The sequence below is a fragment of the Cynocephalus volans genome, chromosome 6 (genome assembly GCF_027409185.1).
Source record: "Cynocephalus volans isolate mCynVol1 chromosome 6, mCynVol1.pri, whole genome shotgun sequence".
Classification (NCBI taxonomy): Eukaryota; Metazoa; Chordata; class Mammalia; order Dermoptera; family Cynocephalidae; genus Cynocephalus; species Cynocephalus volans.
In genome coordinates, this window is record NC_084465.1 from 112932880 (window position 1) to 112998069 (window position 65190).

Sequence of the window (65190 nt, forward strand, 5' to 3'; positions counted from 1 at the left end):
CCAAGAACCAGCCAGGGAGGTGAGGTTGTGTTTTTCAAAATGGTTGAGAGTATGAGATTAGAGAAAGCAATCAGGGATCTGTTTCTGAGGAGTTTGTGTTTTATTATGAGCCTTGAGCAGTCACAGACTTTTAAGCAGGGGCAAACAATTTTTAAATTTGACTTAATATACTGGCCAGCTGCCAAAAGAATAGATAGATAGATAGATAGATAGATAGATAGATAGATAGATAGATAGATAGATAGATAGATAGATAGATAAATTTGACTTAAGAGCAGCTGAGGCCCCACTCCTGTGGATCAGGGGAGTAGATAGGAGGGTTATTGTAAGCTGGGCAAATAATCTAGAGCAGTTGCTGTCCAACAGGACTTTCTGCAAAGATGGAAATGTTCTATACCTATGCTGTTTAGTACGGTGGCCAGTAGCCATATGTTGCATTTAAGCATTTGAGATGTGATTAGTTTTGGGCTGGCCAGTTAGCTCAGTTGGCTAGAGCAAAGCTTTGTAACACCAAGGTTGAGGGTTCAGACCCCATACCAGCCAGGCACCAAAAAAAAAAAAAAAAATGTGGTTAGTGTGACTAAGGAACTGAATTTTAAAACCTATTTAATTTAAATTAATTTAAATAGCACATGTGGTTAGTGACCTCTGTAATGGAAATACAAGCCTGGAAGTCCAGCACACATAGCTTCAGTCCCTTGGAAGCTCTTGAGATTCCATGTGAGACTCTCAATACCCTTATGATGGTGTCCCCTGTGTTTTTTTCTTTTTGTTTTTGTTTTTTAAAGATGACCGGTAAGGGGATATTAACCCTTGACTTGGTGTTGTCAGCACCACACTCTCCCAAGTGAGCTAACCGTCCATCCCTATATAGGGATCCGAACCTGTGGCCTTGGTGTTATCAGCACCACACTGTCCCAAGTGAGCCATGGGCCGGCCCTCCCCTGTGTTTAAATAAGGTAATCTGAGTGGGTGTCTGTTATTACCTAAGCTCCCTTCTTCATACACACTCTTCTTATGACATTTGGAATTCAGGAAACACAAACAAGCTACAGGAGACATATCTGCTGTGGCGTGAGTACCAGAGGTCCCAATGCTCCACCCCTCACATCGACCACAGGGGTCCAGAGATCTTCCTGAGCTCAGGCCTCCAAGTCAGGTTCACAGACCTTGTTGCCTCCAGCCATGACTCAAACCCGAGTCCTCAGCCCCCCTCTCTCTTGGCCTCCTCTCTCACCCCCAGGAGGGGCATCTCGCTTAAAGTGAGGTACACTTGACGCAGGGCAGCTCATTTGAGACCAAAGCGCTGAGTCCTGGGGCAATTTCTGGTTCCAAAAGGCCACAGCTGCCCAGGGGCTATATTGAGGAAAAGGCTGGGAGGTGCAGGTGGTGACCTGGTGCCAGCCTAGTTCCTGAGACCACAGGATGGGGTAGCAGGTGAGGGTGTCTGCCAGTGTGAAACAGGAGGGGGAGCAGTTACTCTTCCTGCCACAAGCAGGTGTCTTAATCATACCAGTCAAGAGTGGAGTCAGTATGTCCCCAACTTTTATCCAGTCTCTCAAATATTCCTACTCAGAGGGTCACCGCATTGAGTAACGTGGAGTGTTCATTTTATCCCCTAACCCCAGTTATTTGGAAACACACCCCAGAAACTCACTCTTCCAAGCACAGAGGCAACAACACAGTAACTTAGCAAGATGGTGATGATTTTATGGTCAAAGGAATAGGGTTGCCAGATTTAGCAAATAAAAATACAGGATGTCCAATTAAACATGAATTTCAGATAAACACAATTTTTTTAGTATGAGTATGTCCCAAATATTTCATGGGACATAGTTATATTTTTTAAAAGTTTATCATTTATCCGAAATTCAAATTTAACTGAGCACCCCTACAAAGGGTTACACCTGTTTTAACAGCCGTTGTTTGTTTGCTTGTTTTTTTATTAATCTTTTGGGGTTTTTGGTGTGTGTAACTGGCTAGTACAGGGATCCGAATCTGTGACCATGGTATTATAAGGCTGTGCTGTAACCAGATGAGCGAACTGACCATCCCTACACCTGTTTTAACAGTTTTACAAATTAAACAGTTTCACAAATTAAAATGCTCACAGCTTTGCTCTGTGGTGACACCCATTCTGGTGCACAGTACAGCAGACACCCCCGATTATTTTCTGAGGAGACATGTGGCCCTGTACACAAGATCTTCCACAGAACACCCCTGAAAAGAAGCAGTGACTCCCAGTTTCTGGGCACAGCCTTTTCACAAGGAGATACAGCACTGCCCAGCGTAGCTGATAGCTAGCATGTGTGGCTCTGCCCCTAACCTGTGAAACCATCTCATATTACTTCTGTTCAGCACCTTTCAAAAGCTTGGCTAAAGGACACTACTTTTTTAAGGATTATCTGAAGAATGCCCTTTTTTCTAGGTCAGTGATAATCAACTTTTTGGTGAGAAGGCCAATTCAGAAAAAAGTAACCCATTACCAAAATTTTTTAAAAGAAATTCTCTCTTTTATCAGGAAATTTAATATCAACGACTTTGCTTAAGCATGTTTTTATTGTTTTTCCAAATGCTAAAGGGTTGCATTATCTTGGCTAAACTTTCAGAAACTACACAACATGCATGCCTGGTGTATCTGATGTAATGCTGTACCTCTTACCAACATTTTTGATTAAGGAAAGCATTTTTGGAGCTGGATCATTTGGTTTTTCCTTAACTGACCCTGGAATCCATTTAACTGCAAAATTTGTTTTGTTTCTTTTTATTCAGGCGGAACAGCCATACAGTAAAGTGCATAAAATGTACTAATTTTAAGGGTACAGCTCAATGAAATTTTGCCTTTGTGTATATACCCGTATGACCACCACCTAGATCAGAATATAGAACTTTCTTGCATTCCAGCAAGTTCCTCTGTGCTCCTTCCCAGTCAATACTTAACTGGAGGTAACCACTATTATGGCTTCTACCAACATTGATTAATTTTGCTTGTTCATAATTTGCATATAATTGGAATCATGCAGTATGATATTATATTCTTTGTACATCATTTCTGTGAGATTTATCCATGTTGCTGCACATACTGGTAATTCATTCTTTTTCATTGCTGTATAGTATTCCATTGTATGGACATACAACAATTTTCCTGTTACTGGACATTTATGTCCTGCATTTTGGCTCTTGTGAATAAGTTGCTATGAACACTATGCTGTGCTGGCCAGTTAGCTCACTAGGGTAGAGCATTCTGCTGATAACACCAAGGTTAAGGGTTCAGATCCCCATACCAGCCAGCTGAAAAAAATATAAATAAACATGAACACTATGCTATGCACATATCTTTTGGCTCACTCACTTCTCTTGGGTCTATACCTAGGAGTTTGATTATCGTGTCATAATATAGGTATATGTTTACCTTTAGTCTATTACTGCCAGATTGTTATGGCAATTTACAGTCCCTCTCCGCCTCCCAGCAATGTATCAGAATTTCACTAGCTCTGCATCCTCACCAACATTTGGTGTTGTCAGCCTTTTTAATTTTAGCCATTCTGGTCAGTGGTTTATTTTATTTTTATTTTTTTATCTTTTTGGTGGGTGGTTTAAATTTGCATTTCTCTCAGGTGATTTTGCACAATTTTTCATATGCTTATTGATAATGTGGGTATCTTCTTTTTTTAATTTTTTTTTTTTTTTTTTAAAGATGACCGGTAAGTGGATCTTAACCTCTGATTTGGTGTTGTCAGCACCACACTCTCCCAAGTGAGCTAACCGGCCATCCCTATATAGGGATCTGAACCCATGTCCTTGGTGCCATCAGCACCACACTCTCCCAAGTGAGCCACGGGCCGGCCCTTACTTTTTATTTTTATTTTTTTGGTAGCTGGCCAGTATGGGGATCCAAACCCTTGACCCTGGTATTATGACACCACGTTCTAACCAACTGAGTAACTGGCCAGCACCCAGTATCTTCTTTTTGTGAAGCCGGTGGTAGCTCCTCTCCAAAGATGACCTCAAGTGAACCATGCCTCCTACTATTCATGCCCTTTGTAGTCCCTTCCTTCATTGAATCTGGGCTGGGCTGTGACTCACTTTACCCAATAGAATGCTACAGAAGTGATGCTGTGTAGTTCCAGGCCTGAGCCATAAGAAGGCATGGAAGCTTCTGCTTTTGAACTGTCAGGAGTGTTGAGCCACCAGTGGGAAGTTTAGCCACCCTGCTGGAGAGACCATGCAGAGTGACCACACAGAGAGGAGAGGTGTTGAGACTACACGGAGCAGAGAGGCCCCACCATCCCAGCTGCATCTGACTGCAACCACATGAGAGACACTGAGGAAGACCAGCAGAAGAACCACCCCCTGAAACCTAGTCACCCCACAAAACCATAGAAGATAATAAAATGGATTTTGTATTAAGTCACTAGGTTTGGGGGTGGTTTATTACATAGCAATAGATAACTGAAACAATGTCTTTTGCCCTTTCTTTAAAATTGAATTGTCTGTCTTTTTCTTAGTACTTCTTAATTAAGGATTCTTTTTTTTTTTTTTTTTTTAGCAGCTGGCCTGTACAGGGATCCAAATCCTTGACCTTTGTGTTATAACACCATGCTCTAACCAACTGAGCTAACAGGCCATACCCCACTGAGGACTCTTTAAAACAAGAGTTTTTCCATTGCAAATAAGACATAATCACATCAATCCACTCACTTTCAAACACAGGATTTTCATCAGCTATTTTTCATTTTTTGGTGGCAGCCACAGCTAATGTTAACTTCTGTTCATAAACATCAATACTCATTCCCATGTATGTACATTAGCTGTTCCATAAACCATCCTTCTGTCCACACCCTGCCCCCAGCCACCACCCACCTACACTGAACCAATACTCATTCACAGTCAGCAGGCCAAGACATACCAGAGCAGAAGGAGGCCAACGGTGGCCCCAATGGAGCCTCAATTTCCCCATGTGAATATGACAGATTTCCTAAAATTTGATCTCAGGACACATTGGGAAGACAGGAGGTATAGTAGCCACCACTTCTCTGGCTATGGTAGGCAGAATAATGGCTCCCAAAGATGTCCACACCCTGATCCCCTGAATCTGTGAGTATTTTACCTTACATGGCAAAAGGGAATTTGCAGGTGTGATTAGGGTATGGACTTCGAGACAGGTGAATTATCCAACGTAAGCCCAGTATAATCCCATGAATCCTTAAAATCACAGCACCTTTCCCAGTTTTGGTCAGAGAGAAAGATGTAAAGACAAAAGAAGGGTCAGGGAGAAGCAACGTTGCTGGCTCTGAAGATGGAGGAAGAGGGCCCGGAGCCAGGAAATAAGAGCAGACTCCAGAAGCCAGCAAAAGCAAAAATGGAGCCTTCCCTGTGGCCTCCAGGAAGGAACACAGCCCTCTTGACGCCTTGATTTGAGCCCAGTGAGACCCATGTCAGACTTAGACTCCTCAAAACTGAAAGATAATAAACTTGTGTTGGTTTAAGCCACTAAGTGAATGGTAATTTGTTACATCAGCAATAGAAAATGAGTACACTTGCTGATCTGTAATTTCCCCTTCCCTAATCAGACCAGCAGAGAACTGTGTGTGTATCACCTTTCTTACCCAGAGGCACCCCCCACATATAATTATTTTATTGACTATAGTTTAAATATGGAGTCATTGGCTGACATTAAGCAGCACTATTAAAATCCTTATAAAACTGTTTGCTGCTTTTGCCATGATGATGTTTTTGAGGGAGATTTCATACACCAAATGTCATCTCCGTGAGGACTCACAGGAGAAATTTATTTTCTGTCCTTGTACCTGGAAGAGAGAGACTTTTGCTTGTGTTTTCCTCTTTGCATTTGCTGCTAGGAGGCTTAGAGAGCACTGACTCTCAAGCAAGAACATCTTGGGGTGGCAGGAATACCTGAATCACCCAGGAAGCTTTTATAAACTGCACTTGCACCTACCAGAAATTCCAACCCGTCTCTCTAGAGGATAACATTCCCCATCCTAACACAGTATCCATTGCTTTGGTGGGCCACCATACTATCTAGAGGAGCAAGTCCGATTCCTCAGGTTTGATGGTTTGGGGAAAGTGCTAAGGATCATTGTCTTAGTGTGGCAGTTCTCAAACATGATCTGGGAACTTTAGAAAGGGTCCCCAAGACCCTTCCAAGGGATACCCAAGGCCAAAACTACTTTTATAATAGTGTCCAGTGTACAATGTAGGTTTCCAGAGGCTACATAACATGTAATATCACACCAGGCTGGATGCAGAAGTAGATATGAGAATCTATCCATATTCTATTAATCAGGACATTAAAGAAATCTGCAAAAATGTAAAACAATGCCACTCTTCTCTCTAGTTTTTGTTTGGAAAATATAGTTACTTTTCATAAACATATAATGGATTTATTTTTTAATGAATTAATAAATACTCTAAATATTTCTCAGTTGTTATTTTGTTTTGTTTTTGCCCCTGGTGGCTGTATGGTAAGGGGATCCGAACCCTTGACCTCGGTGTTGTAGCACTGTGCTCTAACCAACTGAGCTAGCTGGCCAGCTCTTCCTTACCTCATTTTTCTGAGCATTTGTTGAATGATTGGTTCTTTATCCTTTGAGGGGCAAATGCCTACACAAGCAGTAGGTTAAAAGAGTTCCTGAGGAGACTTGACAACCCCAGGACTGTGTTAACAAGTCTGCAGATGTTATCCCTACGCTCACCTTCATCACTCACCATGCACTAGCTAAGGCAGGCAAGATCATCAGTTGAATCCAGTCAACTGTTGGGTCCCTGTATTTGCATGTTCTCCCTACTGTTCCTTCTCCCTCACTCCTGCCACCCTGGGATGGCACCTCGGCTTTGCAAGGCCTCTGTTTCCTAGGAAACTAGATGAATAGAGTAATATTATTAGCTTACACTGTTGGTAAGAAAATAGGTTTACATGTGCAGATATGCTTTGATTGACCCATTTCCATTCTCCACCCTGCTACATCCTGATTTGTTCCCCCAGAGAGTGATCTTTATGGATCATGTCACAGGCTGCCTTGCACTCTGTCTTCTGGAAGATATCAGACAGTAAGAGGAGCTGGTAGGTGACCAGAGGATGGGAGGAGTGAGAAGGGGTCTCGGCTGCATTTCTGCATTGAAGGCCGTGGCTCCTGTCAGCTGCCTCCATCCCATGGCTACAGCTCTGTCTGGGTGCTAGTAACTGCTTCCTCTCTTTGTCTCTTCAGGCCAACAGGTTGGCAAGGCTCTCCACTGTCACCAGCCCCAGTGTGCTTCACCATCCCTTGATTTCCCTTAACCCTGCTGCACCTCTGTGCAGTGAACAGTTCCTTCACTAAACTCCTCAGTTCCTCTTGGAGAAGCCATAGGTTTCTTCAGTAGGCTCTCACTGTTACACACTGAGAGGTTGAGTGACTTCCCTAAGGTCACACAAACAGTAAGTGAAGGCCACCTGAGGGTACTCACTCTAACACAGAGAAAGGCGGAGTCTTTCTTGGCCTTGCCAGCCTGCCCAGCCCCCTCTTAGAATCCCCGTGCCCTACCCAACATGCCAGAATCTGTGATCCTTTTGTTGGGATGGGATTGAATTCCCTGGGGCTCCTGTCCCGGACCTGGCCAGCAAATCTAGTAACTAGAGCTGTGTGAGAAGAAAAGGCCAAGCCATTGGGGCAGCCGCACCCCAAACAGAGGTAAGGTCTCAGGTGAGTCACGCCAGTGAGGGGCCACCTCCCCTGTCCAATGGTCACCCCAACCCTGCTTCACCAAGGACCCAGAACACTGGCCTCCCAGCCCCTGGTTGTCTTTTTCTTTGGACTTGGCCCACAGACTTCTCCACTCCTCCCTCCCCCACCCAACAGGTGTCCTGGAGCTAGGACATCTATCCCCCCGCCCCCTCCCTGGGCCTCAGAGATGTGAGATGAGCACAGGGCCCAGGGTGGGGCCTTCAGGCTCCCTATTTCCCTCTTCCAGCCCCAGATCCTCTCAGATTCCCAGAGATGGGCTCCAGCCAGGGAGGGTGGGGCTGCTTTTGGGACCATTGAGAGTCACTGACTGCCTTAGGCAGTGACAGAGCTGTGGTAGGGAACACACCTTCACTCACCTCTGTGGCTCCAGCTGACTCTAGTGTGCCATGTCCCAGCACCTGCTCCTCTCACTTGTGATCCTCGGTAACCTCAGGGAACAGGGGAGAGCTGCAAGAGGCCTGGGTCCTAGCTTCCGGGGAGCCAAAAAACAGGATTTCTGTGTTTTGTGTGGGGAGTGAGGTGTCACAGGAGGAAGGGGGGGATGTCCAAAGGAGGAGGTGAGTGAGGCATCAGGAGGGAGAGGAACAGGGTATCAGAGGAGGGAGGAAGAAGGCGTGGGTGCCACAGGGAGATAGAATAGCTGCAAAGCTGGGGGGAGAGAGTCAGGGAGGGCCCATAGTAAGTGCACTTCTCCAGCTTCTTCCTGTCTCCCTCTGTCTTTCCAGCCATCAGTCCCATCCCAGGAGCCTTACAGGACACAGGTAAGGCAACTGGACTGTGGGAAATTCATGTGCAGAGGCAGAAAAGATAGGAGTGATAGTATGGGCACCGCAGGAGCTCTGAAAGGACAGGGAGTTGGGAAGGTAGGGGTGGGAGGTGGAGAGAAGATGGGAGCTGGGCAGGGTCAGGGGCTGGCGGTCACCAGTGTCTTCCTCTCTATCCTCTGGCTCCCAGCTGTCAGTCCTACCCAAGAGGAACCTGAAGATCTGGGTAAGGAAGAGGACTGGGCGTCCTCAGATCTGAAAGGAGGTTAAGGCTGGCTAGGCCATGATGGAGGTGGAAATGAGCAGAAATGTAGACGTGCCTAGGTCCCCTATGTTCATTGTTCAGAGGGGCAACCCTAAGCGGGTGGAGGACGGGCTTTGTCCGGAGTTACCTGGGCTTCTGGAGAGAGGGACGGGAGGCGGGCTTGGACCTCCAGTGTTCCCCGCTGCAGACTGCGGGCGCCCTGAACCCTCTGCCCGCATCATGGGGGGTTCGGACGCGCAGCCCGGCACCTGGCCGTGGCAAGTGAGCCTGCATCGGGGCGGGGGGCACATCTGCGGGGGCTCCCTCATCGCCCCCTCCTGGGTCCTCTCAGCTGCTCACTGTTTCGTGACGTGAGTATCCGCCCTGGTCCAGCCCCTCCTTCAAAGGCCAACCCCGCCCCGCCACTTGCCCCCCCCCTGCTTGTCCCCCCAAGTCCACAAGGCTGATTTGGTGCCGAGCTGCCCCCGCTTCCCCTCCCTGTCCCCTACGCTAGGTGCTCTGCGAGCCACTATGATTCTGGGTGGAGTGAGGCCCCCAGCAGACTCGTCCCCACTCCACTAAATATCCGAGTCTGAATCCACGGCCCCGATCACGACCTCCAAATCGGATTCGCCCCTCTTTTAGGAGTCTCGGCCCCAAATCTGGATCTGACTCGGCTCCTCTGGGTTCCTGCCGACCCCACCTCCTCCTCGGGCTCTGAATCCCCATCCCCACGAGGGTCTGCCCCCTCCGTAGGGTCACTCTAATCCCCTCCCGCCCCGGCCCGGCGCAGGAACGGGACCCTGGAACCCGCGGCCGAGTGGTCGGCGCTGCTGGGCGCGCACTCGCAGGACGGGACCCCGGACGGTGCGCACGTGCGCGCGGTGGCCGCCATCCTGGTGCCGGACAACTACAGCCGCGTGGAGCGGGGCGCCGACCTGGCCCTGCTGCGCCTGGCCGCGCCCGCCAAGCTGGGCCCAGCCGTGCGGCCCGTCTGCCTGCCGCGCGCCTCGCACCGCTTCGCTCACGGCACAGCTTGCTGGGCCACTGGCTGGGGCGACATCCAGGAGGCGGGTGAGGGGGCGGGGCGCGGCCGCGGAGGTGGGACATCGCGGGGGGCCTGAAACCCGGGCCCCTGGGCTAGCCCGCGGGTCAACCCCGCTCGCATCTCCAGCTACAGTCCTCTCCGGGGATCTTAAACGGAGACACTGAATCACATGCACACACCCATTACCTCCTCACCTTTCCTTCCAGTGTTTTCCTTCCCGGATTTAAGATCCGATTAGCGTTCCCATCCCAGCTCTGCTATTTCAGACAAAGCACTTCGGCCAGTCATTGCCTGCTCTGTAGAATGAGGAAAATAGGGGTGCCCACTTCATGAGGTTGTTGGGCGAATTAAGTGAGAAAATACAGGTAAAGCTTATAGCACAGTGCCTAGCATAGCAGTAATGAATGCATTTTAGATATTTTTCCTTTAGGTAATCTATGTGAATGCACTAAGCTCAGCACTTGGCATACAGCAGGAGTTCAGCAAATGTCAGTTTCTGCCCTCCTTCCCTCCCGTCCCACTTCCTCCCATTCTATCCACCCCCTGCTCATCTCTCTAACTCCCCACCTCCTGTCTTCTCCCTGCTCATCCTCATTCTTCACTCTTTTTGCTCAAGATATTTCTTAAGCACCTTTTATGTGCCAGGCAGTGTGTTAGGCATTAGAGATACACTGGTGAACGTAAAAAGCAAAAACTCTGCCTTCTAAGAGCTTCCCTTCTAGTGGGTAGACAACAAATTCAATAAATAAGCACTGTGTTTGAAAGTGAGGGGGGGGAATAGACCACTTTTCCATTCCCGGTCACCCCCGTCATCCAATGCTACCTTTGCCTGCTAGCAAGGCCCCCACAAATATTCCACGTCTGCTGTGATCAGACCTGTGCCAGGGCTGGGTGCGTTGGGGAGGTGCCGTAGGAGGTGACTTTGTTTCTGTCAAAAGCAGTTTCCCCTGGGGATAGGACTGAAGCGTCAGGTTTAGACACTGGGGTCCAGGTACTGTTCCTGGTAAGAGCAGAGCTGAGCTTTAGAAACATTCCTCTGGCAACAGCAAACGTAGCATGAACTAGAGGCCAGGACAGTCGGGAGGCTGGGTCGATCACCACTGTTATGCTGCCTGGACTCAGGCAGTTGAAGTTTGAATACCGAGAAGTCACAGAGGAGAGGTTTTCATGGCTTGGGAACTGACTGGGAAAAGAGAGTTGAGAGCAGACTCGAGGATAACAGCCAGATTCCATGCTTGGCAATTAAGCCCAGGACCACATCTAGTCTATACGGGGGCATCTTTGTGAAAAGGGTGCCCCCTCTGGAGCAACACAACTTCACATAAGGGCTCAGATCTTCATGAGTTTAGCCCCTACATACATCCTTTGTTGCCTGGGGACCATTGTGCCATGCATGGTAGCTCTCACCAGGTGGTTGATGGGGCCATTCCTGAGATGAGGACACAGGAAGGAAAACAGAGAGGAGCAGGAGGAGATGTGCTGAATCCGGTGGGCTGAGGTGTCATGGGGCATCGATGCAGATGTCTAGGAGGCAGCTGGAGGGGAGAAAGCTGAACCCCGGGAACTGGGGGCTCTATACATGCCTCACAGGACCTGCTCTCTGATTCTGCCCCCAGACCCTCTGCCTCTTCCCTGGGTGCTACAGGAAGTGGAGCTAATACTGCTGGGAGAGGCTGCCTGCCAGTGTCTTTACAGCCGGCCTGGCCCCTTCAACCTCACTTTCCAACTATTGCCAGGGATGCTGTGTGCTGGCTACCCAGAGGGCCGCAGGGACACCTGCCAGGTGAGGGGAGGCCCCTGAACCTACCTGGCAGGGCCAGATCCCTGACCAATAGGAAAAAGTGTGAATAGATAAATCCCATCACTCTGAGCCTCATCTGCAAAAAGAGGGCAAGATTGCCAATGAATGGGATTGATGTGAGATTATAAATGGGTAGAAGCTGGGGCTCGACAAGTGGGCACTGTTATTTATGGCAGTATAGTGCAGGAAAATGTCAGGCTCTGGAGTGAGTTGGCATGATGAGAAGCCCAGCACCACTACTTATTAGCTGTGTGACCTTGGCCAGGTTACTTAACTTCCCTGTGCCTATACTTTCTCATCTGGAAGATGGGGATAATAGTGTTACCTACCTCACAGGGTTGTTATGATTAACAGTACCTGGTCCTTAATAAGAGCTAAGTAGGGCAGGCCGGTTAGCTCAGTTGGTTAGATTGCAGCCTTGTAACACCAAGGTAATGGGTTCGGATCCCTGTACCAGCCAGCCAGAAAAAAAAGGAAGCTACGTAAATACTAGCTACTATTACTATTATCCCACACCCTGCCCATAGCACAACACCTGTTAGTTAGTAGGTGCTCAATAAATAGTTACAGAAAAATGAATTAATCCTTCACAGAAGGGAATTTTCCAGATAACCTACTGAAGGCCAAAACACAGTATATTTTAATCATTTTGCTCAGAAAGCTTCTTCAAATGACTTTTTTTTTTTTTTTTTTTTTGGTGGCTGGTTGGTAGGGTAATCCATGACACACATTTTTGAGGGCACCCAAGCATGCATGGTGGTGGTGGAGATTCAAGATAGATGGTCTTTAGGGTACCTCCTGATTCTGAGGTTCCAGGCCCCGTTAACATAATCCACTGCCTTCTTGAACAGGATTGCAAACAATTCCAATTCCTCTAGACCAGTGCTGTCCCATGTAACTTCCTGCAGTGATGGAGATATTCTGTATCTGTGCTGTCCAGCATGGTAGCTGCTAGCCACGTGTGGCTATTGAACATTTGAAATGTAGCTAGTGTGACTGAGGAACTAAAATTTTAATTTTATTATTAAAATAAAATTAATTAATAATTACTTGATTGATTAAATTTAGTTAAGTTTAAGGCCTGGCCAGACAAGTCAGTTGGTTAGAGCATGGTGCTGATAACACCAAGGTGCAGGGTTCCATCCCTGTACTGGCCAGCCACCAAAAATATAAATAAAAATAAATTTGAATAGCTACATGTGGCTAATGGCTACCATATTGGGCAGTGCAGCTCTAGATAATTCTGAGCTTCCTTTGTGATCCTCCTCAGGTCACAGAGATGCCTGACCTGGGTTACAGACATGACTTAAAGACATTGCCCCAACATTAAATGGCTGCACAACCACTGTTTTAGTGTCTGTCCATTGTAGTCCCTCAAGTGCTTTCAGACTGTCCCTTCTTGCTTCTTTTATTATCTTTTTTTTTCTTGCTGCTTTTAGATTGCCTATATCTAACAGCCTCTTCCTCCTGAATGAATGCCAGCATCTCTGATTTACTTTTTTAACAGTTGTGTGAACTTAGAAATCAAAGACAGGGTTTATCTGAACTATTTACTGAGCAAGAATCATTTGCTCTGAATGGACCTGCAGGATTCTCTTGTACGGCCTTTAATGCATCAGCTCTGTGCTCTTGGCTTTGTCTGCCCATCAGCCTCTACTTTACAAGGCTTTCTTCTGCTTAGGGCTGTAGGGAACACAGAGGATAAGGCACAGCCAAGGAAGGTTTCTAGGAGAAGGTGGCTGTATGTTGGGCCAAAACGAAGTGCAGGACTTTTGCAAGGCCAGTATGAACTGATGGGGTCCTGGGCTGATTCCCTGACATGGAGTCATCTATCATTAGGGTGATTCTGGGGGGCCTCTGGTCTGCGAGGAAGCCGGCCGCTGGTTCCAGGCAGGAATCACCAGCTTTGGCTTCGGCTGTGGACGGAGGAACCGCCCCGGAGTCTTCACTGCTGTGGCTCCCTATGAGGCATGGATACGGGAACACGTGAAGGGTCCCGAGCCTGGGCCTGCCTTTCCCTCCCAGCCCCAGGAGTCCCACTCAGGGCTCCAAGAGCTCAGGGAGAACTGCACCATTGCCCTGCCAGGTGAGGGGACAGGACCCCTGGATGTGAGCTGGACGTGGGAGATTTGAGTTGAGGTGGAGACTGCTGGGGATGAGGGGGGTTCAGGAGACCCCCTGACCTAGGCCTCTCACTCCTCAGAGTGCGGGAAGGCCCTGCAGCCAGGGACCTGGCCCTGGGAGGCCCGGGTGATGGTGCCAGGGTCCAGACCCTGCCATGGGGCGCTGGTGTCTGAAAGCTGGGTCTTGGCACCTGCCAGCTGTTTTCTGGAGTGAGTGAGAATCCACGTCCCAAGCAGATCCTTGTCCCTCCCCCATCGGCCTGAGACCCCATCTACCTGATCCCAACCCTCCCCTCGGGCAGGGTGGGGATGGTGGACACCTCAGTCTGGAGTGCAGTGTCCCATTCGAAGTTGTATGATTCAGCATGAAAAGAGCGGTCCTAATTTGGCGGCGGCGGGTAGAGGGTGGTATAGAGTGCGCAGTTCGAACGCGGATAGGGCCGGGGATCCGGCCGCCTATGAAGGATCCTAGCCTGGAGATAATGCGTCTAAGCCAAGGATACGAGGTTTCCCGCCGGGTGTGCGGGATCCGGCCCGCGTCCCCAGCCTCCCCATCCCGCAGTCCGATCAGCTCCGACCGACCGCCCCGCGACCTGGATGCCTGGCGCGTGCTGCTGCCCTCGCGCCCGCGCGCGGAGCGGGTGGCGCGCCTGGTGCCACACGAGAACGCCTCGTGGGAAGACGCCTCGGACCTGGCGCTGCTGCAGCTCCGTGCGCCCGTGAACCTGAGCGCGGCCCCGCGGCCCGTATGCCTACCTCATCCAGAACACTACTTTCTGCCTGGGAGCCGCTGCCGCCTGGCTCGCTGGGGCCGCGGGGGTGAGCTGGGGCCCGGCGCGGCACGGGGCGGGGCGGAGCGGCGCGGTCGGTCGGCAGCGCCGGCTCCTGCCTTTCCCTCCCAGAGCCGGCGCCCGGCCTCAGCCCGCTGCTTGAGGCCGAGCTACTGGGCGGCTGGTGGTGTCACTGCCTGTACGGCCGCCAGGGGGTGCCGGTGCCGCTGCCGGGAGACCCGCCGCATGCTCTCTGCCCGGTCTACCTGGAGGAGGAGGAGGCAGGCCGCTGCTGGGTGAGTGGCGGGGGCGGGGCCTGCGGGAGCGGGACTGAGTGGGACTCGGGAGGGGCCTAGGGGGCTGGGGGCGGGGCCTGAGGAACCGGGAACTAGTCGGAGCACTCTTGGGGGCGGAGACGCAGTGGAGGCGTGGCCAGAACAACAGGCTGGGGGCGGAGCCTTCCCTGGAGGACTTTGGGGAGGGGGCTGAGGGAGCCCCTGAGCGGGTGTTGGGGCTTCTCTCTATCCGTAGATTAAAGGACTGGATTCTTACGCAAATTAGAATTGGACACACACACTCTCTTGCTGTAGAATGACTCGCGTTGGAGCCTTCTGTGCCAGGAGGAGGGGACCTGGTTCCTGGCTGGAGTCAGGGGCTTCTCCACTGGCTGTCTGCGTCCCCGAGCCTTTTCCCCTCTGCAGACCCATGGCCCGTGGATCAGCCATGTGACTCGGGGAGCCTACCTGGAGGACCAGCTAGCCTGGGACTGGGGCCCTGAGGGGGAGGAGACTGAGACACAGACATGTCCCCCCCACACAGAGCATGGTGGTGAGTGGGGGACCTTTGGGGCTTAGAGGCTCCTGGGGGTGCTTAGATGCATTTCAGGGGCAAGCTGAGAGGCCCCCACAGAGGTGGCCATCTCCTCTCCCCAGCCTGTGGCCTGCGGCCAGAGGCTGCTCAGATGGGAGTCCAGTGGCCCTGGCTGGCAGAGGTGCATGTGGCTGGTGGTCGAGTCTGCACTGGGATCCTCGTGGCCCCGGGTTGGGTCCTGGCAGCCACTCACTGTGTCCTCAGGTGGGTCACACTCATCTCCTAGGCAAGAACCTGGAGGGAAAAATTGGGACCTGAGCCAAAGGACTCTTACTGTAGTGGGATATTCTCTCTTTGGGGCTCTTACAGCACAGGGGAACTGCTGTGAGATGTTTTGAGACAGAAGGGAGATCTGGAAGAAGGAATAATGAAGGCGTTAGTGGAGTGACCCTAGAGATTCCTCCCACCCTTTCCCCTGGGCTGGGAAGGACTTTCCAGCAATGGGATGAGCAGGAGGTGACATTGGGCCTTCTTCCAACAGGCTGGGCTCTACAACAGTGCCTTACATTGAAGTGTATCTGGGCCGGGCGGGGACCAGCCCCCTCCCACAGGGCCACCAGTTATCCCGGTTGGTCATCAGTATCCGCCTGCCCCGGCACCTGGGACTTAGTCCCCCCCTGGCCCTCCTGGAGCTGAGCTCCCAGGTGGAGCCCTCCCCATCAGCCCTACCCATCTGCCTCCACCCAGGGGGTGTCACCCTGGGGGCCAGCTGCTGGGTGCTGGGCTGGAAGAACCCCCAGGACCGAGGTGAGAGGCCTGGGTCATGGGAGTGAGGAGTGACTGGTATTCAGACTCTGGGAGGGATGACCCTCTCTCCTCTCTCTAGTCCCTGTGGCTGCTGCTGTCACCATCTTGACACCACGGCTCTGCCACTGCCTCTATCAGGGCATCCTGCCCCCTGGGACCCTCTGTGTCCTGTATGCAGAGGGGCAGGAGGACAGGTGTGAGGTACAGGGGCCAGGACACCTGAGGATGGAGACTAGCACTGCTTGGTGGCTGGACCCAGGGGGAGAGTGCAGGGGACCAGGAGGAAGGGCAGTGGACCAAGCCATTTGGCCTTGGCTCTGACTCTGCAGGTGACCTCAGCACCTCCCCTCCTGTGCCAGACTGAGGGAGGCTCCTGGGTCCTCACAGGCATGGCTGTTCGAGGGAGCCGGGAGCTGTTTGCTGCCATTGGTCCTGAAGAAGTCTGGATCTCCCAAACAGTGGGGGAGGCCCACTTCCTGTCCCCTGGTGGCTCCCCCTACTGGCCCCCTGAAGGCAGCAACCTCTGCCACCCAGACATAGCAGGGGCCTCGGGCTCCCCTCGGCCTGCTCTGTTCCTGCTGCTGCTCACTCCCCTGATCCAGGGCTGAGAGGGCCTGGGTCCCTGGGCCACTTCCCCTTCTTCTCCCGCCCTCCACTTACCGCCCAGAGGGGCTGGAATGTGGCCCAACCGGCTCGCTCCCATGCCAGAGCCTCCAGAGGGCCCCACCCACCTAGACTGCAGCGGCTTCAGATAATTGGGCCTCAGTGCTGGCTATTTTGGGCCCAAGAATCCTTGGGGGTGGTGGGCGGAGCGGACAATAAAGGTGTAAACACAGACACGTGGCCTTGTGGCCTGGCAGTGGGCAGGTGAGGGGCTGAGGGCATCCTGGGCTAAGGAGAAGCCCACAGGACGGCCCCTCCCTCCCAGGGCCTCTGTGAGTCAGGCCCTGGGCTCCCAGGAAATGTGTCGCTGATAACGTGTCAGCTGTTCCCTCATTCCTGCCCCAGGGCAGGGGAGGCTGGGTGGCCAGCTGTTGTAAGTCACCTTCCCAGTAGAATCAGTGTCCCCAGCACCTGCCAGAGCCCTCAGCCCAAGCTCAGACCCTGATGCCCCTCCCCCAGAGTGGGAAGGACTGGGGGCAAGAGTCAGAACCACCCCCATATGCATACCCTGATGATTGACGCCCCAAAGCGTATGACCCTAGTGTCCACAGCACACACACGACACTTGTACCCTTCAGAAGGTCTACCAAGTTCACACCCTGCCCAGTGTCCCTAGAGTTTGGACCCCTGTATGTACGTCCACCATCTCACCCGTCAGCCACTTAACCACACACCTCCCTGCGTTAATTCAATCCGTGTTCCCTGCTAACTAGTAAATCGCAATGGGAGTCTGTCATACAAGCCCTCAATCTCCCAATCTGGTGGGAAACACGCATGGACACCATGGGCTGGAGATCAGGAAAGGGTCACAGAGGAATTGATGTTTGATTGGTGATGGGGTGGAAGCCAGCTTATGACGGGGGCAGAGGGTCCCCTCTGGGCTGGGGTCCCAATCTCTGGGTTGAGTAGGCAGAGCATGGAGGAGGGGGACCTAGAGGAAAGCTGGATGTTCTCACTGGGGGGTTGAGGAGAAGGGCACAGGTTCGTAAAGGGCCAGGCTTATGCTTAGCTGGTAAATACCAAATAGAACATTCTCTGGAATCTCCACGGGGACGTATGGCTCCCGGCTGCTCCCCATACCCAGTCAGTCCCCCTTATGCCACCCCCAGGCACATTTAACATGCCCCCTCCTCTACCTAAACCCACCCTCATGGCACCCTCCTCCCAGCTTAGACCCCTTCCCAAGTCAGCCCCTCCACTTGCCCACTCCAGGAATTCCTCACCTCCAGCCTGGGCCCTAAGGTCCTGGCCCAGAGTGCAGATGCTGCTGAGTCTTCTGGAAAGTAGGTGGGGAAGTGAGGATCTGTTTTTCCTGAAGCTTGATCCCAACACATATTCTGAATTGCCACAGAGTCCTACTCACAGAGGATGTGCCCGACCCCCACCCCAGTCACAGGGTCACAGGGGCCCTCGTTCCCTGAACCTCTGTCCCTCCTCTACTTTAGCATGCTTCCCTGGAACACTGTGCCCCCCTTTACCTTGTTAACACCTGTCCACAACCCCCTTAGGTCTCAGTTCTCCAGCACTTCCTCAAAGGCCCCTCCTGATGCCAGCTTTTGTCGTGCTGCTGTGCCCTGACACCTGAGCCCCCATTCCCGTCCACCCTGATTCCTAGTTTGAAATTATTCTATATTTATTTGTGATTATTTGTCAAGTCTGGCACCCCTACTTCACCATGAGCTCAAGGACAGAGCTGGTGTCTGTTTTGTCCCCTGTGCCTGGAACATAGTAGGCACTCAGTAAATATTTGTGGGATGATTGGCACCTGCTCACCGCCCACAGACAGATGAGGCTGTAGACTGTACAGAAAAGGCCTGGAATAGCCCTGGCCTGGGGCAGACCCCGGGGTCCTGGGCTTAGATACCCAGCCTACGGTGGGAGGGAGGAAGGGAGGAGCAGTTCTGGCCCCAAGATAACAAAAATAGCCCTGGGAGGCATAACTGGTCTGAGACACCTGAGAGACCTGGGTTGGACGACACTTGGGACGCATTCTAGGGAAGCTGGCCCCGGGGCTTCTAGCCCTGTCTCTGGCTGCTCTCGAGCTGGTCAACCCCCACCTTCCACCCCCCCACACAGCCCGGGGGTCTGAAAGGACTCGTGACTTTGGTGGCAGGAGAACTGGCTAAGCATAGCAGGGAGGGCGGGGCCAGGGGAGGGGCGGGCAGGTAGGTGCCTTCCCCGAAGGAGCCGCCGCTCCGGGGAGGTCTCTGCGTGCCCAGCCCGTGCCGGAGACGCGTCCACACTGCTAGCTGCATAGTCTCTGGGCGATTTCCCCTCTGGCCATTCCCTGCCGTAGAAGACAGCCTTGGACACCTGCACCCTCTCCAGCCGGATTCCAGGATCCCTGCCCTCTGAGCCAACATCTGGATCCTGCCCTCGAAACTAGCCCTCGGCTCCTTCCCTAGTGGGCTGGTGTCTCCCTCGGGGGGCCCTCGTCCTGGGCCATGGCCCAGAGGGCGGGCCTTGGGCCTGGGCAGCTGGAGGCTGTAGCCATTCTGCTCTTTCTTGGATTATTCCGGTCAGGGATGGGTGAGTATGTGTGTAGCGGGGGACTTGGGGAGGGTGCGGCTGGGAATCCTTTTCTGGGGCACATCCCTTACCCAGGGCTCACGAGTCCCTCAGCCTCCCTAGGTGTCAGCCTCCCTCTCCTGGGGCCTTGGCCCTCCTAGGGAAGAGGCCAGCCCTCTGGAGAAGTGGCAGGTGCTGATGGGGGGTCTGGGAAGTCAGGTCTTTCCTGCTCACCTCTCCCTCTTTCTCTTTCTCTCCAGGAGCTGATGGGACCGAAGGTGAGGCTTGCTGGGGGAAATGGGGGAGGGGAAGGAGGAGGGGACATGGATTCCAATTTCCCTGGTGTGTTTAACAAGTGAGTGACCCTCTGCTGGGTGGTCTCGCCACCCACCCTCTATTAAGTCTCCAGACAACTCGGGAGTGAGGGATCACAGCATCACTTTATGGATAAGGAAACTGCAGTGCAGAGTGGTGGCTTGCCCAAGGGCACACGGCCAGTAAATGTTGGAGCTGGGATTTAAACCCACTTCAGACTCCCAAGGTGGGGGCCTTCAAGGTGGTTTTGAGGGAAACATACCAAAGGTCTCCTTTTTCTGAAGGCAACAACCTGGCTCTGAGTCAGACGGGTTTGCCATTTACAGGCTGTGTGTGAAGTCCCCTCTCCTCTAAGCCTCAGTTTCCTCGCCTCTAAAATGAAGTCGATTATGTCTTATCTCCTGGGACTGCCAGTGAGGACTCAGGGAATATGGGAAGAGAAATCTCCTTCAGGGCCTGGCACTCACTAAATAGTAGCTATTGTGATTATAAGGGAAAGGAGGAGTCTGGCTGGCAGTTTTCTCTGCTCCTAGGAAGGTGGCTTTGTGAAGGGCAGTTGGGCTCCACTCCAAAAAGCGGCCTTGGTTGGGGTGGGGCTGGGGCTGTTCTGGAAACCAGACATTCCCATCAGGGTAGCCCAGTTCTTCTGTTCATTTGTACAACGCGCCCACAGCTGCATCGGTTCATTCAGCCCTGTGCTGGGCACTGGGGACATGGGAATCTGCCCTTAGGGAACACCCAAGTTGGTGCGGTGGAAACAGACACAGCTGTGAATGCCAGAATAATTTGTGAAATTGGGCAGTGGGGGGGGGGGACCAGGGGTTAGGGGGAAGCCCCGGAACCTTGGGAGCTCAGAGTCAATGCCTGCTCGGCCGTTGGGGTCCAGACGGGTCCAGAGGGGCTACGGAGGGGCAGTCTCCATAGGCAAAGAGTTTGCCAAGCAGAGTGAGGGTGGGCAAAGGTTTTCTATCCAGGCAGAGTGGCCTGGATAAACAGAAGTCTGGAGGTGAACAAACGTGTGGCCTGTGTACAAGACAGGCAGTGTCCAGAGGGATGGCTGGAGTAGACAGTAGTGCCATGGCAGGTCTGGAGTCTATCTTAAGGGCAGTGCGGAGCCATGGAAGGGTTTCAGCAGGGTGTGACCTGGTCAGGTTTGTGGTTTGTAAAGATCTTCAGGTTTGTAAGGAGTGGATTGGGTGGAAGGCAGGAAGTCTTGAGAGGAAGGAGGCTGCCATGAGACCTGCACTAGGTAATGTGTAGCAGACAGTTAGGGGCAGCACTGCCCACGCCTGGAGAGCCATACCATGGGGACCAAGGGAGTGGACCCACTTCCCGAGCTCTAAACCAGATGTCCTGGGACACGTGAGGAGTGGCAGGGCTAAGGACGTGTTGTGGGGCCCCAGAAAGATCTGACCCCTTTCCTTCCTCCCTGGGCAGCCCTCTGCGGTGTGATCCCCCAAGCACGCATCACAGGTGGCAGCAGTGCAGCCCCCGGTCAGTGGCCCTGGCAGGTCAGCATCACCTATGAAGGCATCCACGTGTGTGGTGGCTCTCTTGTGTCTGAGCAGTGGGTGCTGTCGGCTGCTCACTGCTTCCCCAGGTACCAGCTCGGTGCAGGGGAGGAGGGGTCAAAAGTGGGCTGGAGGTCAAAGTTCATGGGTGGATCCTGGTCAGAAGTTGGGGTTCTAAGATTGGGTCTAAGAGTATCAGTAAAGTCTGAAAGGATCAGTCAGGAGTGAAGGTGAGGGGTCAGAGACCACAGAATAAAACTAGGGTGCAGTTTGAGACGTAAAAGGTGCCGTCTGGGATTGGAATCAGGTTGGATGCCACAAGGCAACAGGGATCAGGGAACCAGGAAAGATCCCCGGGGTCCCAGCCTTTGCCCTTCTGCTGCCTGCAGGGAGCACCGCAAGGAAGACTATGAGGTAAAGCTGGGGGCCAACCAGCTGGACTCCTACTCCGCCAACACTGAGGTCCGCACTGTGGCACAGGTCATCTCCCACCCCAGCTACCGTGAGGAGGGCTCCCAGGGCGACATTGCGCTCCTCCGCCTCAGTAGCCCCGTCACCTTCTCCCGCCACATCCGGCCCATCTGTCTCCCTGCAGCCAACGCCTCCTTCCCCAATGGCCTCCATTGTACTGTCACTGGATGGGGCTATGTGGCGCCTTCAGGTGAGGGAGGTGCTGGATGCCTCGAGGCGTGGTGGGGAGCCTGACTCGGAGTACAGGCCCTGGGTAAGCATCTTTTGCCTCCACAGTTAGCCTCCTGACCCCTAAACCACTGCAGCAACTTGAGGTGCCACTGATCAGTCGTGAGACATGTAACTGCCTATACAACATCAATGCCAAGCCTGAGGAGCCCCACTTTATCCAGCAGGACATGGTGTGTGCTGGATTTGTGAAGGGGGGCAAGGATGCCTGCCAGGTAACCACAGGGCCCAAGGGACACATGAGACAAGTGCCTCTTGGGAGATGAGGGCTGGCACAGATGACTAGAGGCCTGGGGCCTGGTCCTGACAGCTGTTGTATGTTTTCTTCTCAGGGTGACTCTGGGGGCCCACTCTCCTGCCCTGTAGGGGGCCTCTGGTACCTGGCGGGCATTGTGAGCTGGGGCGATGCCTGTGGAGCTCCCAACAGGCCTGGTGTATACACTCTGACCTCCAGCTATGCCTCCTGGATCCACTTCCATGTGGCAGAACTCCAGCCTCGTGTCGTGCCCCACATCCAAGAGTCCCAGCCTGATGGCAATCTCTGTAGTGGCTATCTGACCTTCAACTCTGCCCAAGCCCAGGGCTTGCTGGGGCTCAGCCTTCTGCTGCCACTGGGCCTGACCCTGAGCCTCTTCTGCCCATGGCATGAGCACTGAGCTACTCACCAGGAGCTGAGTCTGCTTCCAGGACTGACACATCACACCCAAGGACATACACCTGTTCCCAGGAAGACACCTGGCTCCTCCCTGATACCCTGTGGGCCTGGGGCCTGGCATGAGCCACTCCTTCCTCCCAGGACTCTGGGGGAGACCAGGGTACCACCCTGGCCTTTGAGCCCATTCTTCTGGGTTTGCTCTTTGGAATTACAACCCCCAGTCAGGAGTTCTACTGCCTGGGGTACTGTTAAGAGTCTCTGGCACCTCCACCTGCTGCCTGCAAGCCTATAGGATGGGCTCCTGTGGAGCTCCCAAGGTTACTCTTAGCTATGAAAATGAGCCCTGGATTCGGCCTGTTTCTAGAAGACTGGGCAGCTGCCCAGCTGACTGCTGCTGAAGGGCTGGCTCCAGTGCCCCACCTGGCCTGCCCGATGAGTCCATCGCCTTGCCCTCTTCCTGTCCTCTGGGCTTGGGCTGCCTTTGGGCAGCTTGTTTTCAAGGACAGGAAAGGCCCCAGTGTTGCCCCATTCAGCCCTGACTCCTGGATTCTGGAGGACTGAGCCCCCACTGGAACCAGGCTGGGGCTTGATCTGGGATGGGGAATAAAAGGATAAAAGGAGCAAGAAGGAATAAAATGTCTTGAGTATAACTGGCTGTGTGTGAAGTGAAATGAGGACTGTCAGCTCTTTGACCTCTCCCTCCCACCTCCAAAGTCCAGAGCCACCAGCGGAATTTACTTTATTAAAAAAATGATGAAATAGGTCTGTACATATTTACAGGCTAGGGGGCAAGGAGGCACGGGTCCAGTGGCAGGGGCACAGGCCGCTCATTTCTTGGACAGTTTGACTTGCTTGTGCTTAGGGGGTGCCCACTTGAGGCAGACAGAGTCCACTGTGGGGAGAAGAGGCATGAGGCAGGGCTGGGCCTGTGCCAGGCCCACTCACACCCGGCTGCTCCACTCTGGGCCCAGGCCAGGTTTCACCTCCTCCGGGTGAGAACAAAAGAGCAGACAGTCCTGGGGAGGGGGCAGGGAAGCCCGGGAATGAGTAGCCTGCCCCAGGCTTCTGTCCAGGGAGCTGGTCTGACTGGTTTGGGATCATGTGACAGCAAAAAGGAGGCCTTGGCTTCCAACACTCCTTATGCCTACCCCCCAGTGTGCACACGGGTGCGCGCAAGCGCACACAAACACACACACACACACACACACACACACACACACACACACAGCAGCCCCCCACCCACCTGTGATGGGTGGTTTCTTATACTGGGCACTTTTGAGATGTTCCTCTACCAGCTTGGGTGTGACACAGATCACGTGCTGGCCCTTCCAGTACTTGACCATGTTGAGGGACTGCAGGGTACTAATGATGTCATTCTGAGTGATACTGGTCATCTGGCTGGAGAAAGGGATTAGAACAGAGCTGAAGATTGTTCCCTTGGGGGGTATGGCTGTGACAGCAAAAGGGGACAGGAGACAGAATGGTGGCCAATCTTAGGAGAACCCTCCCCTTGAGGGCTGCAGGAGGCCTCCCTCACAAGGTCCCTGATGGTCAGCCTGCCTTAAACACAGGTGGGGACCAGGGCCCTCACCTAAGGTCCTTGATGGACAGAGTGCCCCGGAAGTCTCGCAGGATCTCCAGCAGGACCCATGACCAATAGCTGCGGTAGCTGAGTTTGCCCAGATCAGACAGAGGCTTCTCCGGGGAGCCAACTGTGCTCTCTAGCTTGGATAGCTCATAACCTGGCAGTGATAGGAGGGTCTGAAGATCCGGCCCACCCTGGCACCCCGACCCCCCACCACAGTTGCCCCCTTCCCAGACAAGCCAGGAGCCACTCACTGAAAGCAATCAGAAACTTTCCGTAGCCACGGCGCTGGTAGGGGGGCAGCGTCAGGATGCATGCCACGTTGTTTCCATCTGGAGACTCCTTCTCCTGCAGGGGGAGGGTGCTCAGGACCTCTGAGGAGGCTTGGCCCCTACTCCGGTTTATATCCTTTCCCCTCCCCCCACCAGGGCTCCCTGGTCCAGCACCTTAGAGAAGTAGCCAACAATGTGGGCCCCTTGCCTATCCACCTCAGTCAGGATGTAAAAGACAAAGGGCTCCACGTCGAAGTACAACGTCTTGTGGTCCAGGAAAAGCTTGGCCAGCAGACACAGGTTCTGACAGTAAATCTGTGGGGTATGGAGGTGGAAGCAGGCTCAGGGAGCAAGCACAACTCCCCCAGCCAGCCAGGCACAGGTTGCTGCTCTGCCCTGCAAGTGCTGGGCGGGTGGGAAGTGGGCTCCCCACCAGAATAGCAGTGTTTGGAACAAGAAGGAGTCTTAAGAGTCCATTTCTGATGGACAGGGAGGGAAACTGAAAATCAGAGCTGATCAAGGAGCTACTGGCAGAGCTGCACTAATCATGGCTACCACTTCTGAGAGCTAAATACATATTTCAGATCAGGAAAGTGAGGTTCAGTGGAGACAAGAGGCCTGTACAAGGTGCCACGACTGAATGGCTCAGGGCCAGGGCAGGAGTGCTCACTGGTGTTCGGGTTCAGTCTTGTTCACAGCTGTGCGCACCTAACACAAGGCTAAGCACGAATCTGGGAGCTTGGTAAATGTATGTGAATGGAGAAGCATCAGCCCGACTCCAAAGCCTGAGCTCTGTCTGCCCACGTGGCCACACGCCTCTGCTGCAGCCCCACTGACCACCCCCAGGCCAGCACCAGGAGGTACAAACGCCCTTGAGGGTAGCTTTACAGCACAGATTACGGGGCTCCCAGTCTGTAACACCCTTCCATAGCCATTCTCTCATTTGGCCCAGCAACTGTGCGAGCCTAGCATTGCTAGTCCCACTTTACTTGGAAGGAAACTGAAGCTCTGGGAGGGTGCTTACCTGAGGCCTCCAGTTGGCAAGAACTCCCACCTCTCCAGCTGGAGCCTTTCAGCCCCTCCCCCTGGCTCAGAGAGGGTATTCCCCAGGTACGAAGCTACCTGTGCCCCAACAGGTCACCAAGAAAAACAAAGGCCCATGTTTCCTAAGCACCTACTAGGTACCAGGCGTTATGCCAAGTACTTTTTTTTTTTTTTTTAAAGATGACCGGTAAGGGGATCTTAACCCTTGACTTGGTGTTGTGAGCACCACGCTCAGCCAGTGAGCGAACCGGCCATCCGTATATGGGATCCGAACCCGGGGCCTTGGTGTTATCAGCACCGCACTCTCCCGAGTGAGCCACGGGCCGGCCCTATGCCAAGTACTTGACATTTGCTGTCTCATTTATTCCACTAACAACTGATTAGGTCAATATTATGACGCCTGTCACATGGATGAGGAAACAGGGACCAATGACATGAAGTTACGTGTCCAAGGCCAACTAGGAAGTGACAAGGCTGCGTGAGGCCAGGAGCCACTCCAAGGCCTGCCCTGTTCATCTTACCCTATAGTGCCTGTCCTCGGGAAACTGGGACACTTGGTGAGACCTTCCCAGGCTCATCTGGCAAAGGCCAGATTCTCAACAATGGCAAAGCAGGCCACAAAGGCCCCCACCCTGCCCCACCGAAGTCATTCTGCAGGAACAAGGAACCCAGCCTTCATTAGCCACAGAGTCGCAGGCAGGAAATCTCACTCAAAGAAGTTCCCTCCCAGGCAAAAACAAACACCTTTCATTCAGACAGAAAGAGAAAGCTCTTCAAAGAGCAGCCTCAGGCAAGATAATCTCCAGTCCAGGTTCCAGAACTACCCAAGTCTGAACTACCCCCATCAGAAGAAAAGTCCTTAGGGAAAGAAAGGAAACCCAGCCCCAGGCTGGCACCATAGGCCATGTGTTTACTATGCACCAACCACAGACCAAGTGCCAGGCTAAGCAAGACCTCACAGGCCTCTTCCTTGTGGAGGCCCACCCTAAGGCTGGCCTCTACCCTCTGGTGAGGGTGAGGATCACCCAGGAGGTGCCCAATGCTTCCCCCACCTCCCCAAAGCCCCTTGGCCACCAGCTCACCTTATGGTCCTTGCCATCTACCTCGTACACAGAGATGTTGCTCTTACGGTAGATCTCCTTCCCCGGGGGCTGCCGCCACTGACACTGGCCCTGGGGGGAGGGATGGGGTGCACATGGGTTTGAGACCCCCACGTTATCTGCCAGGTGCCCCCGCAGCCCACCTCTGTGTGGCTTGGAGCAAGCCTCTGCCTATTTCTCCATCTGTAGACTCTAAGCTCAGCACTTCACCTACATCAAGTAATCCTCCCAATGACCTCAGCAGATGGGTCCTATTTTACAGATGAAGAAACCAAGGTCCTGAGAGGCTAAGTAACTTTCTCAAAAATCACACAGCTAGATGGTTTCCAGTCCACGTCGATCTGGCTCTAGAGCACATCATCCATGACACCAGATTTCCTAAACTGCATACATTCACCTTGGATTCCATGCTTTAGCAGACACCCCACTGTGCTAGTGAGAGCGCCCCTTTCCCAGCAGCCCCCATATACCAACTCTTCCTACTTATCTACATCTTAAGGTCCTATTGCTCAAGGGCTATGTTTGCCTCCTCTATTGCCCTGAGCAGCTGGGCACTGGACTGGCCTTGGTAAACATGTGGTAAAGGGCAACGGACCTGAGGAGCGGGAAGGGCAGAGATTACCGTCCCCATTCTTTAGAAGAGGACACTGAGGTCTGGAGAGGGGCAGCAAGTTGGCCAAGGTCACCCTGCCAGCAATGGCAAACCAGGCCTGGACCCAGGTGCCTTGACCCTTGGGCAGCTCTTGCTAGTACTTGACTACTCTGGACATTTCTCTCTGCCCTGGTGCTGCTGGCTCAGTTGTCCTCAGTCTCGATGCCAACCTCTCTCACCAGGCCCGGCCCAGATCAGCCCTGCCCAGCCCAGCCTCACCAAGTGGAAGCGGTAGCTCTTCTCATATTTCATGTATTTGAGGCAGTACTCGCAGAGCCAGAGCTTGGGCTGTTTCCCATAGTCTTCAGGGAACGGTGAGAAGTACCAGGCATCGATTTCATAGTTCCCAATGTGGATCTTGTCCACATACTTCACCTTGGTGATCTGCAGGCATGGTGGGAGTGGGGGGCAATGCATGGCTCACCAGAAGCAAGGAAGAAAGGGGGAGGGTGTGCCAGCCATCAGGACCCTGACCCTGCTTACCGCCTCATGTTCCTTCTCCAAGGCTGCTGTTGTGGGGTCCATCTCTGCGTAAGTCTGGGCAGGGAAAGAAAAGCAGACAGAGGTGAATAGAGGTGGTGGTCAGGCTGTCCCTCCCCCATCCCAGGACCCACAACGCTTCCCTACTGTCTTGCAGACCTCATCCTCTGAACAACAATAACCATCCAAATAGCTAACTCGTTTAACTCGATTCTGAAGCTGGCTGGTCCAAGCTCCTTTCTTGTCTGCCCTTCTACCCATCAGACATCCCTGATGACCAAGTTTGGACTTTTTGCCAGATGAACAGAGCTAGGATCAGGAGGCCTGGTTCCAGCATCTGGGCTGGTACAGCTTCAGCTGTACAATGGGGCCATCCAGCTCTCTCAAAGCCACTATGAGACTCAGATGATAAAATGAATCTTGTCTTCTAAGCCCACGGTAAGAACTGTGGCTGATTCTGCAGTGTGCCTGGACCTCTTTTCTGAGCACTAGACCTGAGTGGCTGCCTGCCTATGGGACTGCTCCCAGAAGTTCTTCCCACAAGAACATCAGACTAGAGGTCTAGAAAGGGCCTCAACATTCCTCTCTGCAAATCTTTTCCTCCTCCTTGGTTCCTCATCTCACTGGGAACATCACCCTCAGTCCAGCTGCCCAAGACCAGTAACTGGGCCTGCCCTTACACTCCTCCATCTCTTTGTTTGGCATCCAATTAGCAGCCAAGTCCTAATAGAATGGATGTCAACTCTACCTCCCTGACATCTCTGGAATCAGTCCTTCTCCAGAATTCTCCTCTCTGTCCCACTCCAAGTAGTCACTGCCTCCATCTCAGGTCTGGACAATTCCTTAGATTCCTGCTTCTAGCCTCAGCTCACTCAAATCCACATTGCTATCAACACCCCTTTCTCCAGCCTTCATGCTTTTGCACATGTGATACCTTCCACCTGAAATGCCTTTCCTTTGCTTACTGCTGCCAGAAAATGCTTACTCAGCCTGGCACAGAGCAGGGGTCAGGCGAGTCCATGACGGAGCAGGGTTTTGTGAGTTATCATGTTTTCATTGTGCTCTTCCCTGCTCTTCAAGGCCCAACATCTGTCCCCCACTCCTGCCCGCCCCATTCCAGGAGGCCTGACTGGACTCTTCCTCTCCAGAAAACATCTCCTACTGCCTGAGTCTTCAGCAAAGCATCAACAATGCCACACCCTTCAATTGCTCCCACCTGGTCTCCCCTCTCTTCCAAGTCCTTAGAAAGCAGAGACTAAAAGTCACATCACACTCACGCCCTGTTCCTAGGCCAGACTTGGTGGGAGGAGCCAAGCACAGCCTGACAATGGAGAGGGGACCCAAGAAGGCCTATCACCTATAGCAGAGTCGATGGTGGCCTTGCCCTGTAGTTGAGAAGGGAGAAAGGAGCCAACATTTCACCCAGAACTCTCCTCCACAAAGCACTTCGCCTGTATGGCCTCATTCAACACTTCAGTTACCCATACATGGAGTGCTCTTGTTTTGATTTTACAGAGTAGTAAACAGGCAGGGAGAGGTGAAGTCACTTGCCCTTGGGGACTTACTAGTTGCCATTTATCCTATGTGTCTATCACGCCATAGAATTACTTTATTTAGTCCTCAAAATGAGCCTTTGAAACAAGAATGCTCATGATCCCCATTGTACAAAAGAAACTGAGGCACAAAGAAGTGAGGACGCAAAACTGGTACTTAGCAGAGGTGGGCATGAGCCCCTGGCCTGTCCGATTCCAAGCTTAACCGCTGCAAAGACAAGAAAAGAAAGATTTTCCTCCTCACGTGTCCCTTTAAAATGCATCTCCCAACTCACAAAACATAACCATCTTCTGCAAATGTATTAAAGAACTACAAAAACACTACTTTTCTTAAATGCTGCAATTTATTTAGAATTAAACATTAATTAGGCTCTGAAGAATCTGATTGGTAACTCACTAATTGTTTTACTACCCATTCTTTGATTTTATCACCACTGGCCTATTATCATCCACCCTTGCTGACTGCTAGCTTAGAGGTGCATCTTTGTTCCATGTAAACTAGTTCGGGAACTAACAGAATCTGAGACCTGTGCTGTCTGATAGAGTAGCCACTAGTCACATGTAACTATTTAAATTCATTAAAATTTGGGCCGGCCCATGGCTTACTTGGGAGAGTGTGGTGCTGATAACACCAAGGCCATGGGTTCGGATCCCTATATGGGGATGGCCGGTTAGCTCACTTGGGAGAGCGTGGTGCTGACAACACCAAGTCAAGGGTTAAGATCCCCTTACTGGTCATCTTTTAAAAAATAAATAAATTCATTAAATTTTTAAAAACTTAATTCTTTGTCACACTAGATACATTTCAAGTGCTCAGTAGCCACATGGGGCTAGTGGCTGCTGTGTTGGATTGTGCAGCTATAGAACATTTCCATTACAATAGAAAGTTCACCTGGGTGGTGCTGCCTTAGATCTTGAGGAGTCTTTCTAGTTTAGGGTAGTTCACATTTTTTGGTCTGATGTTTCTTTGGGGTTTCTTGGCAGCTGGCCAGTCCAGGGATCTGAACTCTTGACCTTGATGTTGTATATAAGGCAGCACTCTAACCAACTGAGCTTACTAGCCAGCCCCATTTCACTTTTTTTTTTTTTAATCACCCCCACATAGGAAGTACAGTTGGCACTATAAACCAGTTGGCATGTTTGGGTATATGAATACATGTATTTGTATGTAAAATAAAAGCTTCTCAAAACGATACTTACCTTAATAAAGTGCAACACACATTGATATTTTCTATCATACTTTTTTTTTTTTGGCGGCCAGCCAGTTTGGGGATCTGAACCTGTATGCTTAGTATTGTTAACACTGCATTGTAACCAACTGAGCCAACCAGCCAGCCCTCTATCTTATCTTACTTCTTTCTTCCATCTTTTTCTCTGATGGCTGCCTGGTATGGGAATCCGGGCCTACAACCTTGGTTTTATAAAGCTACACTCTCACCAACTGAGCTAACCGGCCAGTCTTCTTTTTTCTTATTTTTCAAATTTAAATGCTGGTCAAATCCACTGAATTGATTTTGCAACCCACTAACAGGCTGTACCCCACAGTTTGAAAAACATTGCTGTGATGCACATAATGACCATGCAGAAGGATGAAACTGTGTTAGTTGAAGCTAACAAATCTCTGACTGCCTCGAGAACTTGATAAACACTATTCTGGTTTGCACTCCCCATTTTATAAATCAAAAAACTGAGCCTCAGAGTGGGAGGAAACTAACCCTCAACAGACAGCCTAGCTTGGCAAAAAGGATCCAGATCTGGGAGCTCCAAAATAGGACACTCTATTTGGCAGATCTAATTCCTGACTGGACTACTAAACCTGTCTGTGCCTCCCCTGTAAACTGGGGATGATAGTAATAATGCTTACCTCACTGTCACAATGAAATGTCAGTGAGATCATGTCTTAAAATACTTAACCTAATACTTTGGCTCACAAGCCAATAAATGTTTGGCATTATTATTCTCATTCCAGTCAATCCTTTTACTACCTGTGTGACCCTGGGCATATTACCTAACCTTTCTGAGCCTGCTTCTTCATCTACAAAAAGACATAATTATCCCTGTGGTGCTGACTTGTTAGGGAGAATTTGATGAGCTTATACATATACAGTACTCAGCATAGTGCTTGACAACAGCAAGTACCCAATATCACTCATTTTCTTTCTTCCCTCTGGACTTCAAATCATTTGTCTAATAGGACACAGCCAAAAGAAAACAAAAGAGGCTATCGGCACAGGAAGCCTGAGTTCCAATCCCAGCTGCATCATTTCCTTGCTGTGAGACTGCAGCCAAGCCCTTGCCCTCTTTGAGCCTCGATGTTATTATCTATGAAGAGTAAATGAGAGCAAGTAGGTAAAGTCCCTGACACACTACAGAAGCTTAAGAAACAGGCGTTGCTGCAGCTTCGGCAGTGGGGCCCAAGAGAGTTGGAAGAGGCAGCTGGGCCTCCTGGGGCCTGGGGAAGGCGAGGGTCTGGACCTTCTGCACATGGTTGATCTCGTCATGCTTGCGCTTTTGGTTGCGAGTGATCTTGCGCTCAGGCTGCTCAGCCAGCTCGCTCAGGTACTTCTCTGAGTTCTTCTGCACAGCATCCTTCACCGTCTTGGTCAGCGCCAGCCGGTTCTTGTCTACCCATTCGTCCAGTCGCCGGTTAACTGTGAGGATGGGCCATGAGAGTGCTGCCCTGCTCCCCTTCTCCCGCCACCCAGGCCCAGTTTCCCCAAGCCACTCACAGCCTACGTAGTGTACATAGAATTCCTCTCGGCCCTCCTGGTCATTCACTCGAGACTGGATCACTTCGGCAGAATCTGTGAGGGAAAAGGCTAGTATCATCAAGAAGGCAGGCAGGGCTGGAACAAGAGGGATCCTACACACTGAGGGGCAGTTTTCAGATTCCATGGCTACACATAAGCTAATCTCACCTGTCCACATCTGCCATTCCACTCAATCACTACCACAACCCTGTAAAGTAGGCCAGGTTGGGGCTGTTATTCCTATTTTACAGATGAGAAAAAAACTGAGGTTTGCCCAGGATCACAGATTTTAAAAATGATAAAAGGTAATACTTAACTGAGTTTAATTAAAGCTGACTCCAAATTCAAGTTCTTTTTACTATATACTCTCAGTCATTCATTTGTTTGGGGGTCATGATGGCTGGCTCTGGATTAAGATAGCCTGAATTTATATATAACTCTATCTCCCCACTTCGTAGCTATATATAACTGAGCAAGTTATTTCGACTTTCTGAGCCTCAGGTTCTTCATCTGTAAAATGTGGATAATAGTGCCCACATCAGAGGGTGAGTTAATGCCTCCAAAATTTTTAACACAGTGCCTGCCAACTAGCAGACCATCAGTAATGAGTAAGGCAACCACTGTGTGTCTGGCCCTACGCTGTGTTGTTGCTGGGTACAAAGGACACAGCAATGAATCACAAGAGGTCCTGGCCTCCAGAAGTTCCCAGTTTGATAGGAGAAGACATAGACAGAAAATTACAACGTAATGCTACATATACCATGGCTGAGGTATGAAAAAAATGTGGCAGAGACATACAGAAGGGAACAACTCATTTTGCCTGAAGGTCAAGAATACAATCCGAAATTAAAAGGATGAGCAGGAGCTAACCAGGTGAACAAGGAGAAAGGGAAGAAAAGGCATTCCAGGCAAAGGGCACAGGTGGTTAGCTCAGGTGGTTAGAGGGCAACCAGATAACACCATGGGTTCGGATTCTCGTACTGGGTACCCGCCAGCAGCCAAAAAAAAAAAAAAAAGGAATAGTTCTTAAAGGCACATGGTCTTCAGAAGACACAGCGTATTCTTGTCTGGCCTTTGCTAAGGGAGGTCAGAAACCGGCGAGGTCCCCAAAATGAATACCATCCTAAGGAGTAAGAGGTTTATTTTGAAAATGAGGGAAGGCAATCCAGCCTAAGGAAAGGGGAAGCTTTTTGTGTGTTCTGGAAGGTCCTCTCTGCGGGAGGCTGTAGGGGACGGATAGAAGGGAAACACGCAGAAACAAAAGGAACTGGTGAGGGAGCAGGGTTAGCAAGAACACGGAATGAAGCCTAACAATGGGCAAGGGAGTGGAATGGGAACCCTGTACACAGTAAAAAGAATCTGGTGATCGCCTGATTGGTAGGTTTGTAGGCGGCGCCCGGCATACTCGATAGTGACAACCTCCCACTACAGGGCTGGTTTCCCAGCGTCCGAAACTCCGCGTTCTTTCCTGAAGCCCCGCCCCCCGACTCCCAGTCCCCAGCCCTCCGCCCTTCATTGGCGTTCTCATGCCCCGCCCCACCCCAGGCCCGGGCCCCGCCCTCACGCCAGGTGCTATCCGGCCGCCGGCACAGGTACGTTTCTCCTATCTCCACCGTGACTTCCGGCTCTCCGCGGGCCGGGGTCGGTGGAGAGACGCGGCCCGGGGACGGGGCGGTCCCCTCGACCACCGCATTCTCCCCGGGCCCGGGCTCGGCCTCCCCCGCGACCCCTGAAGTCGCCGCTGCAACCGCCACAGCTGCTCCCGATGCCGCCATCGCGGTAGCGGAAGTGACGCCAGAGAACGGCGCCGACCAGCACTTTTAGCCCCGGGTTAGCAGTGCGTAGGGCGGGGGCCTCGGGCCTGGGGGGTGGGGTCCGTGATGTTGCAGGCACTTATTGGCTGGTGCGGCCCTCTCCACAGCGCCTTGATTGGCTGGACGTTCACTGTGCGAATGGCCTTGAATTACTGATTTTCCGTCTGGACATATGGCAGCACCTTAGAGGTGAGAAGAGGAGACAGACTTTCCTGATGTGATGACTCAGCTCAGTCTTTTTAAAGGTCCTGGTACCTGAGGAAGCCAAGATATGCCAGTTTGCAGGGGCGTCGTCCCCGCTTTATCGGGGCGGGGCCAGAGCGGCCTCAGTTGCCTGGCACCCGGGTTGTGAGCCTGGAATTGACACCCACTCCTGTGCTGCCCACTTGCGCCAGTCTAGTACCGATCACCCCGTTTTCGAAGGATGAAGAAACAATTTCCCTTGTTCGTGGTAGGGACAAGATACAGTTGGGGTGGGGAGAGCAGAAGGGATGTGTCCAAGGTCAGTCTATAAATCATCCTAACAGAATAAAGCCTTTTTTTTTTTTTTTTTTGTCTTTTTCGTGACCGGCACTCATCCAGTGAGTGCACCGGCCATTCCTATATAGGATCCGAACCCGCGTCGGGAGCGTCGCCGCGCTCCCAGCGCCGCACTCTCCCGAGTGCACCACGGGCTCGGCCCAGAATAAAGCCTTTTAAAGAAAGGACCAGACCCCCCCAAAACCAGTCTTCTGAACAGAAGCTAGCTAAAGGCGGTGGATACAATAAAGAGCGTCGTGGGCAGTGAGTGAGGAATCGAGTTCTGACCCTAACGTGGGTAAGGTGTACCAGTGTGTATTCTCTGAGAGTCGGTGAAGGTTAAGCCACATGTAACAACATAAATCATATAACTATATAAACGTTAAAGTATCTATCTTGTCTATATGCAAGTGTGTTGCATAGTGCCAGAGAGGGTAGGTACTCAATAAACATTCCCTTTAGCCATTTCCTGAACCTTCTTTGATTTACAATTTGGGGATTGGGCTTAGAAACAATTCTAAAGGGGTGGAATGACGGGGCTGAGGTTCCAGATCAAGAAATAGCTGAGTCAGGTAAGGGATGGCAATGGGAAGTGCTGGTAACCGTGCTGTAAATTGAACTGAACCTTAATCCCTATTGTTAACAGTGTTAAGATAATGGAAACTTTGGGCTGGCTGGTTAGCTCAGTTGGTTAGAACACCACCTTGTAACACTAAAGTCAAGGGTTTGGATTTCTCTGCCGGCCAGCTGCCAAAAAAAAAGAGTGGGAAATCAGATTATGGCAGTGTTGAAAGGTGGGCTGTCTCAGAGGGGATTGGCAGCAAGGACTGTGCTCTCATGATGGGTTAATGGGTTATCATGGAGTGGCTCTGGTGGCTTTTTTTTTTTTTTTTTTTAAAAAAGATGACCGGTAAGGGGATCTTAACCCTTGACTTGGTGTTGTCAGCACCACGCTCACCCAGTGAGCAAACCGGCCATCCCTATATGGGATCCGAACCCGTGGCCTTGGTGTTATCAGCACCACACTCTCCCGAGTGAGCCACAGGCCGGCCCTCTGGTGGCTTTTTATAAGAGTGAGTATGTTGGAGAGCTCTTGCCATGTGATTGCCTGCATCATCAGAGGACTCTGCTGAGTATTCCCGCCAAGAAGGCCCTCACCAGGTGTATTCTCTGGACCTCAGACTTTCCAGCCTCTAAAACTGTAAGAAATAAATTTCGTTTTCTTATAAATTACCCAGTTTCAGGTATTCTGTCATAAGTAACAGAAAACTAATACACGTGACTTTTGGGAAATAAGAGTTCGGGGGGCAGGGCATGGCCAGTGAATGCCAGGTGTCTGGAAACACAAGAAATAAATAAAAAGCCAGAGGTTGTTGGGAGGGAGGGGGGAGAGGGAGGAGGGAGGTAGGTTTCGGTAATGGGCCACAATAATCAACCACATTGTATATTGACAAAATAAAATAAAATTTTAAAATAAATAAATAGCTTTCTTGAGATATATGTAAAAAAATTAAAATTCTAATGCCTTCTCTCACCCTAACTCTTCTATCTTCAAGATTGTTATTGCACCATCCAGGGCTCTGGTGCCTCACTTTTGACTTCACCTAGCATCTCAGTTTGGAAAGATGTCCTTTCCAGTAAAGGATTAACCTAAACCTTATAAATGCCCGGATCAGTGTCACTGCATCAGCCTCCTCACTATAATCTCTCTCAAATCCACTGGCCAGCAATGATTCTTCTATTATGCAAATCTGACTGTTCCCTACAGAACTATGTAGGGGCTCCACCCAGATCCTTCTTGGGGGATCTTTTTGCTATTTCTGTGTGCCCAGACTACCTTTGATGTGCTTTCAAAGGCCAGCACCTGGGGCTCTTCTTTGACTAATGGCCCTCAGGCCAATAGAGCTGTTTTGCCTGAAAAAACTTTAACCAATGATTGTGAAGTGGAGGAATTAATCAGTGAATGTGGAGTTTAGCTGTCTTGCCTGCAACTCAGGCATAATTTACTGGCTCTGGACTTTTGCCTGAGATCACATCCTTGCTTGGCATCCACCCCTCTTCCCTTTCCTGCTTCCCCTACTCCCTTCTGGGAGCACTTTCTTAGCAAATCACTTAGGCACAAATCCTCCTCTCAGGCTCTACTTCTAGGGAATCCAACCTGAAACATCCCTTCCTAGCTTAAAACCCATGCATGGATCCCTACTGCCTCCATAATAAAGCCCATGTTTCAAGGCCCTGAACCTTCTGTCTGTACCCTCCCCTCCCTGAACTGCAACAGCAAGATTTCAAGCCTAGCAAATCATTGTGGTTTCCCACCACCTGCCACCTTATCCTCCAGATAAAATTTCCTGTCTCCCCTCAATCCCCTACCTCCATCACCCTGAAGGGTAGGAGGTGGTGTAGGCCTAGAGCCAGCCTCAGGAAGTTAGCTGTCAGGGCTCAGATGTAAAGGCAAAAGACAGGTAAGACTCTCCTCCCCAGTCACACCAGGCAGGCCCTTAGGCCTTTCTTCTCCTTCTGTGGAAAGATAGGTAGGGTGTTTCCAACTGAAATATCATCGGTAGTTTTGCTTGTCAGGGGAAATTCTGCTTCAGGTTTAACCTTGAGCCCATCTGCTATCCGGAGCCCTTTCCTTTTGTCCAAGTCCCTGGCTTTCCCTACCAGAGTCCCACCTTTCTCTATGGTGGGGCCCCTAGTTCCTGCTTGGGCCCACCAGGGCACAACCTTGTATGTTCCTTTCCTTGGCAGCAGGAGACACAGCTGGCGGGCAGTATTTTTAATCTTACTCAAGCTCAAGAATCAGGTGGCTCAGGAGATTGCCCAGTCTGGTGACCTTTACCTCTAGAACCTGTAACTGCCAAGAAGGGAAGAGTCAGAACTGAGGCCGGAGGGCCGGCCCATGGTTCACTTGGGAGAGTGTGGTGCTGATAACACCAAGGCCACAAGTTCAGATCCCTATATAGGGATGGCCAGTTAGCTCACTTCGGAGAGCATGGTGCTGACAATACCAAGTCAAGGGTTAAGATCCCCTTACCGGTCATATTTATTTATTTATTTTTATTTATTTTTTTTAAAAGATGACCGGTAAGGGGATCTTAACCCTTGACTTGGTGTTGTCAGCACAACGCTCACCCGGTGAGCTAACCGGCCATCCCAGTATAGGATCTGAACCCACGGCCTTGGTGTTATCAGCACCACACTCTCCCAAGTGAGCCACGGGCCAGCCCATTACTGGTCATATTTAAAAAAAAAAAACAAAAAAAACTGAGGCCTGAAGCTGGGTCAACCTGAGCCTTCAGTATTGTTTAGGACCCAGAAACATTTGGTAAATGAGATGAATGAAAGGTCTTTGCATAGCTACCAAAGCCACTGCCACTCCCCTTAAATCAAACATGCAAGAGACTTGAAGCCAGTTCTCCTCCTGGTCTGCCAGGCTGTTGGGAGAGTTAAAGAGACTGGGACATGAACCAGTTAAACCCAAGGGCCCAGGGAACCTGAATGGGGGCAGACACAAAAGCTCACTAGCCCTCCCTGCACACGGGGCCCAAGAGGGCATTCAAATTGTTAACTTTAATAATAAACAACAGGTCAAGATGGGGGTTTACCAGGAACGAGAATGATGGAGCCTCAGGGGTCCCCACTTCCTCCCTTCCATGGCCTGGAGGCAAGGAAGCAGTGGACCCTATTGAGGAGGAACGGTGCCCAGCTCCATTTAAGTCCATCTGTCTGAGGCCCTAAGACCCAAGATGCAGCAGTGGGTGCAGGAGAGTGCCACTCTGCCTGACCCAGAAGGAATGTGGCCCAGGCTGGGCAGGTGTGCAGGCCAGATGCTGTGGGGTCAGATTCGGAAGCTTTCCTCCCGGCCATCAATGTGGCGGAGTCGCAGGTAGACATCTGTGCCAATGCCCTGCAGGGACTGCAGCTGCAGGGAACCACCGAGGTACTCTGCGTAGGCCCGTGATGTGGGCAACCCGAAGCCAAAGCTGGGGGTGGGCAGGGGAACAGGACGGAGCTTCAGAGGCTTGAGTCTCCTGGGCCCCCCACCCCTCCATCCTGGCCAGGTGGGGCCTCACCCATGCATGGGTCCTGACTGGCCACCACTGTGCATGTCCAGGTGGCCAAAGAGGGGGCTTATGCGAGGGTCCTGGGTGCTGGCCTCCGCTGTAGTGAAGTGGTAGTCCATGACCCGATCCAGGTCTTTGTGGGCAATTCCTCCACCTCGGTCCGAAATCCTGGCAGGATGTCACCAACACCGGCGTGACTCAGCTTTGGTGGGAGTATCACCACCTCCCAAGCAGACTGTGCCAAGTCTGCCTTCCTGTCCCTTCCACCCAAAGGTGGGATGTGCTCTACCTAGACCCCTGGACCTTGTTTGTGTTAGCTACATTCCTCCATCCTCACCTCTGCCTGGGCCACTGACTGCTTATACCTTCTCACAGGATTTGACATATATTCTCGACCAGCATAATAGACTAATTACTCCTGTTTCCCATTTTCCTCAGTTGCTGACAGAGGCAGTGCGCTGGGGCCTGCAGTTGGCCCCAGATCCACTAACATCCAGCTCATGGCAATCTCAGTACCACAGCACATCTTATCTAGGACTAGGGACCAAATCCCAGAGTGGGGCAGGTACTGGCTTGAGGTCCTACAGCAAGTCAGAAAGAGTGCTAGGAACCCCCATCCACCACCTAACTCCCACTCAGGCCAGACCTGATGATGAGATCAATATCGTTGTTGGCGATGGTGATGACCACATCTGGGACATTATAGGGAGTGTCTAGGTGACTTTCCATTGTGGCTCTATGTAGAAGAAAAAGATCAGTAGGTGGTGGCACCCCAGTTCCTGTCTGCACCCCACCCAACATATCCAGCAGCTCACCTCATGGCATTCTTGAGCAGCTCGGGTAGGATGTAGTCCAGTGGCATAGGAATGAAGGGGAAACGGGCAGCCACGTGTCCATTGATGCGGACTCGGGGAGCATTGCCATACTTGTGCTCACACAGTCGTCTGTGGATAGGAGCAAGGGTTCAGACAGGTGCTCCTAGACCTGTGCTTCTCAACTGAAGGCAATTCTACTGCCCTAAGGGACATTTGGCAATGTCCAGAGACATTTTTGCTTGTCACAACTGGGAGGTACTACTGGCATCAAGTGAGTAGAAGCCCGGGATCCTGCTAAACATCCTAACACACACAGGACAGCTCTCTACCACAAAGAATTATCTGGCTCAAAATGTTAATAGTGCCAAGGTAGAGAAGCCCTGCCCTAGACTATGCCCCAGGCATGCCCCTGGGCTTCCCTGCCCCAAGACATCCACCCCGTTAGCCATTCTAGCCTCACCTGGCAAAGTCCACCCATTTTTCAATGATCTTCTTTGGTGAGAGACGAGTGCAGATGATGCCAACAAAGTCGGGCTGGCAGGAGAAAGAGGGTCAGGACTAGCAACACGTGTTTCCCTCCCAACCCCTGCCAAATGCTTGCAACATCTGGACTGCCAAAGCCTCTCCCCCAGGCCCTTGGCCCAGGTCCCCAGCACAAAGGGGCACCTAGCTCAGTCTCCTGTGCCCCACTTATTCCCCGGAAGGTATCAGGTTCCACAGCTCCACCTTGTCCTCATGAAGTGCCAGGTGATGGGTGGCCAACATGCGAATCCCAAGCCTCGAAGTCAGTGTCTTGTCTAAAAAGTAGCGGACAAGCTTTTCATCCTGTAAAGAGTGGGGCCTCAGAAACCCTGTGCCTCTTCCCAGCCTCCCCCAACAGGCCTGAGCCCCCACTTTGCTGCCCCTGACCTCTATGTGCTTTCGGCTCTCACGCAGACCCTCAGCTAAGAGGGTCACCACATCCTTGTGGTCATCCAGCAGCTGTCGCACCAGCTGGCAGTATTGGGTCTCCTCTGCCTGGTCCTTAATCTGCAGGTCACAGAGTCATGAACACAGGTGGTCCAACCCTAATCTCTCAGCCCCTCACCCTGCCAGGGCCCAGCACTCACTGGAGGAAAGTCTGTCAGCTTCTGGAAGGCACGGATGTACAGCTCATGCTGCAAGGAAAAGGTGTGGGAATTCACAGGGCTGCCATGGGCACTGGGTAGGGAGCAGCTACTCGTGCCTGTCTATGGGAATCACCACCCAACCCAATTCACATGGTTCAAACCTCCAGTGTGACCTTGAGCCTCCATGAACATGCAGCCTTCGCCTCTGAAGGCTTGGGGCTGAGTCCTGTATGGCCCTGACACCTTTAGGCAGCCAAGTCTCTCCCACTCTGAACTCCCCATGTGTCCCCCTGGGCAGTGGGAACACTGATCTAACGTCCTCTCTACCTTACCACGTGCAGTATGGTGGGGTTGCAGCCGATGATGAAAGGAAGGCTGCGGAAGCCCTTGATGCGGTGAGCTATCCTCACTGGCAGCTCTTGGTGCAGGTACCGGGCACTTTTCTAGAAGAAAAGAGGAGGGGTGGCAGGGCCAGGGCCTGAGTGGCTGAACTGGAGCTCCAGGAGCCAAGGGGAAAATAGGGGGCAAGAATCTTACCAGAAGGTGACTTCCGTCCTGAGAGCGGCCGGAATAGAGCATCATGGTCGGAGTGAGCCGGACTGAGGGCTGAAGGGGCAGATGGGCCTTGAGCATGGAATCTCCAACGCCCCGCCCCTGCCACTTTAGCCCCGCCCTTTCCCTGGACTCCCACTCCCACTTGCGACCCCTGGGCTCACCGCCCCAGCCGCGCACCTTCTCCGCTGCCACGTCTATGGCCGACTGGTTGTAAAAGGAGGTGACAGTCTTGGAGCGCTCCCGCGCCATCTCCACACGGTGTGTATCGGTGACTGATGTCGAACGGGCCCGGAGCGAGAGTGCGGGCCCCAAGAGGGGCCGCAGCGGGGGCCCGCCCCGGGGGCCGTTCCCCAGCGCCGACACCAGTATCATCGTCCTGCTCCTTTGATGGACTGAGCGGCCACTAGGGCTGAGGACCCGACAGACGGAGGCAATCCCAAAATGGGGAAAGGGGTGTGTAGGTGGGCAGGGGCTCTTCTCTGACTTCAGGGGCGAGAGCCCGTCGAGGATGCTGACAAGCTCAGCCCCCGGAGAGCAGCTCCCATCTACCGGGGTGGGGGAAGGGGAAGTTGTAAGGGTCCGAATCCAAACAACCCGCACCACCTCTCCACCTGGGCACCGGTATCTTCAGACTTGGGCAATCTCTGCCCAACCCTTCAACTTTCCTCCCTAAACACACACAGGCCGAGCCTGGACAACCTTGCGTTCTGGAGCTTCCTCAACCTGAGGCTCTAGTTGGTGGTCTGGGGAGGAGATCCTCACACCCATCCGGCCCGAAAACCTCGCCCCAGCTCCCTCTGGTCCTGGGCACCCTGGCTCAGGGGGCGGGGCTGACCCCCACCCAGCGCCTTCAGACCCAGGCTGCGGGAGTCTGGCCTGCGTACGTGCGACACACAGCACAGCGCCCGAGAGCCGCTGTATCGAGGCTGCGGCCCGGAGTCTCCATCTGAGCTCCCCCTCCGTGGGTCACTTGGTTCATCCGGATCCCCCCATATGGCAGATGCCGGCCCCTCGTCCGCGCGCGCTCCCGCGCAATGGTGGCGGCCCCGGACGCGCGCTGCCCAGCCCCCGGGCAGGGTCTGCGCCGATTGCTCCACTTACCGCGGAGCCAGGGCCCGGGTCCGAGCGGAACGGTGGGTACGCTGGACCCGCCGGCCTAGCCCAGCCGCCTGCGCCCTCCGCCGCTGTGACGTCGCCCGGGCTCTGCGCGCGATGCCTCCTGGGAGCTGTAGTTTGGCGCCGAGGACTAGCGACCCGTCTTGGACGGAACCCTCTGGCTGTAGTGACTGGGGGTGAGGGGATGAGAGACCAAAGGCAGACAGGCCACTGAGAAAGCAATTACTTTATGCAGGTAGGAGGTGATGTTCGTGTGTGTGTGTGTGTGTGTGTGTGTGTGTGTGTGTGTGTGTGTGTGTGTGTGTGTGTGTGTGTGTGTGTGTACACTATAAATGAAGTGTTCGGTGAAGCAGGTGACATCTCTGGAGGCTGTCTTTAAACTTGGACGTGGGATCCTTCACCATGGTTGGCCTGCCTGACGAACTGGGGGAAGGTCTGCATAGACCATGGGAAAAGAGCTCCCTAAGTCTCTGGATTTCCTCGTTGCTCCCCACCCCCACACCGCTCCTACCCCTTCTTTTCTAACATCCCGTCAACTCACTGGAGTGAAGCCAGGAGGCGGGCTAGGCGCGGATGCAGGCACGGCTCGAGCCCTTGGAAAAAGGGAGAGGGGGCCTGAGCCCTTGGCGCACTCGGGAGAGTGCGGCGCTGGGAGCGCAGCAACGCTCCCGCCGCGGGTTCGGATCCTATATAGGAATGGCCGGTGCACTCACTGGCTGAGTACCGGTCACGAAAAAGACAAAAAAAGGGAGGGGGGAGGTGGGAAGGGTGCTCCTGGCGGGAGCACAGCCTGCGCAGGAAGCACAGGACTCGGGGTGCTTGTTGTGCGCCAGAGCTCGGTGCTCACGTGGCCGCGGCGTGGACAGGAGCCGAGGAGACCGCGGGTGACGACCTCACCCCATTTGACCCGACGCGCTTGACTAGCTCGGCCTGAACTCGCTGCTCCCCGCTGGCGGCAAAGGTTGGACGTGCATCCCGCAGGCCCCTTTCAGAACATTGTATAGAGAGCTTACCGCTGGTCACGCAGTCGTCTAAGTGCTTTAGATGTGTTAATTTCATCTTTATAACAATCCTATGGTGTTGGTATTATCTTAATTTTACAGATGCAAAAACAGAAAGATTAAAACACTTCTTCCCCCTTCTTTTCTCTCTGTCCTCACCCCCCACACTCTGCTCCAGCCATACAGGCCCCTCTGCTGTTCACTGAACCTACTAGACACTTCCATCTCAGTGCCTCCCACTGGCTGTTCTCTCTGCCTGGAACACCCTTCCCCTAGATATCCACATAGTTTGCTCCTTCACCTCTTTCAAGCTTTTGCTGAAATGTCAGCTGAATGAAGCCCATCCTTTCCATCCTATTTAAAATTGCAATCACCTCCATTTCCTTCACTCTGCTCTACTTTTAATTTTATCCATAGCATTCATCACCGATAATATACTATATACTTTACATATTTATTATATTAGTTGTTCACTTTTTCCTTCTCTTCTACAATGTAAGCCAAGAATATGAATATTTGTCTGTTTTATTGATTTATCCCAAATCCCTAACACAATCCCTGGCACATAACAAACATTAGTGAAATAAATGGAGGAAATATTGGGCTTTATTCTAGGAGCTATTGAAATGGGATGCTATTGAGAGGCAGAGAGTGACAAAACTACATATTTATTTTGTAAAGGATCACTGACTGCTGTGTGGAGAATGGGTCTTGGGGTGGGGGACAAGTCTATTTGGAAGACCAGTAAGGAGTGATAATGATTTGGACTATGGTAGTGGTCTGCATAGATTATGGGGAGTGAGAGTGAGAGAGTAGTCTGGGAGGGGTGGCTTGGATGGATGGAGTGGCCATCCCTAAAATGGGAAACCCCAGAGGAAGAATAAGTTTGGAAAAGATAAGGATTTCAGTTTGGGGTGTGTTGTATTGATAGGTCTGTGAGACATCCAGATGATGACATCCAGGAGGTGGTTCTTACTATGGGGTTTGGAGCTCAGGAGAGAGATCTGGGCTCAGGTCGGAGCTTGGAAGTCGTGACCTGTAGGTAGTAAGGAGATAATATTGCCCCACATGGCAGATTGTATTTTCCAAAGATGGCCCATCCCACTTGAACTTCTTCTTCTTCTTCTTTTTTTTTTTTAAGATGACATACAGGGATCTTAACCCTTGACTTGGTGTTATCAGCACCATGCTCTCCCTGTGAGCGAACCGGCCATATCTATATAGGGATCCGAACCCATGGCCTTGGTGCTATCAGCACCACACTCTCCCAAGTGAGCCACAGGCCGGCCCTCTACATGAACTTCTTACAATATGACTTGGATACTTCTTACATCAAGAGGTGGGGGGTCTGTGTTTCTTCCCCTTGGAACTGGCAGGCTTGTGATTATAGTGGAAGGGATGTAAAATGACTTCTGAGGCTAGATCACGAAAGATGATGCAGCTTCCATCTGGCTCCCTGGAGTACATATGCTGGAGCCTTGAGCTGCCAAGTGAGCAGTCTGACTGCCCTATATTAATTATCTATTGCTGTGTAACAAATTATCTCCAAAACATAGCATCTTAAAACAACAAACATTATCTCACACAGTTTCATTGGGTCAGGAATCTGGAAGCAGTTTAGCTGTTGATTCTAGCTCAGGATCTCTTATGAGGTGCAATCAAGATGTTGGCCAACACTAGTCATCTGAAGGCTTGACTGATGCTGGAGAATCCACTTCCAAGGTAACTCTCACATGCCTGGCAAGTTAATGCTTGTTGTTAGCAGGAGGCCTCAGTTCCTCACTAAGTGGACCTCTCCCTAGGGCTGCTTGGGTGCCTTCATAAAACATGGCAGCTGGCTTCCCCTAGAATGAGTAATCTAAGAGGGAACAAGATGGAAGCCACAATATCTTTACGACTTAGCCTCAAAAGTCATACACCGTCATTCTGCATTATCCTATTGGGTCAGTTCAGCCCTGTTCATTATGGAGAGAGACTACACAATGGTGTGAACACCAAGATGTGGAAATCACTGAGGACCATTTTGGAAGCTTGCTATTGTAGCCCTGCGGCTGCCATGCTCTGAGGAAGCCCAAACTACTTCAAGTGGAGACTAAATGGATAGGTCCGGAGACTACATGAAGAGAGATGCCAAGGTTATCCCTCAGATGCTTCAGCCTCTCATTCTTCCATCTTCAGCCACCATCTGACGGCAATTGCATGAGCCAGACCTGCCCAGCCAAAATTCTCTTCCCAAATCCTAACTCATAAAAATTGTGAGAAAATAATTGTTATTGTTTTAAGCCATTACTTTGTGGTGATTCTCATCTCCTGGTATCCATACCATTGTGTACTCTCTTGACACTAAATAGGGCTGAATTGACCCAATAGGATAATGCAGAAATGACAGTGTGTGACTTCTGAGGTTGTCATAAAGATATTGTGGCTTCTATCTTGCTCCCTCATGTACTCTGGAGGAAGCCAGAATAGATAACAGGAACACCTCTAGGAGACTGTAGAAAGATGAGAAATAGGCCTAAATCCTAGTCCTCTGTATAAGTATCCAATTGCTACTGTAACAAATTACCAAAAACTTAGTGGCTTAAAGTAACACAAATTTATTATCTTACAATTCTGTAGTTCAGAAGTCTGACACAGGTCTCACTAGGTTAAGATCAAGATGTTGTTATTTCCTCTCTGCAGACCCTAGGGGAGAATCCACTTTGCCCTTTCCTGCTTCTAGAGGAAAGCAGGGCATCATTAGCTCATGACCCCCTTCCTCCATCTTGAAAGCCAGCAACATTGTAGCTCCGTGTTCCTTTCTTTTGTAGTCACATCTCCTCTGACACTCTTCTGCCACCCTCTTTCGCTTTTAAGGACCCTTGTGATTACATTGGACCCATCCAATAACCTAGGTTAATCCTGTTTTAAAACCAGCAGATTAGCAACCTTAATTTCACTTACAACCTTAATTCCTTTTTGCTATTTAACTTAACATATTCACATATTCCAATCCACATTAGGACATGGACATCTTTGGAAACCATTATTCTGTCTACCACACTCTCTGGAAGAAGAGGAGTAAATCTGAGAAGGAGCAGCCAGAGAAGGAGGGCCAGAAGGAGAGTGAAATATCACAGAAACCAGAGGAAGAGAAAACTCCCAGGAGGGAGTGCTCAACAATGACTAGTACTGTTGGGACGTCAAGCAAGATAAGACCTGAAAAATACCCATTGGATTTAGCATCCTGGTGACACCGACTACTAGATGTTTTGGGAGTGCTGGTGGGTAGGAGCTAGTATTATGGTGTGGGCAGCAAGGAAGAAGTGAGGAAGTAGAAACTGAGAGTGTACAATATTTCCAAAAACTTGACTGTGAAGGGGAGGGTGGAGATCATGGTGGAGAGGGTGGGGAGGCTAGTGAAGAAACTCCTGGTGAAGGAAGTTGCTGTTCCTAAGATTGGGAAGAGAAGCAAGTTTCAGTGCAGATGGGAAGAATGGAAAGGTTGGAGGTACAGAAGAGATGGGTTATCAATAGATGGGATATCTGTGAAGGGGAAAGCTACCCACAGAAGGCTTGGAAAGGAGAGACTGTTGGGTTGATCTAGTCTCAGGTTTTGCCAGGCGGGAGCCACAGTAGTACAGAGGCTAGGATACTGTCAAGGGCGTGGCCAAGGTAATGGCACTGGAAATTTGAGAGAGAAACCGGCTGGCAGGAAGCGCTGGTGAGGCTGAGCAACCTGAAAGGATGGAAGGTTATATAGCCCGAATGGTGTCTGAAATAATAATTTCACGGGAAATGCTTGGTTGCTGAATCGGGTCGCAGTATTCGCTGGATTTCCTGACCCGCTGGTCTCTGGGTCCTGGATGTTCCAATGCTTTTATAGGGCTTGCAAAGGGTAAGCGTTAAATACTGTTGGCCACATCAGAATCATTTTTAAAACTCTTAAGATTCCATTTCCTTTGATGCCTTGCGGCCACTCCGACTACAACTCCCATCATGCCTGGCAGCCGTATTGCCTGTGATCACCTACGTCCCTTAACCGCTTTACTACCCAGCATTCCTCGCTGTTTTCCTCCCTGACCATCACGCCTAGTGGGTCCTAGGAAAAGCCAATCAGATCAGGGAGTAGGAGGCCAGGCAGGCCAATCGCCGCGTCGTCGGGGCGGGGAAGGGCGTGGCCATACTCTGCCCCGCCCCTGCTCCGTGGCTGGTACTCTCCCGGCTAGTGCCTCGGGCGGGACCTAAAGATATGGGCACCACCTGGAGGAGCCCAGGATGGGTGCGGCTCGCGCTCTGCCTCGCGGGCTTGGCGCTGTCTCTCTATGCGCTGCACGTGAAGGCGGCGCGCGCCCGGGATCGGGATTACCGCGCGCTCTGCGACGTGGGCACCGCCATCAGCTGTTCGCGCGTCTTTTCCTCCAGGTTCGCGCAGGACTGGAAGACCTGGGGTTCCGGGGACCAGGAGTGCCTGGCGGCCAGGTTGCCGGATGGTTTTTGGAGTCTAGGTTCGAGGCGCCCGGGGAATGGACACTTGGGGGCCGAACTGTTCGAGGGGGCGTTGCATGCGAATTGGGTGTGCACGGGGATTCGAGATAGGAATGCGCGTCAGGAGGGCAGATAGTGCTACGGACTAGCGTTATTCTGGGGAATCGCACGTGGATCTGGATGCCACGGAATAAAGGTGACTGGGAAAGACAGGGAGGTAGGGTAGCGGTAAGGACTGATGATGGTCTTGAGGATGGCGCCAGGGGGTTGGAATGGCCGTCTCAGGGACAAGGTGGCCAGATCTGGCTGTGCTTGAGGGCCGGGGTTTAGTGGTTACTGGCATGGTGAAACATGCAGGAGGGAAGTGGGTGGCCAGCGAGCTGGAGGTTTGGAGGTCCAGGGCAAAGAGAATCTCGCTGGGGTTCCCAGTCTCTGGTAACTCTGTAAAGCTGGATCAATCATTATACCAGCCTTGCCATCTGAAGAATTATCGAAGGAGGGCTGGTCCGTTAGCTCAATTGGTTAGAGTGCCGCCTTGTAATACCAGAATCAAGTGTTTGGGTCCCTGTACCCGCCAACTACCAAAAAAAAAAAGAAAATTATTGAAGGTCTACTAGGATGAAAAGAGGGGCCTAGCAGAGGAGCTATGGCCAAGCCTGGCCTGGGGATAGGGGAGGATAGGAGCATGGACTCCTGACGTGGCCAAAGGTGTGGGAGGCCAAGAGGTCATCAGGTCATCGACCCTTGGATGGGAAAGAGGAAATCACCCTTTCAGGACAGGGCCCAAGGCACTAGGTTGACACTTCTAACCTGACTCCCCCTCACCACCACCAGGTGGGGCCGGGGCTTCGGGCTGGTGGAGCAAGTGCTGGGACAGGACAGCATCCTCAATCAATCCAACAGCATATTTGGTTGCATCTTCTACACACTACAGCTGTTGTTAGGTGAGTGGCCCCACCCCTTCGCCATGGGCCTCTTCCCCCTGGACCAGCCCAGCCCCACCCCATGCAGTCTTGGTGACCCAGACAGCTGCCCACCAGCTGCTCAATTACTGAGCATCCTGGGGGTGAGGAGGCAGGGAGAGAGCTAACAGGAGTCTTTAGTTTTAGGTTGGTTTAGGTACTGTCAGAGGCTGAAGGGCCCTTAAGGACTTCCTAATTCCTAATATTTGGGTCTCAGGGATATCATTGAATAGACAAGGGAACCAAAGTCTTGGAGGGGGCCTGTCAGAGCCTCTTGTTTTAGAGACACTTCCCCAGAAGTCCCTATTGTCTGGTCGCACCCTGAAGTCATGGCAGTGTTCTAGAGGTAGCCAGTCCCTGGAGCCCAGCCCTGATCCTTTTCTGCCTTGCAGGTTGTCTCCGGGGACACTGGGCCTCTGTCCTGCTGGTACTGAGTTCCTTGGTGTCTCTCGCTGGTTCTGTCTACCTGGCCTGGATCCTGTTCTTCGTGCTCTATGATTTCTGTATTGTTTGCATCACCACCTATGCCATCAATGTGGGCCTGATGTGGCTTAGCTTCCAACAGTTCCAGGAACCCCAGGGCAAGGCCAAGGGGCATTGAGTCTTCACCCTAAGCCAGGCTGACCTTGTGTGCTTTGTTTTGGCATGTGAGCCTTGCCCAAATGGGGCCGTGGCTGAGTTCCTAGAAGGCCCTGCTTTCCCTTCCCCCGCATACCCATACACAGGACAATGGACCAAGTGTGCCAAGCCCCTTCCTCCATGCACTGTCTCTGGCTCTGTCCCCAAGGGCTGGTTTCCAAAGCTCCTGCCATTGCCTGGGGAAGAAACGTTCTGAGCAATAAAGTTTCTCAAATCAGTTGGCCCAGTATGAACCATCTGTCTGCTGGGGACCCTGGTCTTGGGCCGCCCTCAGTGTTGCCTTATCTGGAGCTGAGAAGGATGAGTCAGAGAGAGAGTGGAGGGCCTGCCTGGGAAGGGTGGTTATGGCTGTCCCATCTCAGTGTGTGGAGTCAGCACTGCCTGGGGCGCCATCGGCCCCCACCTCCAGGAAACAGGCTGGCAGCTTGTCCCTGCTGCCCACGGGAGCCAGATCTCTTCTCCTGGGAGGGCGAAGCATGCACCTGCGAGGCAAGCTGCCCTTCTGGTTCTGTGAATGCTTGCTGGGAAGGTCTTCCTGTAGTCTAGCCTGAACCCCTCCAGCTGCCTTATCAACCATCCCAAGCCCAGTCTCAGCAGCCCTGGAGGCCCAGGGCCAGGTTATGAGTATTTTGTTTTGTTTTTCCTAATATGTACTGAGCACTTACCTATATGCCAAGCACAGTTTATGAACTTGTATTAACGTGTTAACTCATCTAATCCTTATAGCAATTGTGTGAAGTAGGTAGTGTTATTATCCCTATCTTGATGAAGAAACTGAGGTACAGAGAGGCTAAGTAATTTGCCTAAGATCACACAGCTAGTGCTAGGGAGGGGGTTAGGGAGCTCTCAGGATTTGAATCCACCCGAGCCATCTTGTTCCAGCATCTATGCTCTAAACCCTACCCACAGCTGCCTGGGCTGGCTTGAGTTCAGAGTCAGGAAGAGGAAAAGGGATGTACCCTGAGCATTCTTTCCTCCTGACTGTGAATCTTCCAACACCCACAAGAAAGGTGGGCACTGCTGTAACCCTGTTTCCTGGGAAGGCAGCAGGCCCAGAGAGGTGTTAGGATTTGCCAAAGGCTTATGGCCAGCCAGTAGTAGAGAGCCCTGGCCCCTCGGCCCCCTGCCCTGTACGTGTTGCTTCTGAAGCAAACATGGGGAGAAGTTATGTGAAACCCACTTGGCCCTGGCCTGGGAGACAGGTGGGAAGGCTGAAATGAAAAGTGGGAACTGGGAGGGCCTGCCCACCACACCCTTTACAGTTCCAGGATGACAATTCCCCGCTGAGAGCAAGTTTACTGTGTGCCAGGCTCTAGTCTAAGCATTTTTACATTCAGCAACTCTTGAGTTTTTCAGACAAGGCACAGATAGGTAACTGTCCAAAGTCACTAAAGTAGTAAGTAGGGGAACTGAGATTTGAACTCTGGCAGTCTGGGTTTAAGGCTAAGGCTCAGAGAGGGGTGGTGACCAGCCCAGGGTCACACAGCCACAGCCTCAGAGCTAGGAGCTGCTGGCTCCCTTCCAGCCCAGGAAAAGCAATGAGACATGACTCCTAGCCAACTAGGGGCGGAGCAGAGGTGGAGCTGGGGAGACCGAGGTGGCCTCTCTGAGCACCACAGCACAGGTGGCAGAGTGGCCCAGAGCAGCATGAAGCAGAGCTGGGGACCAGGGCTGCTCATCCTGGGAGCACTGGTCTTCATAGAGGGTAAGCCACTTGTGTGTGAGGGAGGGGGGCATGGTATGGTAGGGTTGCAGGGCTACCTTCCACCCCAGCAGCCCCCGCAACTTGGAGTGTGTGAGGGAGCCTGCTTGTGTGTGCATCCTGTGCCCCTGGCTGCCCTTCTACTTCCAGAACACCCTCAGGCAAGTTCTAGGCCCCTCTGGCCTTCAGTCTCCCTCTTTACATCCATCCCATTTCTCAGCTGTCCTGGCTCAGATGTTTAATGGGTGTATTTGTGGGTGCCTGTGATGGGGAAGAGGCAGGACAGAGACTCTTTGGTATGATCACTGCACTTTCTGGTGAGGTGGGGGAGTCTGAGTTGTCAAAACAGGGGTAAGGGGAGCCTCAATCTCCTGGGGCCCTCCCCACTTGGACATGATGTAGTTCTTCCTCTTAGGCCTCCTTGGCTGAGGGGACAATTAAGCTAATGCTCTCCACATACACAGGCCACCTTCCTGACTCAGCGGCGGGGGTAGGAGTTGGGGGCTTTGAAGCCGGGAGGAGGGTTGGCCTGGTCTCAAGCTGCACCCCAGGCCCTGCTCCTTGGGCCCAGGAGTGCTGAGCACAGCTGAGGGAGAACTAATTACTGAGTGTACACTCTGAATAGCTTCCAATAATAGCTGTTTCTTGACCTCATATAAATATTTTCATTCTGGGAGGGGCTGGTGAGGTAGCCACAGAGTCATAGGCAAGGGCCCAGCACCTGTCCTCCCCAACCCAGCCCCTCCATCAAGTCTGGACAGGGTAAGTAAGGCTTCTCAAGTCTTACCTGTGTCTCTCTCTCCCCAGGTCTTCAGACAGCTCAGCATGGTAAGCTCTGGGGACATGGGGCCTGGGCCTTACTTCGGTCTGAGTCGGACCTGGGGTGAGGGCAGGCCAGGGGTCTGCTGTCAGCATGACCCGCCCCTCTCCATAGCCTGTGGGCAGCGTGGCCCTGGTCCCCCTGAACCTCAGGAGGGCAACACGACACCTGGAGAGTGGCCCTGGCAGGCCAGCGTGAGGAGGCAGGGAGTCCACATCTGCAGTGGCTCCCTGGTGGCAGACACCTGGGTCCTCACTGCTGCCCACTGCTTTGAAAAGTGAGTCATGGTTGGGGTCAGACAGGGTCTCTGGCTTTGGGGGTGGGTGATTTGTCCCCAAGCCCCACAAAACTGGTCCCTGCCCTTAAAATAATAATAAAGTACCATTTATTGAGAATCTGCCATGTGCCAGGTACATATCAATTTAAACTTAACAGGGCTGGCCAGTTAGCTCAGCTGGTTAGAACGCAGCCTTACAAACCCAAGGTCAGGAGTTCAGATCCCCATATGAGCCAGCTGCAAAAAAACAAAAACAAAAAAACTCTTAACGACCTTTCACGCAGAAGCTTTACAAGTGAGAAAACTGAGGTTTTGAGAAGGGAAGAAGCTTGCTCAAAGCCACAGACTGGAATCTGCACATCTTCCACCTACCTTGTGCTGTCTCCCGTAGTGTCATGGTCTTTCCTTGACTCAACATCTGGCCTTGTCCCTCCTCTTCCAGGGAGGCAGCAACAGAACTGAACTCCTGGTCAGTTGTCCTGGGTTCTCTGCAGCGTGAAGGGCTGAGCGCAGGGGCTGAGGAGAGAGGGGTGGCTGCCCTGCAGTTGCCCAGGGCCTATAATCACTACAGCCAGGGCTCTGACTTGGCTCTGCTGCAGCTTGCTCACCCAGCGGCTCACACACCCCTCTGTCTGCCCCAAACTACACATCGCTTCCCCTTTGGAAGCTCCTGCTGGGCCACTGGCTGGGATCAGGACACAAGTGATGGTAAGTGCTATCCCAGACTGAAGCCCAGAGAGGCATTCTGCAGAGACACAGTCTCAGCTCCCAACTGTCCCGGCTTCCAGTCTCCCTTGCTTCCCAGAGCCCAGACTCCGACCCCAACCCCATCTCTTTTGCCAGCTCCTGGGACCCTCAGGAATCTGCGCCTGCGTCTAATCAGCCGCCCTACATGTAACTGTCTCTACAACCGGCTACACCAGCGGCTGCTGTCCAGCCCGGCCCGGCCTGGGATGCTGTGTGGGGGTGCCCAGCCCGGGGTGCAGGGGCCCTGTCAGGTCTGAGGGGGAGGAGAGGGGAAGGAAGCAGAAGGGGAATGGGCCTGGCCTTGAGCCAGGGGGTTGACCCACACGGATGGGTGGAAGAGCCACAGTCAGAGAATGTCTGTCCCTGGCTCTGTTGCCTGGCTCCAGGGAGATTCCGGGGGCCCTGTGCTGTGCCGAGAGCCTGATGGACACTGGGTTCAGGCTGGGATCATCAGCTTCGCAACAAGCTGTGCCCAGGAGGACACTCCTGTGCTGCTGACCAACATGGCTGCTCACAGCTCCTGGCTGCAGCCTCGAGCTCACGGGGCAGCCTTTCTGGCTCAGAACCCAGAGACCCTGGGGACCAGTGATGAGGACAGCTGTATAGGTATGAGCAGGGGTGTTGGGAGTGGGACACGTGGGGACACCCAGGCCCGCACAAGGACTTCTGGGCAGGGGTGGAAGCCACAGCGAAACAAACTTCAACTCAGAACACAGAACTGACATAGGCATGCACACATGGCCAAGGGCTAACTGGGGGCTTTTAAGGCCCCTTTCAGACCCTGAAAGCCCCATACGGCTGAGAGGCATAGATGCTCTAGAACTTTACAAGTTTGGAGTTTAGGTAAGGAGAGGGATCTCTGAGACCTGGTTGAAGGTTTTGAGGGGAAGCCATAAGCTTCCAGCCAGGGACTCAGTGAGGCTGGAAAGGGTAGGGCTCCCTATCAGAATTCTGGCATTAAGTGATTGACATGTAAATCAAATGCAAAATAATTTCTGGGACAGAAATTATGTCTTGATGGTAAGAGAAGCCTTAGTGAGCTAAGAATTCTGGAACTGTTCCCGGCCTGGAGGGGTACAGACGGGTGGGGCAGGGGAGTGCTGAGCCAGGCTGTTTCTGTAGACTGGGATGGGAGTCCTGTCAGACTGTGAAAGCTAACAGCACCAGCCCTGGCTTTTGAATCCCAAGTTGACTACTTTCCTATGGTTACAGAACTAGAGTCACTTAGCCTCTCTGGAACTTTGGTTACCTTCAGTAAGGAAGGTAACAAAACTCAACTTAAAAGGAGTATCTAACAGTATGTGGGCAGTGCTTAGCACAGGGCCTGGCATGCAGCAAGCACTTAATAAGAAGTCGGGTGATGTGATCCATATTTCAGCCTGCGGATCCTTGAAGGGAGGTCCCCAGGCAGGAGCCCCTTCCCTGTGGCCCTGGGAGGCCAGGCTGAAGCACCAGGGGCGGCTAGCCTGTGGCGGAGCCCTGGTGTCAGAGGAGGCGGTTCTGGCTGCTGCCCACTGCTTCATCGGGTGAGCCCTGTTCCCCTCTCCCTTGTGTCCCTGCTCCTGCCGGAAGCCCTGTCACCCAGTGGTGTCAATGCTGCCCTGCACAGGCGCCAGAGCCCAGAGGAATGGAGCGTAGGGCTGGGGTCTGGGCCAGAGGAGTTGGGCCTGAAGCAGCTCATCCTGCATGGGGCCTACACCCACCCAGAGGGGGGCTACGATGTGGCCCTCCTACTGCTGGCCCAGCCTGTGACACTGGGCCCCAGCCTGCGGCCCCTCTGCCTGCCCTACGCTGATCACCACCTGCCTGATGGGGAACGCGGCTGGGTCCTGGGGCTGGCCCACCAGGGAGCAGGTAGGTGGACAAGGGGTTACCAGCAGCTGTCCATCCAGCCTAAAGGCTTCTGGGGCAGCCAGGTCTTTTCCCTTGCCCTCTAGGCATCAGCTCCCCCCAGACAGTGCCTGTGACCCTCCTGGGGCCTAGGGCCTGCAACCGGCTGCATGCAACCCCCGGGAGCGACAGCATCCCCATTCTGCCAGGGATGGTGTGTACCAGTGCTGTGGGTGAGCTGCCCCACTGTGAGGTGAGCCCCAGTCCCCCAAACCCTACCCAAGACCCCTGGCATCCCTCACCCTGCAGCTAATGAATAGACCTTTTGCCTGCTTGGCCTCCAGCCCTATCTCTCACCTGAAACTAGGACTATCTGCCAGCTAGCCCCCAAACAGCCAGAGCTTCAGCACTAGCCCCTTCTGCTGTCCCCCGCAGCTGCCTTAGGGGAAGACATGGTCACCCAGTGTCACCTGACCCTTGACAGGGCCTTTCTGGGGCACCACTGGTGCATGAGGTGAGGGGCATGTGGTTCCTGGCTGGGATACACAGCTTTGGAGATGCCTGCCAAGGCCCAGCAAGACCTGCAGTCTTCACAGCGCTCCCCGCCTATGAGGACTGGGTCAGCAGTTTGGACTGGCAGGTCTACTTTGCGGAGGAGCCTGAGCCTGAGCCCGAGCCCGAGCCCGAAAGCTGCCTGGCCAACATGAGTATGTGGCGCTGGGGCTTCCCTGCTGGATCCCCCCTCCAGATTCCTTCTCTCTCAATCTAGGGAAAGTGCTGTTCTGACCCCCTCTAGCCATCCTGGGTTGGGTGGGGCAGACCTGTCTGGATTCACATTCTGGCTTTCCTCCATTGTGTGACTTGGAACAGGCCTCTCAGCCTTTTGAGCCTCAGCGTTCTCACGTGTCACAGGGACCAAAAGAGATCCTGTTCCTTCAGGGAGGGATCAAAGTTGTGAGGATGAGGCCAACCCCACCCTCCTTCTTCTCCCTGACAGGCCAACCAGCCAGCTGTTAACAGGTGACCCAGGCTGTTCGCAGGACATGGAACACAGTCAATTCCCACTGCCCTTGCCCCTACCCATGCGTGGTTGCAGGCACTAGGGCAGGCTCAACAGCCTAGTGGGACCTAACCTGCACAGGACCAGCAGATGCCCCATACCCCCCTGCAGGACAGGGGTGTCACTCGCCTGTGACTGTCCCCACACCCAGCTCTGCTCTCCAATGCAGGCATCCCCAGCTTTCCCTATCCTTCATCGTCTCAGATATAACCACACCAGCCACCTGTTTTGAAAATTTCTTTTTATGGGGGGAGCGATTTTCCTTTTTTTAAAACTTAAATAAATTGTTACAAAATAGACTTTAGAAAATAAGTTACAAATTGTAGCAAAAGGCTCCCTTTCCACAGGCAACATTCCCACCCATGGCCTCTCTGAATCTGCCTCTCCCTGGTGTCAGAATCTGGCTGATGAGGCAGAGTCCTCCACTGGGAAGAGTGTGGTGACACAGGCTGGAGGAGGGAAGTCCTTTAAGGACAGGGACATGAGGAACACCCCATCCCCGTTTTAAGAAAGAAGCCAGATCTGGGTCCTCATCGCAGAGGGAGAGGAGAAAAGAGATGCAGATGCCCAAACTACTCCTGAGTAAAAAACAGAGATCAAGTCCCTCCCTGCCCGCACCCCCCTCCCCAATATTCTGATCTTTGGAAACTTGAAGTTTAGAGGGAGAAGCTGAGGTCTGCAGGCCACTGGGGTGAAGGGTCCAAGAGTGGGGTTGTGGGGGTGGGTGGAGAGGGCAATGACAAGTCCCCTCTGCCTGCTGCTGGTGCCACTGGGGCTCCTGGGGAGAGAGAGAGGAATCACTGACTGAGGGGGTAGCCCCCACACAGCTTGTACCCCCCTCCCAGCTCTGCAGGCCATTCCCCCCCACCCATGGCTCCAGAGCCCATACAAGAACCCAGGAACCCCTCGGACTCCCAGTAATTTTCCCAGCCATGGCTAACTGGCTCCTTGCTCATTTCCCTTGAGGTCACAAAAAACCTATTATTGTGAAAGCCATCCCTTTAGCTCTCCAGGGACTCTCACCCATCACCCCTCCTTCCTTGGCAAGCTCTGGTCAAGGGCCCACCATCTCAGGGACACCCACCCTTGGTGGCCACTAGGCGGACTGGGTCCTTCTCTCTAGAGGTGGAGAGAGCGAGCACGGGGCTTGCTGAAGGGACAGGCTGCCCCACTCCTCCGCAGCCTCATCCTCCACCAGGCTGGGCGGAGATGACTACACCAGATCTCCTCTGATAAAGGATGTGCGATAAGGGCTAATGGCTGTGGTTACAACAGCTAGGCATGGCTTCAAAGAAATAATTATCTGTGACTCAGTCCTCCAGTTAAAGGTGTGCAGGGGGTGGGGGATAGATGTGGAAAGGGTGGTTTGGTTGGATCCTAAAAAGGAAATATGCATTCTCAGGCTGGGGTTGCTTAAAGGGAAAAAAAAATCTCCCCCCCCAAAACAAAATGACTGGTCACAGCATGGCAGAGGAGCCCAGACCGCTTGCTGCCTCTGTCCCTGCCCAATCACTATCCCCACCTTGCATGGCTCTAGCCCACCAGGCTCTCTCTCCACCTGACCTGGGTGCTCATATCTCAGCTGTTCAAAAGGCAGCATCCTTAAACTGGTTTTCTCACTCCACATCCAAGCCCCAGCCACCTGTTGGAAACCATGACTCTCTCCTCTCACTCCTTGCTCCCTTACCCACTTGGGGCCCAATTTCACTCTCCACTCTGTGACCATCTCCTTCGGGGACCCTTCAAGTCTCTGCCCGAGCCCATTCATGCCTCCATACCAGAGCTGGCCACTGTCCATTCCTCCTGGTGCTGCTGCTGCTGGTGCTGCAGGAAGCTGATTCGGCGGCGGAAGTGGCGGGGACAATGGGGACAGGTGAAAGGTCCCTCCCGGGGTGCATGGACCCGCCCATGGCCCTCCAGCCGGGCTGCTGTCCGGAAGGCCTTGCCACAGATGCTGCAACGGTGGCGCTTGGGGTCTGTGTGGGTCCTCCCATGGTTCTTAAGGGACAGCAGGTTGGGTAGAAGCTTCGGGCAGAGGGAGCAGGGATAGAGTCCAGTGGTGTGGGCCTTCTGGTGGTTCAGCAGGCTGCCGGCATGGCGGTAGGAACGCCCACATTGGGCACAGCAGAAGGGCCGCTCCGTGTCTCCAGCCTCTGTGGCCTTCAAACCTTGCCCTCCACTAGCTCTCTCAGCACTCTCTCCTGGAGCTCTTGGGGGCTCTGATAGGAACTCCTGGGCTTTCCCTTGACCAGGGAGACCCACTTTGTCCTCCACAGTCTGAGCTTTGGGACCTCTGGCCTTTTCTATCTGGGTTGGCACCTGACTATAGTCCCTGGCATGAGTCTGTAGATGGCTGGCCAGTTCCTGGTGGGACTGGAGGGTCTTGCCACAGTCAGAGCAGGCAAAAGGTTGGGAAGCTATGTGGTTGTGGCTGTGGCTGTGGCTTTTACTGGCCACAGGATCCAAAAATTCTTTGGAGCAGAGCACGCAATAGTGTCGGTCTGTCTTGTGGGTGTTGTGGTGGTTCAAGGGGCCACCTGGCTGGCAACAGGTCCTGCCACACTGGCTGCAGGAAGAGGAGTGACTCTCTGACTGGAGCTGAGAACTACTGTCTCCATTGTCCCAGCCATCCACATGACTCAGACCAGGTCCATTGGACTGGCTGTCAACAAGGTGGCAAGGACTCCTGGGGACACTGTCCTCTGAATCGCCTTCTGGCTTGGTCATTACCTGGCCCTGAGGAACCCAACCTTCATCGTGACTCACCAGTCCTTGGTCTCCTTGCCACCCATCTGCCTTCCGCACACCCCAGGACAATGGTTCTGTGGCTCTTGATGCCTTGATAGGAATCAGACTGTGCTCGTCTGGCCTCAAGGCCCCATCCTCCAGCTGGGGTACTGACTCCATGCTACCTGCCCTGCCCTCCTGTCCCTGGATGGCAGCCAGGTTCCCCTCTGTGCCATTTGGGCCTTCCTGGCCACTAGCCAGCTCCCGTTTGGTCTCCGCCTCATGCTCCCGCAGGTGTCGCTCCAAAGATCCCCGGCCAGGAAAGCCATGGCCACAGAGGGCACAGCGCACAGTTGATCGCCGACACCGTCCTGCCCGCCGCCGCCGATTCTCTGAGTGCAGCCTCTGATGGTCCTTCAGAGCCATGCGGTTGGAGTAGGTCTTGGGGCAGGTGGGGCAACTGTACTGGCCTGTCTCATGGCTGCGCCGGTGGTTCAGGAGGCTGCCGGCATGGCGGTAGGTCCGCCCACACTGGCCACACCGGAAGGGCCTATCTTCCCGGACCAGCTTTCGGGTGCCCCCACCCCCTCGCCGTTCAGCATGGACTCGCTGGTGGCTGGCCAGCTGTTTCCGCAGGCGGAAGGCCTTCCCGCAGTCGCTACAGCGGAAACGCCGGGGATCTGCATGGATGCGCCGGTGGTTCTTGAGGGACATGAGGTTCGAGAAGCCCTTGGAGCAGGCCTGGCAGCCAAAGTGGCCAGTCTGGTGGCTCTGCCGGTGATTGATGAGGCTGCCTGCGTGCTTGTACGACCGGCCGCACACCTCGCAGCTGAAGGGCCGCTCAGAACTGGCCTCAGTCTGGCAGCCCTTCTCTGCTGTCTCCAACCTTGGCTCTTCCTCCTCCCCCTTCACAGTGGTCTCCTCCCATGCCTCTTCTTTCACCCTGGCCACCTCCTCCAGGGGCTCCACTTTAAATGCTTCCTGGAGCTTCCCTACTTCTGCCGGCCCTGACCCCTCCTCTGCCATGTTCTGGGGCTCACTGCTGCTTCCTGCCTCTGGGAAGGGGCCCACCTGGGGCTCGGAGCCTTTGCAGCGAGGGTGGTTCCGCAGATGGTTACGGTAGGCAGCCAGGTTGGGGTAGCAGCGGGAGCAGACGAGGCAGGTGAAGTCTCCGGTCTGGTGGATCTTGCGGTGGTTCACCAGGCTGCCCCCGTGGCGGTAGGTCTTGCCACACTGGTTGCAGCGAAAGGGGCGGGGCTGGGCCTCCAGCAAACTTTCAGCACCCTGTGTGCAAAGGCTGCCAGCCTCTGTGGTGCCTACTCCCTCTTCAGACTTTGTGTCTCCACCCTCTCCAGAGACAGAGGTCACTGTGCCCTCCAAGACACTGTCTGCAACCATGTCCATGGCATCACCTGACACTCCCAGGGGACTGGGAGGCTTGTTTGTGGTAGTCCCAGAACTTTGACTTTGGTGGTGACGCTCCAGACTCCCCAGGTCATCGTAGGTCTGCCCACAGCAGCCACAGATGTGTCCATACCCTGCTCCATCCAGCGCCTCCACCTCCCGCTGCAGCTGATTCAGCAGCTCTGCCTCCGAGAGCTGCAGGGGTGGGCTATGGGTGGAGGCTGCCTCTGTTGCTCCCTCCTCTTCCCCCTCTTCCTCTGAGCCCTCTGCCACACCTGAGGAGCTGTGAGCCTGGCGCCGGTGAAGCCTGTAGCCAGCCCGCCCAGGAAAGATCATGCCACAGAGACAGCATAGGAAAGGCTGTGCAGAGGCCGCCTCCCCAGGCCCGTGGTTCTGGAAGTGGCTGCGCAGGGCAGGTAGAGAGTCAAACTCCTTTGGGCAAAGGGAGCACTGATAGATGCCTGGTGGGTGGCAGGGCCTGTGGCTCAGCAGGCTGGTGGCATGGGGGAAAGAATGCCCACAGTCAGAACATGTGTGAGAGACCTCAGCCTGCCAGGCGGTGGCAGCTCCAGCTGAGTGGGAAGAAGAGTTAGGCCGGCCAGTGGCCAGTTTCTGGTCTTCGTCCACTCCAGTGAGGCCGTTAGAGAAGCAAGTCCCATTGCCTTCCTCATTGCCCGGGATTTCCAAGTTATCAAGGAAACAAGCCTCCTTCCTTTCTAGCCCTTCTTCAGTCCCTCTGCTCTCTCTGTCACCCTGGAAACAGGCCTCATCCCTCTCAAGCCCACATTTGTCCCCTTCAGATTCAGCCTGCAAACAGTCCCCATCACTTTCCAAGTTGCCTTCGGCCCCACAAGGACTTTCCCCTGAAGGATCTTGGGGAAAGTCCAGGCTCTCATGGTCTTCCAACTCCTGGGCCCAGTTTCCCACTGACGGGAGTCTGGCTTCTCTCCCACTGCCAGCATTGCCAGCCCGTTTCCGATGCCGCCTGCTCCACCGCCGACTGTGGCGTCGCAAATGGTTCTTCATGGCAGCCATGGTGTGGAAGTGCTTGGCACAGGCCCCACAACTGAAGTCCCCTGTCTGGTGGGTCTGCCTGTGGTTGATAAGGCTGCCCGAATGGCGATAGCTCTTTCCACAGTCTCGGCAGGCAAATGCCCGAGGAGGTGACAGGTTGGTCCCTGTCCTATCTTCCCCTTCTCCTGCCCTGTGGGTCAGGCTGTGATATTCAAGGCTCCTGAGGTCGTCAAAGAACTTCCCACAGGTGTTACAGATCTGTGGTACAGTCCTTTCTGCTGCTGATGGGAAATCGGTGGCCTCCTCTTCATGTCTGCACACATGCCCCTCAGCTGTGTGAGGAGCGGCTTCTGCTCCCAACGGGTCAGGCGGGAGTTCCACCTTGAGGTGGCTGGGGGGGCCCTCGGTCCCTGGGTCTGCACTTAGGCGAGCAGCCTTGCAATGTACCCGCACATGGTTGCGCAGGGCCATAAGGTTGGGGTACTTGCGGGGACAGAGTGAGCACTGGTATTCTCCTGTCCGATGGCTGTGGCGGTGGTTCACCAGGCTACCCCGGTGGCGGTAAGCCCGACCACACTCATTGCACTTATAGGGACGATAGTCCAGGGTGGTGGAGGGGACCTCTTCCTCTTTGTGAGTGCTCTCAGCCAGCAGCAGGGGAGCTGATGGCTGCCCATCTTCTCCAGCTCCTTGCCGGGGTCTGTGATGAGCCCGCACGTGGTTTTTGAGGGCAGCTGCATTGAAGAGCTGCTTAGAACAGATTGAGCAGGGATAGACACCTGTCTGGTGGCTCTTTCGATGGTTGATGAGGCTCCCAGCATGGCGGTAAGTACGGCCACAATCCCCACAGCGGAAAGGCCGGTATTCTTCCAGGCCACTGTCCTCCAACTCCCCAGAGGTGCTGAGCTCTCCAGAGCCATTCAGCATCTGTGTACTAGGGAGCTGGTCCCGGCTGCTCTCGTTTGTGTGCCCATTGGTAGTGGGCATCCCTTTCTCTTCCCATGGCCGCTCCTGCATTTCACCCTCATGGGACTGCTGGTGTTCCAGCAGCTCCCGGGGGAGCCGGAAAGCACGAGGGCAGTGGGGACAGTGGTAAGGCCGATACTGGGCATGGAGTCGGGAGTGGTTCTTCAGGGCCATGAGGTTAGAGAACTCCTTAAAGCAGATGGCACAAGGGTAATTGCCCAGGGTGTGACTCTGACGGTGGTTGGTGAGGCTCCCAGCATGCTTGTAGGTCTTGCCGCATTGACTGCACTTGTACCGTCGCTCCTCCTCAGCAGGAGGGGACTGGGTGGGCTCCTGGCCCCCTGTGAAGTTCACTACTGATTCAGCCAAATACTGTTCCAAATTGCTAAGGAGGCTGCTGGCTGGGGTGGGGAGAGGGGGGGCTCTGGCAGAGTTGTTAGTGGGCCCCCAGCCCTCTGCACTTTCCTCGGGATCTGGCTGGCTCTCCCAGCCTTCTCTTTGTCTGGTGTGTGGATCTTCCCAAGTGCCCAGAGCTGCCCTGGGGTCAGGTCTAGACTCAAAGTCAGGTGTCTCTTCAGTATGTTTTGTCTGGTTTCCCCAGCTTTCCCCAGGGCCAAGCCTCTGGCCCCAGGAGTCAGAGGAAACCATCTCACCCTGGAGGTGAGGAGTGGCTACCTTGGGGCGGGGGGGCCTGCGCCTGCGCCGTCCTTCAGGAGCATGAGTCCTCATGTGGCTCTTGAGGGCCATGGGATTGGTAAAGTCCTTGCCACAAGTGGTACAGGGGAAAAGGCCAGTCTCGTGGGTCCGGCGGTGGTTGACCAGGCTCCCTGGGTGACGGTAGCCCCGCCCACACTGCTGGCAGCGGTAGGGCCGAGGAATGCTGTCAGCCTCCTCACTGTCCTGGTTGGGAGATGGATGGAGCAGTTCTCGGTGCCGTGACAGTTCCGGAAGGCTAGGAAAGTGGCGCTGACAGTTGGAGCAGCTGAGTGAGGGGGGTGCGTCCTCCATGGGGCAATGTAGCAGAAACCTGGAGCTTCAGGATGAGCAGACAGGTGGGAGCAGCATCTTCCTCTGGTGGAGGAGCTAAGGCCTAGAAAGAGAGAGCACTGGTCAAAAGGAAGGCCTGAATTAACTTTGCTTCTAGGTTCTATGAGCAACAAGTTGACCAGAAGTCACTGAGAGGTTCCTCAAGCCTCAATGCCCAGAGACCTGCTTTCCAGTAGAAATAATCTTGAGGCACCATCATTTAAGGCTCCCTGTGCACAAGCTCCCTAAATATGACTGACTTAGGCATAAGTCAACCCTAGAGGTATAGACAAGAAAACAAAAGTCTAGAGGAATGCAATCTATTTCTGATCACATACCTATTATCGTGTTCTTCAGACCAGATCCAAAAGGTCTTACTGTTCCTAACCCTCTGCTCTTTATAATCCTGAAACAAACAAAATCTTTTGTGACATCTTAAAAGGAAACCAGAAGTCTTTCTAGGCTTCTCAATAAGAGAAGTTCAATCCTTCCTCCTTCACCCTTCAGCTAAACAAAGTAGCCTAGAAGCATTGAAAAAGCAACTACTTTCTCCAGTTGACAGCTGAGGACCTGAGAGGTTAGACGCCCTGTTCAGAGAAAGAGCTGGCTTGTTCTTTTATTGCCCCTAGTCCTTTCAGGTCACAAGGTCTCTTTTCCAAGAGACTCTCATGGCCACTTCCTTTACGTACTTCCCCTGAACCCAAACTATCTTCCATCTTGGAAATTCCACTCCCTTCCAGGCTGGAATTTCATTTCATCCCTACCTTTTCTTTCCCATGGCCCCTCAACATCCTTTCTCATTTTTTCTTCCGCCTCCTCACTTAATACTGATGGTGACAGCAATTCACTGTGCTAAGTATATTCATCTTGTCATTTAATCCCCACAACACACCGCAATGCCTGTTATCCCAGTTTACACATGAGCAGTCTTCACTCCAAAGCCGTGCCCTCTCAATTCCAGTACCTCATGCCTCCTACAACACGTTGGCCTTTTCCGATTCTGACTCCATGTTCCCGTGGGACCCCAACACAACTCCAATCTCTGACTCTAAAACCCCTCACTGATCCCTCGAACTCTCAACCTTACAAAGCTCTTCGCTCAAGAGTCCCCTCCCCTAATCAACTACAGACGAGGTCTTCTCTTCTCACTCATCTCCTCTGCCAATCTCCTCTCAGAACCCCTACCTCGCACCGGCGGCTCCTTCTTGTTCCCGCCGCGGGCGCGTCCGTTGGGGACCGCGAACGGGAGCGCGCCTGCGCACTGGGACCCTTACCCTAACTGCAGCTGCACGCCCCGAGGGGTGGCTGTGGGGGGCTCTCGCGCTCCCACACACGCACACTCAGTCGGGGCTCCCGGGAGGTGGGAGGAAAGGGAAAGAGGGAAAGGGGAAGCGGAGAAGGAAGGAAGTAAAGGGAAGAGTGCACAGCTGGCACAAGCCAGAAGTCTACCCCCAGCTCCGCGGACACTTCCTATTGTTACTAGGAAACAGGAAGTGTCCTAGAGGCAAAAGCTTCCCCGACAGACTTCCGCCTCGGGAACACTTCCTGTCCCGCCTCCTAGCAGCCGTTCTGCACAGACACACCTCACACTCTGGCTCCGCCCACGTAGGTCACAGGGCGGTGTTTTTACGCACTACCTTAGCCACACTTCCGGCAAAAACTGCAAAAATCGTTCTGGTGCACATTGCATAAACAGAAGAGGGAAAAAAAGATTCTGCATCCCCGGTCACAGTACTTGGTGACACTTTTTGTGGGGCTCCCTGAAAGACTCTCCCCAAGACAGATGGAGGAACTGTCATTAAATTCACTCCATGTTATTAAAGGAAATGTGGAATATAAGCGAATTTAGATACTACAAAGCTTGAGCAGTTCCTTTCTGCCCTCCCACATTCTAGTCCTTGCAGACACTTCCGGTGACTTGGCCCCAGGCTAGTAACAGCCGGGTTTATACCTTCAACCTGGCCGGCGTCCCCTACCCTTGGCACCCACAGGATGTTTCTCCGCCACTATAGGCTGGATGTAGTCCGTAAACTTTTCCTTCCTGCCTAGCGGGGAAAGCTCTCTTCCATTTCCGCTCGCCCCCGCCGGCCCCGCCTCCCCTGCCCCCTGCTGGGTCCTAGTGCCGACCCCTCTGGTAGTGTCCCGGGCTCCATCCCTGCGAAGAGCTGACGCTGACACCACGGAGCCAGCCTGAGTCCGATCAGGTAGGGAAAGCCAGCGGGAAGCCGCGGAGGCCCCCGGCGGTTCCCGCGCGACTGCAATCCGATCTGGCCTTAGTTTCCCTGTGGGCGCCGAAGGCGGACTGGGTTGGCCTGGCGCGAGCCGCGCGGGCGGGGCGGGCGGCGAGCCGCCCCGGGCAGGTTACCGGCCCAGCAGGTCCTAGAACCCGCCGGCTGTCTCCGCGGGCCGGCTCTTCGGAGACCGAGGCTCGGCCCGCGCGTCCTAGAGCCCGCCATGTTGTGGGCTTTTGTCCCAGCCGCGCGGGCCGCCTAGCGAGGTCCCGGCGCCTTGGCCCCCCCTCCCTGGCCGAGGCCCTGGCTGCCCCTCCCGCGGTCCTAAAGAACGCCATCTTGCAGGCCTTTGTCCACATTTGGCCCTCCGTCCATTCATTTGTTCACTCCCTTGTTCTTCGCTCACTCCTTGCCACGTTCTCCGAG

At 53.2% G+C, this 65190-nt stretch overlaps 8 protein-coding genes across 15 annotated transcripts in view; 5 read left to right on the forward strand and 3 right to left on the reverse strand.

The window, feature by feature from the left end:
- The first annotated feature begins 8131 nt into the window (after positions 1-8131).
- Positions 8132-16853, forward strand: PRSS36 (serine protease 36). 3 transcript variants are annotated; one of them, XM_063100864.1, is made up of 15 exons: positions 8132-8168; positions 8471-8506; positions 8700-8735; positions 8962-9124; positions 9547-9827; positions 11418-11584; positions 13442-13688; positions 13806-13935; positions 14288-14544; positions 14628-14791; positions 15086-15323; positions 15428-15569; positions 15847-16112; positions 16192-16313; positions 16442-16853. In XM_063100864.1, exons 1-15 carry the CDS (start codon positions 8132-8134, stop codon positions 16718-16720), a joined length of 2565 nt encoding a protein of 854 aa, XP_062956934.1. In that variant the 3' UTR covers positions 16721-16853. The 3 variants fall into 3 exon arrangements, with proteins under 3 accessions (XP_062956934.1, XP_062956935.1, XP_062956936.1); XM_063100865.1 differs by having other exon boundaries at positions 14628-14776; XM_063100866.1 differs by lacking the exon at positions 16192-16313 and having other exon boundaries at positions 15847-15937.
- Positions 16854-19219: 2366 nt separating this feature from the next.
- On the forward strand, positions 19220-22464 carry PRSS8 (serine protease 8). Its single transcript, XM_063101206.1, has 6 exons — positions 19220-19304; positions 19544-19561; positions 21036-21198; positions 21499-21770; positions 21857-22023; positions 22141-22464. The coding sequence occupies exons 1-6, from the start codon at positions 19220-19222 to the stop codon at positions 22462-22464; spliced, it is 1029 nt and encodes a 342-aa protein (XP_062957276.1).
- A 721-nt stretch (positions 22465-23185) lies between these two features.
- KAT8 (lysine acetyltransferase 8) lies at positions 23186-33688 on the reverse strand. Its single transcript, XM_063099729.1, has 11 exons — positions 33464-33688; positions 31879-31953; positions 31625-31800; positions 27600-27653; positions 27336-27500; positions 26447-26536; positions 24495-24635; positions 24303-24396; positions 24055-24205; positions 23707-23861; positions 23186-23355 (listed from the first exon to the last, which is right to left on the reverse strand). The coding sequence occupies exons 1-11, from the start codon at positions 33672-33674 to the stop codon at positions 23291-23293; spliced, it is 1377 nt and encodes a 458-aa protein (XP_062955799.1). The 5' UTR covers positions 33675-33688; the 3' UTR covers positions 23186-23290.
- Positions 33689-37750: 4062 nt separating this feature from the next.
- BCKDK (branched chain keto acid dehydrogenase kinase) lies at positions 37751-42596 on the reverse strand. 3 transcript variants are annotated; one of them, XM_063099690.1, is made up of 13 exons: positions 42433-42596; positions 41877-42061; positions 40953-41184; positions 40758-40826; positions 40553-40663; positions 40221-40268; positions 40021-40140; positions 39838-39936; positions 39572-39645; positions 39112-39240; positions 38943-39032; positions 38306-38464; positions 37751-38215 (listed from the first exon to the last, which is right to left on the reverse strand). In XM_063099690.1, the coding sequence occupies exons 3-13, from the start codon at positions 41145-41147 to the stop codon at positions 38071-38073; spliced, it is 1239 nt and encodes a 412-aa protein (XP_062955760.1). In that variant the 5' UTR covers positions 41148-41184; positions 41877-42061; positions 42433-42596; the 3' UTR covers positions 37751-38070. The 3 variants fall into 3 exon arrangements, with proteins under 3 accessions (XP_062955760.1, XP_062955758.1, XP_062955759.1); XM_063099688.1 differs by having other exon boundaries at positions 40953-41320; XM_063099689.1 differs by lacking the exon at positions 42433-42596 and having other exon boundaries at positions 40953-41320; positions 41877-42078.
- Positions 42597-47075: 4479 nt separating this feature from the next.
- VKORC1 (vitamin K epoxide reductase complex subunit 1) lies at positions 47076-49287 on the forward strand. Of its 3 annotated transcripts, none has more exons than XM_063100792.1 (3): positions 47076-47379; positions 48194-48303; positions 48714-49287. In XM_063100792.1, the coding sequence occupies exons 1-3, from the start codon at positions 47150-47152 to the stop codon at positions 48920-48922; spliced, it is 549 nt and encodes a 182-aa protein (XP_062956862.1). In that variant the 5' UTR covers positions 47076-47149; the 3' UTR covers positions 48923-49287. The 3 variants fall into 3 exon arrangements, with proteins under 3 accessions (XP_062956862.1, XP_062956863.1, XP_062956864.1); XM_063100793.1 differs by having other exon boundaries at positions 47076-47296; positions 48714-49285; XM_063100794.1 differs by lacking the exon at positions 48194-48303 and having other exon boundaries at positions 47076-47296; positions 48714-48819.
- A 1320-nt stretch (positions 49288-50607) lies between these two features.
- Positions 50608-55575, forward strand: PRSS53 (serine protease 53). The gene is made up of 11 exons (XM_063100812.1): positions 50608-50665; positions 51470-51490; positions 51597-51759; positions 52202-52467; positions 52603-52757; positions 52893-53112; positions 53885-54032; positions 54116-54360; positions 54444-54589; positions 54821-55043; positions 55334-55575. The coding sequence occupies exons 1-11, from the start codon at positions 50608-50610 to the stop codon at positions 55351-55353; spliced, it is 1665 nt and encodes a 554-aa protein (XP_062956882.1). The 3' UTR covers positions 55354-55575.
- A 93-nt stretch (positions 55576-55668) lies between these two features.
- On the reverse strand, positions 55669-64557 carry ZNF646 (zinc finger protein 646). 2 transcript variants are annotated; one of them, XM_063100914.1, is made up of 4 exons: positions 63719-63777; positions 62872-62939; positions 57175-62597; positions 55669-56174 (listed from the first exon to the last, which is right to left on the reverse strand). In XM_063100914.1, the coding sequence occupies exons 3-4, from the start codon at positions 62513-62515 to the stop codon at positions 56053-56055; spliced, it is 5463 nt and encodes a 1820-aa protein (XP_062956984.1). In that variant the 5' UTR covers positions 62516-62597; positions 62872-62939; positions 63719-63777; the 3' UTR covers positions 55669-56052. The 2 variants fall into 2 exon arrangements, with proteins under 2 accessions (XP_062956984.1, XP_062956985.1); XM_063100915.1 differs by lacking the exons at positions 62872-62939; positions 63719-63777 and adding an exon at positions 64485-64557.
- A 128-nt stretch (positions 64558-64685) lies between these two features.
- ZNF668 (zinc finger protein 668) overlaps positions 64686-65190 on the forward strand; it is an 8705-nt gene continuing 8200 nt past the window's right edge. Inside the window, exon 1 of the mRNA XM_063100789.1 lies at positions 64686-64737. The gene's annotated coding sequence lies outside the window, so the exon portion shown is untranslated. The remainder of the gene's footprint in view (positions 64738-65190) is intronic.

What these genes read in the sequence shown, in the direction of transcription:
- PRSS36 (XM_063100864.1), top strand. Translation starts at nt 8,132, where the DNA reads ATGTCCCAGCACCTGCTCCTCTCACTTGTGATCCTCG. An exon ending in AGGAGCCTTACAGGACACAG is followed by an intron (nt 8,507 to 8,699) that starts GTAAGGCAACTG and finishes TCTGGCTCCCAG; the next exon opens with CTGTCAGTCCTACCCAAGAG. An exon ending in GGCTCGCTGGGGCCGCGGGG is followed by an intron (nt 14,545 to 14,627) that starts GTGAGCTGGGGC and finishes TTTCCCTCCCAG; the next exon opens with AGCCGGCGCCCGGCCTCAGC.
- PRSS8 (XM_063101206.1), top strand. Translation starts at nt 19,220, where the DNA reads ATGGCCCAGAGGGCGGGCCTTGGGCCTGGGCAGCTGGAGGCTGTAGCC. An exon ending in GCTGCTCACTGCTTCCCCAG is followed by an intron (nt 21,199 to 21,498) that starts GTACCAGCTCGG and finishes TGCTGCCTGCAG; the next exon opens with GGAGCACCGCAAGGAAGACT. An exon ending in GGGGCAAGGATGCCTGCCAG is followed by an intron (nt 22,024 to 22,140) that starts GTAACCACAGGG and finishes TTTTCTTCTCAG; the next exon opens with GGTGACTCTGGGGGCCCACT.
- KAT8 (XM_063099729.1), bottom strand. Translation starts at nt 33,674, where the DNA reads ATGGCGGCATCGGGAGCAGCTGTGGCGGTTGCAGCGGCGACTTCAGGG. An exon ending in TAGATGGCAAGGACCATAAG is followed by an intron (nt 24,636 to 26,446) that starts GTGAGCTGGTGG and finishes CATACCCCACAG; the next exon opens with ATTTACTGTCAGAACCTGTG. An exon ending in TAAGAAACCACCCATCACAG is followed by an intron (nt 23,356 to 23,706) that starts GTGGGTGGGGGG and finishes TTCTCCCCACAG; the next exon opens with TGGACTCTGTCTGCCTCAAG.
- BCKDK (XM_063099690.1), bottom strand. Translation starts at nt 41,147, where the DNA reads ATGATACTGGTGTCGGCGCTGGGGAACGGCCCCCGGGGCGGGCCCCCG. An exon ending in TGGCACTTCATGAGGACAAG is followed by an intron (nt 39,646 to 39,837) that starts GTGGAGCTGTGG and finishes TTCTCCTGCCAG; the next exon opens with CCCGACTTTGTTGGCATCAT. An exon ending in GATATTGATCTCATCATCAG is followed by an intron (nt 38,465 to 38,942) that starts GTCTGGCCTGAG and finishes ACATCCTGCCAG; the next exon opens with GATTTCGGACCGAGGTGGAG.
- VKORC1 (XM_063100792.1), top strand. Translation starts at nt 47,150, where the DNA reads ATGGGTGCGGCTCGCGCTCTGCCTCGCGGGCTTGGCGCTGTCTCTCTA. An exon ending in GGATGGTTTTTGGAGTCTAG is followed by an intron (nt 47,380 to 48,193) that starts GTTCGAGGCGCC and finishes CACCACCACCAG; the next exon opens with GTGGGGCCGGGGCTTCGGGC. An exon ending in CACACTACAGCTGTTGTTAG is followed by an intron (nt 48,304 to 48,713) that starts GTGAGTGGCCCC and finishes TCTGCCTTGCAG; the next exon opens with GTTGTCTCCGGGGACACTGG.
- PRSS53 (XM_063100812.1), top strand. Translation starts at nt 50,608, where the DNA reads ATGAAGCAGAGCTGGGGACCAGGGCTGCTCATCCTGGGAGCACTGGTC. An exon ending in TGATGAGGACAGCTGTATAG is followed by an intron (nt 53,113 to 53,884) that starts GTATGAGCAGGG and finishes TCCATATTTCAG; the next exon opens with CCTGCGGATCCTTGAAGGGA. An exon ending in AAGCTGCCTGGCCAACATGA is followed by an intron (nt 55,044 to 55,333) that starts GTATGTGGCGCT and finishes TCTCCCTGACAG; the next exon opens with GCCAACCAGCCAGCTGTTAA.
- ZNF646 (XM_063100915.1), bottom strand. Translation starts at nt 62,515, where the DNA reads ATGGAGGACGCACCCCCCTCACTCAGCTGCTCCAACTGTCAGCGCCAC. An exon ending in ATGGACAGTGGCCAGCTCTG is followed by an intron (nt 56,175 to 57,174) that starts GTATGGAGGCAT and finishes CTCTCTCCCCAG; the next exon opens with GAGCCCCAGTGGCACCAGCA.